At 49.8% G+C, this 72,089-nt stretch overlaps 1 protein-coding gene across 3 annotated transcripts; it reads left to right on the top strand.

Moving 5' to 3' along the window:
• Positions 1–23,687: 23,687 nt before the first annotated feature.
• On the top strand, positions 23,688–55,904 carry CHRNB2 (cholinergic receptor nicotinic beta 2 subunit). Of its 3 annotated transcripts, none has more exons than XM_073566844.1 (6): positions 23,688–23,827; positions 26,775–26,920; positions 48,249–48,293; positions 48,388–48,497; positions 52,618–53,599; positions 53,678–55,904. In XM_073566844.1, the coding sequence occupies exons 1-6, from the start codon at positions 23,779–23,781 to the stop codon at positions 53,846–53,848; spliced, it is 1,503 nt and encodes a 500-aa protein (XP_073422945.1). In that variant the 5' UTR covers positions 23,688–23,778; the 3' UTR covers positions 53,849–55,904. The 3 variants fall into 3 exon arrangements, with proteins under 3 accessions (XP_073422945.1, XP_073422946.1, XP_073422944.1); XM_073566843.1 differs by having other exon boundaries at positions 23,691–23,827; positions 26,656–26,920; XM_073566845.1 differs by lacking the exon at positions 26,775–26,920.
• The last annotated feature ends 16,185 nt before the right edge of the window (positions 55,905–72,089 follow it).

The following is a 72,089-nucleotide window of genomic DNA, read 5'->3' on the forward strand; positions in this document are numbered from 1 at the left end:
AGCCTGCACACGCTCAGGGCCTAGAGCCTTCACATCAACTTCCATTTGATCAAGGATGACCCGCCCATTCCTCTCCGGGGATGGCATCTCTTCGGGCCCCACAGCGACTGCTAGGGTCCACCCCGCACCTTCCATTGGCAATAAAGACATCTCCTTCTGACTCACCACTTCGACCTTATGTAGGTACACCAGGGCCAGATCTGTCCCTCGTGGCAATGTGACCTCCCTGGGGCCCACATTCAAAGCTTTTATGGGGACGTGTCCTCGCTGGACCACAGCTATCGTACAAGCTATTATGACTTCTTGGTCCACCCCTCCGCCTACCACAGCCTGAACAATCACTTCCAGCCCTTTAAGGTTGCGATGAGTCCCCACTGGAAGGTGTAATATACTTTCTTGCTCGGGAGGCAGGATTACAGGCTCTTTCCCAGGGGCCCTGATGACCCCTACCGTCTGATAAGACGGCACACTCTTCTGCGTACCACAGACTCGGATCAGTCACTGAAGGGCTTCTTGAGTAGGCTTGTGTGTAGCAGCCTTCTTCCAATAACTGGGTCCCTGTTTGGTAAACATTATCTGATCGAGTTCTCGTAGGATATTCATTCCCAGTACTACAGGCACATCTTCTTTGATGGGCTCAGGGACTAGCAGGATCCCTTTTTTCCCACTTCTTGCCCACAGATTCAAATATTCATCCACATGACCCCTGTGACCGGGATCGGGCGTTGATTGGCAGCAAACAACCAGATCAGTGTCTCCTTCTCTGGCTTGGCCAGGGCCTGAAAATGCTGCTTGAAATACGTTTCTGTCATCGTCACTTGTGACCCGGTATCTATCAAGCAGTTCACTGGTGCACCCTCCTATTCAACACGCAGGATGAGACTCCCAGCAATCAAGTGTTCATTATGATAAGGAGCGGCCTCTCTCCTCCCCCGCAGAGTGCTGTTACTGCGGGGGTTGGCAGTTTAACGGTGGCTGTTGCTAGCTTTGGGCATAATTCCGACACTCCCTGGCAAGGTGCCCCCATCCTCCACATTCCCAGCATTGGATTCCTTCTCTTCGCCGGGGGGCACCTCGAGCCTGTTCTCATGCCTCTGATGCCTGATGGGAGGGCGCTTGCACCCACTGATCCCTTAAATGTTGGGCCGAAGAATGGTTGTATGAGTACGATAGGTTAGACTGTTGTTCTCCCATTCTCTGCTCCATCTGGGTTAATTTGTCTTGCATATTAACAAAAGACCGCTGCAATTCTTGCACTACCTGGACCAGCACCTCCTGATGATTTGGGTCCCCTCTGGTATTGGCACCCTGGACACGCATCACCCCAGACGCGTAACTATCTTCCTTACTTCGGGCCACTGCTTCTGCCAGGATTTAACGAAATGAAAGACCCGGATCTGCCCGGACCCGTTCTGACAGTGCTCTCCTCAAGGACATGCTGTGCATTCCCAGAATGAATTGTTCCCGGAGTATCCGGTCTTTGGAGCCCATGCCACCAAGCCCATCCGACTCCTTTCTCTGCACTTGTGCTAACACTTCTTGCAGTGCTGTCGCATATTGAGAGATTCCTTCTTCTTCCCGCTACAGTCTAGAGAAAAATTTGGCACGGAGGTGTCCCGCGCTAGCAGTCTCGCCGTAGATCTCTTCCAAGAATTTCACTAACTCCTTCAGGGTACTACGGGTGAGTTCCGACTGTAGACAGATGTATCTACGGGCCTCTCCCTCTAGGGCAGTCAAAGCAATGTCCACTTCAAGGTCAGTGCTGATGTTATAAATCTTCAAGGTGCTTTGCAGCTGGGACACCCAATCAGACGGGCATATTATTGCCGTCAAACTTTGGTAGCACACTAAATATGATGCCCACAGGGAGTGTCCTTGCAGGGGCTCCACCAATGCCCACAGCATCCCCACCACCACTAGCATTCCCGCTGTTGCGGTCTGCTGCCTCCATCTTGGTGACAGTCACCCTGCTCGCAGCGCCACTTGAAGCGATGGCCGGGGGAACCACCACAGTGCAGGGAGACTATGGTACACAAGATGAGGTGCAAACAATAAAGGGTAAATTTATTAAAAGGCAAGGAATATAGTGATAGGAAGCAGGGCTGTGGAGTCGTGGAGTCGGAGTCAGAGTCGGTGCTCATTTTGGTCGAGTCGGAGTCGGTATAAAATGGACCGACCCTTGACTCCTAAAATATATAATAAATTGGGTACAATAGTTCAATGCAGAATGTGCTGAATATTTTTTCATAGGAATTTGGGAAAGTTATGAAATGTCCTATAAATGGCTGTTCTGTTCCTGATCTAAGGCTACATTCACACACAGCGTTTTTGCTGCGTTTTTTGAGGATACGTTTTCCAGCTGCAAAAGCAGATAAGCTTTTTAAAAAAATGCATCACCTGAAAGGTTTTTGAGCTCATAGATAATGTTTTCAATAGCAAAAGCAGATTAGAAAACGCCACACAAACTGACATGCTCATTCAGCCCAAAAACGGATCCTCACAAAACAATGTGTCTGAATGTCATATCTTGAAACCCACTGACTTTGCTGGGATGCCCAAAGTTACTGCATTTTACTGCAAAAAACAGATCCGCAAAAACGCTGTGTGTGAATCATGGCCGTAGCCAGCGAGGGGCACGCACCTATCAAAACTCACTTGTATGCGCAGTGCTCCCATCCTGCACCAGCTCCAGACTGCAGGGGGCAATCTCCCCTCCTCTGTCCTGTCTTATGCCGTCTTCACGAGAGAGATGAGGGGGAGGGGTGCCTGCCCTGCACAGGATCCGATTCCTGGGCCCCGAGCTGGAGAGAGTGAGAAAGTTGTGCACACGCTGCAGCTGGCAATAAGAGATAGTCTGCAAGAGGGACACGTTAGAAATCTGATTGGAAAAGTGAGGAAATTAGTTATTTCCGCCAGAACCCCTAAAATTGATTCCATCTTGAAGAGACGTGCCGGGAAAGGGGCAATTGTCGATCAAGCCACTCGGTGGGGCAGCACTTATTTAATGATTGAACGATTGCTTGAACTAAAACCATTTCTTTAGATATGGCAAATCCTCAGGTAACCCTAAATGAAAGTCAATCGACACAGGTGGCTGAATTGAAGGAATTGCTTAATCACCCATTTACCTAAAAAATTACAAGCTGAGGATTTAACTCCTGGCATTTTCATAAGGGAGTGGAAGAACTTGCTATTTTGCCTGTCCCAAAGAAGAGGAGGTTTAATCGCAGATGGCATTTCTGGTTCAATGAAATGGAGAGAGACACAGATATTGGAAAATAAAATTTTCAGCTGTTTATGTGGACCCTAGTCATCGTATACTGCTTGATGATCAACAGCTTACTAAAGGAAAAGAAGCTCTGACTGAGGTAGCAGTTAGGATGAGTGGCCTACAGGAGAACTGCCAGGTGCAAGAGCACTTGGGTCCTGACAGTGCTACTGCTGTCAAATCTTCATCCTCATCAGATGAGGAGTTTGACTTTGACAAGTATTTGGATGACATGGAGTAGGCAAAGCGTTGCTGCAAGGAAAAAGATTTCACTCTGTCTCCTATAGCAAGCAGATTGACCATATTTCAGTAAAATGTTTCACTTGCTCTCAAAGAAATAGAAAAATTCAACCATTCATCAAAACTATCTGTGCATGAGGCAATTCCTTTATACCCGGAAATTGTTAGAGATGTTGCCCATGTGGTTACGGCTTTGCCTCCACCCCAAGTTAGTGTAAAGAGGTTGTTCTCTAGCCTTAAAATTATTAGGTCAGATTTGAGGTCATCTATGAAGGAGGATCTGATGGAGGCAATTCTATTTTTTAGAACAAATTCATAGACTGCACAAATGATATTTGGTATGTTTTTGTTGAAATCTGTTTTTTGCCACTTACATAATTTATTACATAGTGTTTATATATATACACATACTATATATATATGTAATCGATATTACATAGTGTATTACATATTTACAATTTATTACAGTTTCGTCAGGAACACCGCACTGAACTTGCTCACTGAGTCACAGCGCGTGTTCTGAGTAAAGCGAACTGTGCTCAAAGATACCTGTGGAGTGGGCAGCAGCCGAGTAGGTGCGTACTTCAGAACAGCAGGACCTGAAGCACGTGACTGCTGGGGGCGTGGCCAAAACTCCAGAGAGCTAGGAGCTGCAAGAGAACTCCTAGCAGGGTAACTGCGAGACAAAGTTACCAAGGGGCATAGACAGGGAGGATAGTCAGGACGTAGCCAATGAGTCATACACAGAGATAGCTACAAGGTACAAGAGGGGCGAGCAGAGAGTAGTCAGATCACAGGCAACGAGTCACACACAGAGAGGGTAGCGCAGTACAGAATCAACAGGCAAACTCACAACGGGGAACAGAACCGGGTCAGAACCATATAAACATGCTATAACAACAAACAGGCACAGGCACACAGAGGTCACCACACCAAAAGTATAACTGACAGGGATTGGAGCTTCCCAGGGGTTTAAGAAGCTCTCCCAGAACCAAAGAGGCCACAATCATTAACCCCATTAAACCTGCACTGAGCTCCAGACATTAACCTCTGACGTGCAGCTCAAAAACCTGCACTGGGATCATGATAAGTTTTTTGTGTTCTAAAGTTGTATTCCAATAAATATATTATGTTCTATCTACAGTAAATGTCTTGATTATTATATCATAACATTGATTAAATGTCTGATGTTCACATTGTACTATAATAAATTTTTCACTTAAATATAAGCAATATATGTGGGAGTCGGAGTCGTGGAGTCGGTGTAAGGGAAATTGAGGAGCCGGAGTGGCAGGTTTGGCTTACCGACTCCACAGCCCTGATAGGAAGGAGTAAACAGGAGTATGCAATGACAAAAGATAATTTACAAGAGTGATATTCTTTAGCTGGGCTGTCAAATAGCACGATGCTCCAACTATCACAGAACAATATATTTTCCAACAGGCAAAGCAACACAGTAAACGCAGTATGATACTACTCTAACTGTAGCCTACCTGGCCTCCGCTACGCAGGCCACACGGCTACCGTGTTCTGTCTATTGCAGCCTATCTTAGGCCCTAACATGTGCACATACGGGGTTAAACTCACAGTAAGGTTGGAGACTCAGTCCAGTCTCGGGGGCCCCCTGCAGTCCTATGCAATTGTGGCGCCCCTGAGGGTTCAGTCGCCACAGAGGTACTGCACCTCCTCCTGAGGTGTGGCACCCCACCATCCAGGTAAGGTGGAGACACCTGACCACACTCCAACACCTGCACCCCACACCACAAAGTAGTGTAGCAAAGCACCTTCGGCGGCTCCCTGCTTGGAGTGTAGCTTAGCCCCCATTGGTGGCTCCCTGCTTGGAACATGAAACGTGCTGGGAGGTGGGTGGAGTTTAGTTCACATAAAAGAGCGGGAAGAATTGAGTCAGTCAGTCTTTCATTCAGTCAGTGGGTGAGGATGTAGAAGGACAGAGAGTGAGAAAGAGAAGATCCCCATGTCGGGATCCCTCAGATATCTCTTTCATCTGAAGGACCGATGTTCTTAGGTGTGAGGCACCATATGTCTCTAATCGATTGCTCCGTCGAGAAGAATAACACAGACATAAGCTGTATGATACGACTCGGGATGCCTGCCAAGACGCCTCTGGCTTATCAGTTAGGCTTCCGTCTTTTATAGTAAAGAATTTAAACATTTACAGACATGCGCAGTACAAATGATTTCACAACTTGTTTTCTACAAAGAAAGTCACTTAGGCGAAAAAGCAGAGGTATTTGACCTTGGTTCACAAGGGAGATGTCTGAGACATCTCCTCGAAGAACAGATAAGGTTTTAAACAAGAGAATGCAACATAGACAGAACTCAATTTAACTCCTTCAGTTCCTATCATTCCCCCCTTTGACATCTTCATTTTCCACAATCTGGAACACTGGATCCTGCAACAACAGCGGATAGTGGCTCGTTCACCAGGTACTATTCCAGGCCGACGGGTTGACCAAGGGAGACAGGTCTTCTACCTTCTCCATCCCCCAGATACTGAAGCCACGTCCATCATTGCAAGAGTACGCTCCTTCATGCCAGAAATGAGATGTCAATCTAGGACTCAAAGGAATAATAGTTAAATTCGTGTTGTTTACAGTCAAACTTCCTTATCTATTTCTACATCTTTTCTTGCATACAGAGATACACCAAAAAACAAGTTTCAATAGCACATATATTACGAAGATACAAACAACAATACGTAATAGACTTAGTATAATCCCAGTTATCCAGCCTCCAATACCCTTAAACCAATTAGCTGGATTAAGAAAGGAGAATGTATCTGACCACCAACTATCCTTAGTACGATCATTGTCTTTATCGTACTGATCTCTAAGTTTTTGAACATCCTCTATTTTCAATTTTAACTTTATAATGCTGTTGGGATCTATATAATGACAGCAAGCTGGTCCGATGACTTGACACATACCTCCTTGCGCTGCAGTTAAATAATCTAATACTATGGTATGCTGATTAGTGGCTATGATGAGCTGATTTTGGACAGCAACGGTGGTGTTCAATATATCCAATATATATCCCATATTTGGTCATCTAAGTAATCTGTAGCCCTGACTAATTTATCCCACATTTGAGTAATCATAGGATAAATAAAAATAGAGCTGACAATTTTATTAGCCACACTCATCTGCACTATATGTGGTCTCCCAGAGAGGCGAGGTGTATTGTCAGCAGCTCTTTTGTACAACGTGTGTTTAGGTATGCTCTGAGTATTCAACTGGTCATTCGGAATAACAAAGGTAGCTGGAGTCAAACGACCCAGAGTACAAGCACCTTTTACCCCTACTGGCAACCATTTATATGCATTGTCTCCACATACCCAGAACATGTCACTAGGTAGGTCCCATAGGGCTGAATGTTGTAATACCAGTCTATGAACTAAATCTATGAACGCAGATACATTCTGAAGCATACACCAATTTGGAAGTTGTCCTAAAGGGCTACAATACCCTACATCGGGATTTCCACAGGTGGGAGTTCCTTTCTCATATCCAGATGACTCGTTGCAAGGTATATTACCTGAAATATTAAAACAAGTTTCATTATTGCCCCGGGGAAATAAATTGGAATACTCCCAGGACGTGTTATGCAACCTTCTTTCTAGCAGTATTGGTTTGAAGGCATCAGTAGAGTGGGAAGTTACATTAAAACTAACTTGTAGGCCATACATTGGAATTTGCCCCAGGTAGGTTAATCGAGTTCTATTCCTGGGTACCCAAGCCCCCCCTTTATATGCCAGATATTGAAGGTATGTATTACTTCCTGAAAGATTACCCTGCCACCAAGGGTATCCTACCCATCCCACAATAGGTATTCCAACAGTTGTGTTCCATAACTTCACATTATTTGTGGCATTATTAGCAAGTGTATCAGAACAACTGGTCCAGGCAAATAATTCCTCGGGTGGCATAGGAATAACAAGGAACGGAATACTAGTGGCTGATACTGGTGAATGTGTGCAGATCCAGCAAATGATTTGACCAATCATTCAGTAATTTTTCATGATGTTGTATAAACTTATTATTCAAGGACATTGGAGAATTTAGATTGTCCCACGCAGCTACCATTATTACAGATAATGCAACAAAACCAAACCAAAACATTATGCACTCTTATGCTTTGTTAACTCCTGTGGCTAGTTTGCAATGCGATGCGTGGATCCAGGTTGGTCGTCCTTCCAACTTAACAGAAGTAGGCGTTGTTAGGAGTACTTGGTAAGGTCCTTGATATCGGGGTTCAAGGGTCTTTCTGGAGTGTTTCTTGACATATACGTAATCACCAGGTTGTAGACAGTGAGTTCCTTCCACACTATCTGGATCTGGAATGGAAGAGAAAACTAGAGAATGCATTTGAGTTAAATGCTTTTGCAACTGGATTACATAACTTGTCAAATTATCCACATTGAGTGTTAAGACCTGTGGGTAGTACAACCCTGTGTTCGGTGGTCTTCCAAACAGTATCTCGAAGGGTGACAGTTTAGTTTTCCCCGTGGGTGTGTACCTTACTGAGAATAATGCTAATGGGAGACACTCTGGCCATGGTTTATGGGTTTGTTCCATGGTTTTCTGTATTTTCAATTTTAGTGTCCCGTTCATTCTCTCTACCTTCCCTGAACTCTGTGGGTGGTAGGGTGTATGAAATGCTTGTTCTACACCTATCATTTGCATTACATTTTGCATTACCTCAGCAGTAAAGTGTGTACCTCTGTCTGATTCAATTGTTTCAGGGACACCGAATCGTGGTACTAGTTCCATCACCAGTTTCTTTGCAGTGGCTCGAGCTGTAGCCGTTTTCACCGGGTAGGCCTCTGGCCATCCAGAGAAGAGATCTACACATACTAGGATATTTGCATACACTCCTACCTTGGTAGCTGTATGTCGTCAATCTGCCGTCTCTGAAACGGGTAGAGAGGCCTAGGTGTCGCTTTCTTAGGGACTTTTACTGTTTTACCTGGGTTGTGCTGTGCACAGATGAGGCATGATTGTACAAGTTTCGCGGCTGCGTAACTGAAACCAGGAGCGATCCAGAAGGCATCTACCATGGCACACATGTGACTTTTTGAGGTGTGATTGGGGCCATGTGCTGCTTGCGCCATGATTGGGAACAGGGACTTTGGTGGGCACATTTTATCCTTATTCTCCCATACTCCATTTGAGTTCAGCTCATCTCCCAGTCTCCCCCGGTGTACCTTCTCTGTTTGGGCAGCCTTTTGCTGGAGGGATTTCAGGACATCTAGACCCAATGTGGCTGGAATACGCTGACTCCCCGCCACCGTCCACTGCTCTCTCTAGGCCGCCTTGTGCTATTTTAGCAGCCTCGTTCGCCCTTCTGTTGCCCTCTACCTCCACGGAGTCACCTTTGTGTGTGCTTTTACCTTGACAATGCCAACCTGGACTGGTAACATCAATGCCTCCATCAATTGTTTCACCAGCTCTGCATTTTTAATGGGCTTCGAATCTGTGAAAATATTAGCGACTTTACCTGCAGCGGCTCTACACGCCTCAGTGAGTGCCTTCAACTCTGCCTCCTGCGCCGACATGTGAGGAGAGAGTGGTTCCGCTCGGATTACCTCATGTGAGGATACTACTGCATATCCAGTGTAGAATCGTCCATCCTGGTGGTATCTGGGGCCATCTACAAAAAAGAAACTCAAAGTCTGCATTAGGAACAGGTTTTTCATGAATGTGTGCAAACCCAACTGTCTCCTGACTCATCAGTCCTATGCAGACATGTTCATGCGTCATGTCAAAGTATCCTTCCTCACTTGCCAATACGGTCACCAATTCCCCCTTTTCTGAATCCACAGGCAGGAGGGTGGCTGGATTCAGAACGTTACATCTTTTGAGGAGTGACATACTCAGGAATTAGTAGAGCACACTCAAGTCGGAGCTGTCTGGCCATAGACAGATGTTTTGGTTGAACTTGTAGGAGTATGGCATGGATGTCATGTGGGGAATAGATTGTCAAAAGAAACGTCAGTGTCATCTCACATGCCTTCCCTATTACGTCTCCACTTTTTTCCTTGTGCTCCAGCATACATGACAGGTCGTTTTATTGTACTTGTTTGCTCAATTTCTTTAGCTACCTTAAGGAGGTCTTTCGGATCTACATGTCTCCATTCAGGTCTGGCTGTCTGTACTGCGTCTCGTAAGTCTTTGTTCATACCGTCAATGAATGCATCCACCAGTATTCTAACATCAAGTGGGTTTATGCAAATGTACCCCATGTCTGCCCATTTCAGCTGTAACCGTCCAAGGTATATCTCTACTCTCTCTCCTCTTTGCTGTGTCACATTAGTCAGGAGTACGGACTGCTCTGATTGTTCCACTGCAGCCCATTGTCTTAGTGACTCACAGTACGTCTCCCCAAATCGTGCAGATTTATCATCCATGCCCCAAGCCTGATTCTTTGTCACATCTGTGTGTCTTAATTATATGATCTAGTGCGTCACCTGCCTTTAAACTCACCAACCTCTCTAGGTCTGCCCAGGTACACTTATATGTCTGCTGTACTTCCTTTATGTGTCTGTAAAACGGGAATGGTTGGTCTTCAGGGGCAGGCAGCTGCTTCAGCAAAGCTAGCTGGTCAGAGGGGCTCCAGGGATAATACACCTGTATCTTTCTTATTCTAGTCACACTTCTAGGTCCTGATGGGGTTGGCCGTCTGATGTCTACTGTCAGCTTACTCCTCAAGGGCCAATGTCCCCACTACCCACTATCCACACTATTATGTCAGCTTCTTATGATCTTGTCTGGATAGGATTTAGTGCAATTCGCTTAGGTCAGTAGCACAGGTCACACAAGTAGCTATTCAGTCTGGATTTGTCTGAGTCTGACCACAGTGTTTACAAGTCCATCTGTTTTGTCTGGGTCTCTGGTTACACTTTGTCAATCAAACATTCATAATACACCTTCCACACTGCTGCACATTCTCAAGCATCATTTATTCACGTGCTATTTTCTTCCCTTGTCTGTGCCTTTTTGTACATCCAAACATTCACACTCTGGTATTTTTGCCTTTTTCAATATTTGTCCCACTTGTTTTACTGCTTCCTTCCTTCTCTGTCTCTTGTAATTTGACACAATTTGCTATACAAATCAATCACACAACTAGAAGCAGGTTCAAACACATTAATGACCAAGCAATCACTTACAATTCCCTTCTAAATTAGGCACCATATCTTACTTTTAACTTCCAATCTTCAATTAAGTACTGTTGTTTTAAAATGCACAAATCTTTCAGCGCGTACCTTACGGATAGAATTATAGAGAATTTTGAGCACAGCTCACACTCAGCAGAGATAAGAGCGAAGGGAGAAGAAACTGCGCAGCTCCATCCTTCCCCCCTCCCATCAGAATGCAGCGTCGTCCTTCACAGAATTCTGTAGTTCTTTAGACTTATCAAAATCAATTTCTACAAAGAAACTCAAAATCACGGGATTTCACTGTAAGGGCAGATAACTGTATAATGAGATTAACCATGCCTTGCCCTTTTTCTGGCCAAATGCATTCAGGAAACTTTACAATGTAATGCCACATATAACACGAACTATATCATTACTCAGTTCATTCAGTCTCACATGTAGATTTGAAATATCTATAACGCATCTGTCCGGGATTCCACCACAACTAGAAAGGTCACAAATCTCTTGACACAAAAACGATGTGTGATGATTCATTCATACGTGCTCATTCACTGATTTTTTTTTTTTTTTTTTTTTTTTTTTTTTATACTCAATTACTCATCTCTCATCTTATTCAGAGGTTCTCATAGACATATATACAAGGATTCACACAGCCTGACTATCTTGCACTTTGGATTTGATTAATACTTTTTCCAGGTTCTTTGCTGCACTACTTCCATATCTATCCTCAATTATATCACATAACCGATTTCCTTCTTCAGGTGTCTTTCCCTGACTGTTCCCCATTTTATCTTTTATTCTTATCCTGTTTCTCTTGTTGTCTTCCTGTTAGTCCCCTGCCTTAGGTGGTGTATTGGGTAAGCTCAAGACTAGGCTCTACTATACCTCGTTACCTTCTTCCTAAGGTGCCAACAGGCTAAATGGAGTGTCTGTTCCTCGGTGTACTACGTGTTTCGTGTACTTATATGCTATGTAGCATCCGAACAGAAATACTCCCACAACACACAGGATTGTAAACAAAGTGTCCATCTATCGGGGTTCTTCAGTCATATCCTGTCACAGGCTCATTTCACAGTCCTGTGCTCATTCGGTCACACTCTTATCTGTCACAAGGTTTATTCGTAAAGGGTGTTGATTTAAGCTTAGGCGGTGACCTCCCCGAAAGGACGCTGTCACATGACCCAGTTAGGCAATATCACCACTCTTTGAACGAATACCTACTGTGCAGCTTATTTTTCTACTTTCCACAACCTTTCAAATCAAAGTAGCCATTCAACAACCTCCTCTATTTCTAGTGCGGAATCGTCTATTGTGAAAAACTTGTCCGTCCGGGCTGCGCAGTATGAACTGTTCACCCAGCCTTATATTCCGTAATGTCAGACCTCTCCCATTTTGATTTGCATCAGCTCTTTTTCTAAAAATAGCTGTGCACACACAGAACCTACAGTAACCTCTCATTCGAGCAGAAATTACATATGCGTGTCACACCCGATTTCCTCAGAGTTCTTATATGGACCTGATTTTACGGCCCCCTCCTCTACTAGATTCCCCTTTATACGGACCTTAGTTATAATGATAGATTATGAAGAGCAGAGAAGAGAAAAATTGATCTCTTACCTGGCCAGGTGTTTAGGTCTGCTGTTCACAATTTCATCAGTAACTGGAGTGGTCTGTAGATCGGGTAGTCTTGGAGAGGTGCCTATATCAGGTCCCTGTTTCGGGCGCCAGGAAACTGTCGGGATCCCTCAGATATCTCTTTCATCTGAAGGACCGATGTTCTTAGGTGTGAGGCACCATATGTCTCTAATCGATTGCTCCGTCGAGAAGAATAACACAGACATAAGCTGTATGATACGACTCGGGATGCCTGCCAAGACGCCTCTGGCTTATCAGTTAGGCTTCCGTCTTTTATAGTAAAGAATTTAAACATTTACAGACATGCGCAGTACAAATGATTTCACAACTTGTTTTCTACAAAGAAAGTCACTTAGGCGAAAAAGCAGAGGTATTTGACCTTGGTTCACAAGGGAGATGTCTGAGACATCTCCTCGAAGAACAGATAAGGTTTTAAACAAGAGAATGCAACATAGACAGAACTCAATTTAACTCCTTCAGTTCCTATCACCCGGGAGAGGGATGGAAGAAGGAAGTGCTGCAGCAAGCCACAGACATCTGGGTCTGCTGGCACAGGAAAGAGACAGAGAAAGGAAGCTTGATTCTCCATTGGAAAGAAGGATAAGTATGGAATGTAAGGAGAATAGGAGGACTAAGGATCAGGGTTGGAAGAGAGAACCCTTCTCAAGTTCTAAGCGCAAGGCCAGGGTCCGGTCCCCGAGGTTGTAAGGATACTAATGGTCCTGCAGCAGACACCGGAGGAATAGAAGTAGTGACCACTTTATTCCCACACAAGACTTGGGGGCACAACAGCAACGATAGTGAGCCGGGACTAGGTAGTAAGGAGTCCCCGAAGCAGGCTACAGCTGTCTGCCGTACAAGTAGAGTTCATAGGAACATCTGACAGGAGGAACTCCAGTGTAACTCAGTACTGTGAGTACTTCACTCAAAGGCGCTATAAGAGGAGACGTTCAGAAAAGGCACATATGTTGGCGGAGTGTTGGAAGGGAGTACTTCATCTTGCCTGGAAGTTGGTTGAGCTCCTGATCTGGAGGACACAGCACGGATGAGGTCACCTGTACCACAACAGACTGTGAGTAAAGCTTTGGAACTACATGCCCTGGCGTCTTCCACTTATGCCTGCCCCACACGCCCAGCACGGCTACATCCCTTGCGCCCGACACTACACCATCTAAGTGTCACTTCACCCACTCTGCCCTGGGACTACAGCCCTGCCTGTGGAGGGCTATAACATCACTGCTGCACCACACCATCTGTCCCAGTGGATCTGTCAGCAGAGTCGGCTTACATCTACATTGCGGAACACCACAGGTGGCGTCACAAATCACTTATAAACTTTCCCCTTTTTACAATGGGCGCCCAGGGCCATGGGCCGGGTCCCAGCTGATGTGACATCTCCCATTGAAGCTCATCGGGCCCGGTACCGAGTACCCCACAGCCCTGGGAGGGCGACCCAATTTGGGCGTCACGAACAGGATGACGAAGCTCGGTGCCACCGGATTCTGTGTGCCTATGATTTATTGGACTTAAAAAGTTTGTGGAGATGTGCAGAATAACCAAAATTATAGACTATAAAATGGACTCTCAAAATGGCCGCCGGCGCGGTGAAGAAGGGCGTGACAACATGGGTGGTCCTAAGAAAAGACCGCGAACTGTCCTGGGCCTCCCCTGTCTGAACTTCTATGCGACAGCAATATGGCCCACCCCCCGAGGGGTTCGTATACTGGCTTGGTATGGAGGATTAGGAAGAAGACGCCACCCCCAGAAGGAGGAGCGAGAGCCGGTGGCGGGAAAAGAGGCCAGACAGGAAGAGAAAGGAGAGAATGCCATGATGGAAGGAGAAAGGATGCCTGAAGAGTGAAGGGAGGTTAAGCTGACCCTCCCTGGCGCAATAGCTGAAGGCTCCGATCTGGCTTCCTATCTGGACCGTCAGCAGCTGGAAGATGAGATAGCCCAGCTGACCACCCATCTTCATGGCTCCTCACGGTAACACAGGACAGCCACCTTTATTATCCCCAGAAGAGTCCACACAATCTCACAAGTTCAGTCAGCTTCAAGCTATGCGTCTTCTCACAGCTGCAGGCACACCAGCCGCGGCAGCGTCTCCAGCTCAGAATCTCCACACAGGAGCCAAACCCCTCCCCTCTCCAGCCTTTGCAGAACAACACACACAGTCTTTTGCAGCAGGGGAGACAGACTTTAAAATGGCAGCCTGTCTCTTACTGTCCATAGCAACACCACTCCCTTACATGGGGAAGGTACTGTGGGGACATCATATTGTGTGCTCGGGAATGTACTGTTGGGATGTCATACTGTGTGGGGGAATGTACTGTGGGGACACAATATTGTGTGTGTGGGGGAAATATGCTGTGGGGACACCATATTGTGTGTGGGTAGATGTACTGTGGTGATATAGTGTGTGTTGGGAATGTACTGTGGGGACATCATACTGTGTGTTGTAGACAGGCAGTGGACAAGTCTGGAATGGAGTGTATATAACATCGAGGTGCCATGCCTCGGTGTTATAAAACCTGGAAAGAAGGCTCCTACACTCATAGAGTGCTGAGAGAGTTGTCAAATGGAGCAGCATGGGTCTAGGTTTCAGTAATAGCTGGTAAGAGATGGGTTGGACCAATCATTCCCATCCTCCAATCCATCAGATGCAGCTGGGTTTAATGAAATAACCAAAGCAGAGAATGGTCTATATATTCCATGCGCTCACCCGTATAGATGGCAGTCCTTCTCTCTGCCTCTAGTAAAGATTGAGCCACACACGGAAGGTCTTTCAACCTCCACACACCGACTCAAACACGAGTTACCACCTCTAAACTTACACTTGTGAGCAGGTCAACAGCTCTTTAATTTTGTGCTCAGAAGAGGCTGTTTTGTTTGGACTATACCAGAAAGTTTATGGAAATAATGAACTGTATTGAACCTACCGTATTGCCTGCCTGAGTAAATGGTATCAACTACCAAAGCGTGCAAATCCCCACAATTGGTGGGGAATGCGGGCCCAATTCCCAAGGAGTTCAGTTGACTGCTGCAGGCAACTTGTATGTCCTGGGTGTAGGCAGCTGTAGGAGTGAAAGCACGTTCAGACAAAATGGAGGAGGCTAATTAAGCAGTTGGTCTAGTACAATATCCAGCAGCAGACCAAACAGGAAAACAATAAACTCCTGATGCAGTAGTGCCAGTAACAATTACAGCAGCATAAGCCGCACAAGCCACAGATGGAACTCTTGGCAGAGACTGTCCATGTCATTCAAAATAGCGGCAAAAGCCACAAAATGTATGAATATTCTTGAGACTCATTATAAGCTGGTCCATAGATACTATCTCACTCCAAATAGACTCAGACACTTTGGAGGAGGGGGGTCTGGTCTATGTTGGCGTGGATGTGGATCACAAGCTGACTTGCTTCATGTGTTCTGGGGATGCCCTATTCTAAAGGTACAGTCATGGCCAAAATTATTGACACCCCTGCAATTCTGTCAGATAATATTCAGTTTCTTCCTGAAAATGATTGCAAACACAAATTCTTTGGTATTATTATCTTCATTTAATTTGTCTTAAATGAAAAAACACAAAAGAGAATGAAGCAAAAAGCAAAACATTGATCATTTCACACAAAACTCCAAAAATGGGCCGGACAGAAGTATTGGCACCCTCAGCCTAATACTTGATTGCACAACCTTTAGCCAAAATAACTGCGACCAACCGCTTCCGGTAACCATCAATGAGTTTCTTACAATGCTCTGCTGGAATTTTAGACCATTCTTCTTTGGCAAACTACTCCAGGTCCCTGATATTTGAAGGGTGCCTTCTCCAAACTACCATTTTTAGATCTCTCCACAGGTGTTCTATGGGATTCAGGTCTGGACTCATTGCTGGCCACCTTAGAAGTCTCCAGTGCTTCCACTCAAACCATTTTCTAGTGCTTTTTGAAGTGTGTTTTGGGTTATTGTCCTGCTGGAAGACCCATGACCTCTGAGGTAGACCCAGCTTTCTCGCACTGGGCTCTAAATTATGCTGCAAAATTTGTTGGTAGTCTTCTGACTTCATAATGCCATGCACACGGTCAAGCAGTCCAGTGCCAGAGGCAGCAAAGCAACCCCAAAACATCAGGGAACCTCCGCCATGTTTGACTGTAGGGACCGTGTACTTTTCTTTGAATGCCTCTTTTTTCTCCTGTAAACTCTATGTTGATGCTTTTGCCCTAAAAGCTCTACTTTTGTCTCATCTGACCAGAGAACATTCTTCCAAAATGTTTTAGGCTTTTTCAGGTAAGTTTTGGCAAACTCCAGCTTGGCTTTTTTATGTCTCGGGGTAAGAAGTGGAGTCTTCCTGGGTCTCCTACCATACAGTCCCTTTTCATTCAGATGCTGACGGATAGTACGGGTTGACACCGTTGTACCCTCGGACTGCAGGGCAGCTTGAACTTGTTTGGATGTTAGTGGAGGTTCTTTATCCAACATCCGCACAATCTTGCGTTGAAATCTCTTGTCAATTTTTCTTTTCCGGCCACATCTAGGGAGGTTAGCCACAGTGCCATGGGCTTTAAACTTCTTCATGACACTGCGCACGGTAGACACAGGAACATTCAGGTCTTTGGAGATGGACTTGTAGCCTTGAGATTGCTCATGCTTCCTCACAATTTGGTATCTCAAGTCCTCAGACAGTTCTTTGGTCTTCTTTCTTTTCTCCATGCTCAATGTGGTACACACAAGGACACAGGACAGAGGTTGAGTCAACTTTAATCCATGTTAACTGGCTGCAAGTGTGATTTAGTTATTGCCAACACCTGTTAGGTGCCACAGGTAAGTTACAGGTGCTGTTAATTACACAAATTAGAGAAGCATCACATAATTTTTCGAACAGTGACAATACTTTTGTCCACCCTCTTTTTTAAGTTTGGTGTGGAATTATATCCAATTTGGCTTTAGGACAATTCTTTTTGTGTTTTTTCATTTAAGACAAATTAAATGAAGATAATAATACCAAAGAATTTGTGTTTGCAATCATTTTCAGGAAGAAACTGAGTATTATCTGACAGAATTGCAGGGGTGTCAATACTTTTGGCCATGACTGTATATTGGCTCAAGGTTTTTCAATTAATCTCGATTATATGTAATTGGCGTGTTCACCCACACCCAGCTCTAGCCTTGTTACTCATTGGAATCTACAGGTTTAAAAAAGAAAAATTTTTGGTCGCTCATATCCTCATTTCTGCTGTGTATCTAATAGCGAAAGGTTGGAACAACAAGCAACCACCTGATGTTGTTACATTGATTATGTTGGTCGATAAACATTATACATATGAAAAAATTCATTATATTAATAATCTATCAATAAAATTATTCGGAGATAGTCTCAGCTAAGAAAGATGGTAAGATTGGCGCTGCAGAAGATGACTGGGTGATGATGTCAAGGCCTTCCTATGTTCTAGAGTGTGGTGGACCGGAGAAGTTGCCTCTGGAGCAGTGGGCAGAGGTTCTTGTGCCATCATTGTCTGGGGAGCTGCAGAAGGCATATTAAGATCTGACCCTTCAGAGCGCAAGGATTATGGAAACCTTAAGGTCGAGATCTTGGTGTGTCTGGGTGCAACTGCGGCAGTCATGGCACGACTGGTGCTCCACTGGAACTTTTCCAGGCCCATGATGTTGGACCTGCTCTTGGTGCAAAAATGGTTCCAGCCGGAGCCCTGTTTCCCAGCACAGATGCACTTGCTGCTGAAGGTGGTTCAATTCTAGATTGCCCAGGGAGATCCCCAGAAAGCAGATAACCTGGTGGAGAGGTACCTGGCAGTTACAAATTCTGTGGGGAATCAAGGGGGTTTTAGGTCACATCACTGAGGTTCCAAAAGGGGTGATGACGCCCAAGCGAAGGTGACTAAATCCTCATCCATGTGGCCTCCAAAGTACCTGGGAAATGAGTGGACGTCAGGTTCATCTATGGAGACGCCAAAACTTTGCTGTGGCCCAGGTTAACTTAACATAGGCACAAACTGCGGATCTGTGTCCTACAGAGTGGAGGTGGCCAAAGTCTTGTTGCATCTCATAATCACTGGACAGAATTTTCCTTTATTTTGAGGTATTTGGTGGAAAGCAGTAACAGTTGGTAGCTTGGCTAACAACACGGTTACAGCTAAAAAAAAAAGTCTTGTTACATGCCGCAGTTAACAAGTTTGGACGGTTGGCCCAACTGAGACAATTGGAGCTTGAGGATCGTGTGCTTGTGATGGTTCCCACAGTGGGGAGAAAGGTCCTTGCCAAGTGGTAAGAACCCTACAAAGTAATGGCATAAGGTGCCCAGCCCCCAGCATTGTGCAAAGGAGAAGGGTAAAGTAGACAGGCAGCTGGACAAGTCGGGGATGGAGCGTATGTATCACCAAGGTGCCCCCGATAACTGACTTTAGAGCACCTGGATCAATTGGGAACTAGGTGAATTGGCCAAACAGAAAGACAAAATCAGGCCTCACCCATTAAATTTGATACAACCTAGGCCTTCCTATTTTTGGGTATTGATAATTGTAAAGGCGTGGGGCATTTATAGGAAGCCCCTCCCCCATATACTTGTTAATGGCAGTGTCCTCTATCCTGGGCATCATTATTAATCTGGGCTGGATATGAAAGCCTCGGCCGTGAGTGCTGGTAACATCTCATTCCGCAGTGATGTCCACGCCAATTACCACAAGGCTTTGAAATTATATTCCGGAGACTGAGGAGTGACGAGTCCGATTCATCTTCTCATTAACCGCGGTCAGGCCGCTCAGATCTAGTAATTCCACAGATAAGAGGACAGCGAAAAGCAATTTGGATTTGTGCAGACATGATGGACGCGGCTGCCTCTGTAGTGCGGGGAGCTCTGAGCGCAGACTGAGTGATTACCAATACTGGGGGATGAATGGACAGCACCAGGTCTGCGGATTATTGGTCAGAGAACTCAGCTACACGGCGCAGCACCACTCCTCCGTGTGTACAGGTCACAACGGGGCCCCCTCCTCCTCCGTGTGTATGTCACAACGGGGCCCCCTCCTCTTCCGTGTGTACAGGTCACAACGGGGCCCCCTTCTCCGTGTGTACAGGTCACAACGGGGCCCCCTCATCCGTGTGTACAAGTCACAACGGGGCCTCCTCCTCCTCCGTGTGTACAGGTCACAACGGGGCCCCCTTCTCCATGTGTACAGGTCACAACGGGGCCCCCTCCTCCTCCGTGTGTACAGGTCACAACGGGGCCCCCTCCTCCTCCGTGTGTACAGGTCACAACGGGGCCCCCTCCTCCTCCGTGTGTACATGTCACAACGGGGCCCCCTCCTCCTCCGTGTGTACAGGTCACAACGGGACCCCCTCCTCCTCCGTGTGTACAGGTCACAATGGGGCCCCCTCCTCCTCCGTGTGTACAGGTCACAACGGGGCCCCCTCCTCCGTGTGTACATGTCACAACGGGGCCCCCTCCTCCTCCGTGTGTACAGGTCACAACGGGGCCCCCTCCTCCTCCGTGTGTACAGGTCACAACGGGGCCCCCTCCTCCTCCGTGTGTACAGGTCACAACGGGGCCCCCTCCTCCTCCGTGTGTACAGGTCACAACGGGGCCCCCTCCTCCTCCGTGTGTACAGGTCACAACGGGGCCCCCTCCTCCTCCGTGTGTACAGGTCACAACGGGGCCCCCTCCTCCTCCGTGTGTACATGTCACAACGGGGCCCCCTCCTCCTCCGTGTGTACAGGTCACAACGGGGCCCCCTCCTCCTCCGTGTGTACAGGTCACAACGGGGCCCCCTCCTCCTCCGTGTGTACAGGTCACAACGGGGCCCCCTCCTCCTCCGTGTGTACAGGTCACAACGGGGCCCCCTCCTCCTCCGTGTGTACAGGTCACAACGGGGCCCCTTCCTCTTCCGTGTGTACAGGTCACAACGGGGCCCCCTCATCCGTGTGTACAGGTCACAACGGGGCCCCCTCATCCGTGTGTACAAGTCACAACGGGGCCTCCTCCTCCTCCATGTGTACAAGTCACAACGGGGCCCCCTCATCCGTGTGTACAAGTCACAACGGGGCCTCCTCCTCCTCCGTGTGTACAGGTCACAACGGGGCCCCCTCATCCGTGTGTACAAGTCACAACGGGGCCCCCTCCTCCTCCGTGTGTACAGGTCACAACGGGGCCCCCTCCTCCTCCATGTGTACAGGTCACAACGGGGCCCCCTCCTCCTCCGTGTGTACAGGTCACAACGGGGCCCCCTCCTCCTCCGTGTGTACAGGTCACAACGGGGCCCCCTCCTCCTCCGTGTGTACATGTCACAACGGGGCCCCCTCCTCCTCCATGTGTACATGTCACAACGGGGCCACCTCCTCCGTGTGTACAGGTCACAACGGGGCCCCCTCCTCCTCCGTGTGTACAGGTCACAACGGGACCCCCTCCTCCTCCGTGTGTACAGGTCACAACGGGACCCCCTCCTCCGTGTGTACAGGTCACAACGGGGCCCCCTCCTCCTCCGTGTGTACAGGTCACAACGGGGCCCCCTCCTCCTCCGTGTGTACAGGTCACAACGGGGCCCCCTCCTCCTCCGTGTGTACAGGTCACAACGGGGCCCCCTCCTCCTCCGTGTGTACAGGTCACAACGGGGCCCCCTCCTCTTCCGAGTGTACAGGTCACAACGGGGCCCCCTCCTCCGTGTGTACAGGTCACAACGGTGCCCCCTCCTCCTCCATGTGTACATGTCACAACGGGGCCCCCTCCTCCTCCGTGTGTACAGGTCACAACGGTGCCCCCTCCTCTTCCGAGTGTACAGGTCACAACGGGACCCCCTCCTCCTCCGTGTGTACAGGTCACAACGGGGCCCCCTCCTCCTCCGTGTGTACAGGTCACAACGGGGCCCCCTCCTCCTCCGTGTGTACAGGTCACAACGGGACCCCCTCCTCCTCCGTGTGTACAGGTCACAACGGGGCCCCCTCCTCCTCCGTGTGTACAGGTCACAACGGGGCCCCCTCCTCCGTGTGTACATGTCACAACGGGGCCCCCTCCTCCTCCGTGTGTACAGGTCACAACGGGGCCCCCTCCTCCTCCGTGTGTACAGGTCACAACGGGGCCCCCTCCTCCTCCGTGTGTACAGGTCACAACGGGACCCCCTCCTCCTCCGTGTGTACAGGTCACAACGGGGCCCCCTCCTCCGTGTGTACATGTCACAACGGGGCCCCCTCCTCCTCCGTGTGTACAGGTCACAACGGGGCCCCCTCCTCCTCCGTGTGTACAGGTCACAACGGGGCCCCCTCCTCCTCCGTGTGTACAGGTCACAACGGGGCCCCCTCCTCCTCCGTGTGTACAGGTCACAACGGGGCCCCCTCCTCTTCCGTGTGTACAGGTCACAACGGGGCCCCCTCATCCGTGTGTACAGGTCACAACGGGGCCCCCTCATCCGTGTGTACAAGTCACAACGGGGCCTCCTCCTCCTCCATGTGTACAAGTCACAACGGGGCCCCCTCATCCGTGTGTACAAGTCACAACGGGGCCTCCTCCTCCTCCGTGTGTACAGGTAACAACGGGGCCCCCTCATCCGTGTGTACAAGTCACAACGGGGCCCCCTCCTCCTCCGTGTGTACAGGTCACAACGGGGCCCCCTCCTCCTCCATGTGTACAGGTCACAACGGGGCCCCCTCCTCCTCCGTGTGTACAAGTCACAACGGGGCCCCCTCCTCCTCCGTGTGTACAGGTCACAACGGGGCCCCCTCCTCCTCCATGTGTACATGTCACAACGGGGCCCCCTCCTCCTCCATGTGTACATGTCACAACGGGGCCACCTCCTCCGTGTGTACAGGTCACAACGGGGCCCCCTCCTCCTCCGTGTGTACAGGTCACAACGGGACCCCCTCCTCCTCCGTGTGTACAGGTCACAACGGGGCCCCCTCCTCCTCCGTGTGTACAGGTCACAACGGGGCCCCCTCCTCCTCCGTGTGTACAGGTCACAACGGGGCCCCCTCCTCCTCCGTGTGTACAGGTCACAACGGGGCCCCCTCCTCCTCCGTGTGTACAGGTCACAACGGGGCCCCCTCCTCCTCCGTGTGTACAGGTCACAACGGGGCCCCCTCCTCCTCCGTGTGTACAGGTCACAACGGGGCCCCCTCCTCTTCCGAGTGTACAGGTCACAACGGGGCCCCCTCCTCCGTGTGTACAGGTCACAACGGGGCCCCCTCCTCCTCCATGTGTACATGTCACAACGGGGCCCCCTCCTCCTCCATGTGTACAGGTCACAACGGGGCCCCCTCCTCCTCCATGTGTACAGGTCACAACGGTGCCCCCTCCTCTTCCGAGTGTACAGGTCACAACGGGGCCCCCTCCTCTTCCGAGTGTACAGGTCACAACGGGGCCCCCTCCTCCGTGTGTACAGGTCACAACGGGGCCCCCTCCTCCTCCATGTGTACAGGTCACAACGGGGCCACCTCCTCCGTGTGTACAGGTCACAACGGGGCCCCCTCCTCTTCCGAGTGTACAGGTCACAACGGGGCCCCCTCCTCCTCCAAGTGTACAGGTCACAACGGGGCCACCTCCTCCGTGTGTACAGGTCACAACGGGGCCCCCTCCTCTTCCGAGTGTACAGGTCACAACGGGGCCCCCTCCTCCTCCATGTGTACAGGTCACAACGGGGCCCCCTCCTCCTCCATGTGTACAGGTCACAACGGGGCCCCCTCCTCCGTGTGTACAGGTCACAACGGGGCCCCCTCCTCCTCTGTGTGTACAGGTCACAACGGGGCCCCCTCCTCCTCTGTGTGTACAGGTCACAACGGGGCCCCCTCCTCCTCCATGTGTACAGGTCACAACGGGGCCCCCTCCTCCTCTGTGTGTACAGGTCACAACGGGGCCCCCTCCTCCTCCATGTGTACAGGTCACAACGGGGCCCCCTCCTCCGAGTGTACAGGTCACAACGGGGACCCCTCCTCCGTGTGTACGGGTAACGGAGCGGCCCCCTGCTCCGTGTGTGTGCAGGTGACGGGGCGACCCCCTCCTCCGTGTACAGGTGACGGGGCGGCCCCCTCCTCCGTGTGTACAGGTGACGGGGCGGCCCCCTCCTCCGTGTGTACAGGTGACGGGGCGGCCCCCTCCTCCGTGTGTACAGGTGACGGGGCGGCCCCCTCCTCCGTGTGTACAGGTGACGGGGCGGCCCCCTCCTCCGTGTGTACAGGTGACGGGGCGGCCCCCTCCTCCGTGTGTACAGGTGACGGGGCGGCCCCCTCCTCCGTGTGTACAGGTGCCAGTGCTGCTCCCGTATCCAGGCTGCTCAGGCTTCTCCCGACTCCCGCACAGTGGCCTCCGCCTCTTCCTCCGCCCCCCGGAGTCTGCGCAGCTCTGGGTTCTCAGTACCGGGATCCAGGACGCTGCAGGATCATGATGAGCCCCGGACAGGCGGCGGAATAACCCGGTTTGAAAAGCACGACGCCCCGGACACATGCGGCTGTAGGGCGGCGGCAGGATGACGGCTCTTCTCGTCCTGCTCCTCAGCCTGTTCGGCCTGGTCACCAGTAAGTACCGGGGCCCGAGACTACAGAATGGCATCTCCTGTGTAACACTGATGTAGTGGGATGAGAGCTGGACTGTAATATGTCATGTGCTGCATGTATGTCCGCTGCGTGCGTGTGCCCCCCGGCTGTGTATGTCCGCTGCGTGCGTGTGCCCCCCGGCTGTGTATGTCCGCTGCGTGCGTGTGTCTCCCGGCTGTGTATGTCTGCTGCGTGCGTGTGCCCCCCGGCTGTGTATGTCCGCTGCGTGCGTGTGCCCCCCGGCTGTGTATGTCCGCTGCGTGCGTGTGCCCCCCGGCTGTGTATGTCCGCTGCGTGCGTGTGCCTCCCGGCTGTGTATGTCCGCTGCGTGCGTGTGTCTCCCGGCTGTGTATGTCCGCTGCGTGCGTGTGTCTCCCGGCTGTGTATGTCCGCTGCGTGCGTGTGTCTCCCGGCTGTGTATGTCCGCTGCGTGCGTGTGTCTCCCGGCTGTGTATGTCCGCTGCGTGCGTGTGTCTCCCGGCTGTGTATGTCCGCTGCGTGCGTGTGTCTCCCGGCTGTGTATGTCCGCTGCGTGCGTGTGTCTCCCGGCTGTGTATGTCCGCTGCGTGCGTGTGTCTCCCGGCTGTGTATGTCCGCTGCGTGCGTGTGCCCCCCGGCTGTGTATGTCCGCTGCGTGCGTGTGTCTCCCGGCTGTGTATGTCCGCTGCGTGCGTGTGTCTCCCGGCTGTGTATGTCCGCTGCGTGCGTGTGTCTCCCGGCTGTGTATGTCCGCTGCGTGCGTGTGTCTCCCGGCTGTGTATGTCCGCTGCGTGCGTGTGTCTCCCGGCTGTGTATGTCCGCTGCGTGCGTGTGTCTCCCGGCTGTGTATGTCCGCTGCGTGCGTGTGTCTCCCGGCTGTGTATGTCCGCTGCGTGCGTGTGTCTCCCGGCTGTGTATGTCCGCTGCGTGCGTGTGCCCCCTGGTTGTGTATGTCCGCTGCGTACGTGTGTCTCCCGGCTGTGTATGTCCGCTGCGTGCGTGTGTCTCCCGGCTGTGTATGTCCGCTGCGTGCGTGTGCCCCCCGGCTGTGTATGTCCGCTGCGTGCGTGTGCCCCCCGGCTGTGTATGTCCGCTGCGTGCGTGTGCCCCCCGGCTGTGTATGTCCGCTGCGTGCGTGTGCCCCCCGGCTGTGTATGTCCGCTGCGTGCGTGTGCCCCCCGGCTGTGTATGTCCGCTGCGTGCGTGTGCCCCCCGGCTGTGTATGTCCGCTGCGTGCGTGTGCCCCCCGGCTGTGTATGTCCGCTGCGTGCGTGTGCCCCCCGGCTGTGTATGTCCGCTGCGTGCGTGTGCCCCCCGGCTGTGTATGTCCGCTGCGTGCGTGTGCCCCCCGGCTGTGTATGTCCGCTGCGTGCGTGTGCCCCCCGGCTGTGTATGTCCGCTGCGTGCGTGTGCCCCCGGCTGTGTATGTCCGCTGCGTGCGTGTGCCCCCCGGCTGTGTATGTCCGCTGCGTGCGTGTGCCCCCCGGCTGTGTATGTCCGCTGCGTGCGTGTGCCCCCCGGCTGTGTATGTCCGCTGCGTGCGTGTGCCCCCCGGCTGTGTATGTCCGCTGCGTGCGTGTGCCCCCCGGCTGTGTATGTCCGCTGCGTGCGTGTGCCCCCCGGCTGTGTATGTCCGCTGCGTGCGTGTGCCTCCCGGCTGTGTATGTCCGCTGCGTGCGTGTGTCTCCCGGCTGTGTATGTCCGCTGCGTGCGTGTGTCTCCCGGCTGTGTATGTCCGCTGCGTGCGTGTGTCTCCCGGCTGTGTATGTCCGCTGCGTGCGTGTGTCTCCCGGCTGTGTATGTCCGCTGCGTGCGTGTGTCTCCCGGCTGTGTATGTCCGCTGCGTGCGTGTGTCTCCCGGCTGTGTATGTCCGCTGCGTGCGTGTGTCTCCCGGCTGTGTATGTCCGCTGCGTGCGTGTGCCCCCTGGCTGTGTATGTCCGCTGCGTGCGTGTGTCTCCCGGCTGTGTATGTCCGCTGCGTGCGTGTGTCTCCCGGCTGTGTATGTCCGCTGCGTGCGTGTGTCTCCCGGCTGTGTATGTCCGCTGCGTGCGTGTGTCTCCCGGCTGTGTATGTCCGCTGCGTGCGTGTGTCTCCCGGCTGTGTATGTCCGCTGCGTGCGTGTGTCTCCCGGCTGTGTATGTCCGCTGCGTACGTGTGCCCCCCGGCTGTGTATGTCCGCTGCGTGCGTGTGCCCCCCGGCTGTGTATGTCCGCTGCGTGCGTGTGCCCCCCGGCTGTGTATGTCCGCTGCGTGCGTGTGCCCCCCGGCTGTGTATGTCCGCTGCGTGCGTGTGCCTCCCGGCTGTGTATGTCCGCTGCGTGCGTGTGCCTCCCGGCTGTGTATGTCCGCTGCGTGCGTGTGTCTCCCGGCTGTGTATGTCCGCTGCGTGCGTGTGTCTCCCGGCTGTGTATGCCCGCTGCGTGCGTGTGTCTCCCGGCTGTGTATGTCCGCTGCGTGCGTGTGTCTCCCGGCTGTGTATGTCCGCTGCGTGCGTGTCTCCCGGCTGTGTATGTCCGCTGCGTGCGTGTGCCCCCCGGCTGTGTATGTCCTCTGCGTGCGTGTGTATGTCCGCTGCATGCGTGTGTCCCCTGGCTTTGTATGTCCTCCGTGTGTGCGGGCAGGCATGCACGTGTGTTTGCTGGCTGTACTGGTGTGTCTGCTGCGTATGCTCTCTGGCTGCGTGCATTCGTAGGCTGTGAGTATCTTTTCCTATTACTGTATGTGTAATACTGTGGATATGATATCTAGGTGTGACGTAGAATTACTACCCCCATCATGTGACAGTCCCCGAGGGCTGTGACACTACTATTTGCGTTACTCTCCCGGAAGGTGTGAAGTTGTGGGGCTCATGATCCAGTGACCATGGTGCATGATCTACTTGAGCAGTGAAGTGGCTCTGTGTGCTGACCAGCCGGAGGCGACCCCTCTTGATGTCATGTGTATTACAGGAAGTACGGGCACGGACACTGAGGAACGGCTTGTGGAATTTCTGCTGGACCCATCTAGGTACAACAAGCTGATCCGACCTGTAACCAATGGATCTGAACAGGTCACCGTCCAGCTGATGGTATCCCTGGCCCAACTGATCAGCGTGGTGAGTGATGTCACCTCTGATCTCTAGTGATGGATAGGAGGCATTCTCAGTGATGTCACCTCTGATCTCTAGTGATGGATAGGCGGCATTCTCAGTGATGTCACTGCTGATCTCTAGTGATGGATAGGTGGCATTCTCAGTGATGTCACCTCTGATCTCTAGTGATGGATAGGAGGCATTCTCAGTGATGTCACCTCTGATCTCTAGTGATGGATAGGTGGCATTCTCAGTGATGTCACCTCTGATCTCTAGTGATGGATAGGTGGCATTCTCAGTGATGTCACCTCTGATCTCTAGTGATGGATAGGAGGCATTCTCAGTGATGTCACCGCTGATCTCTAGTGATGGATAGGTGGCATTCTCAGTGATGTCACCACTGATCTCTAGTGATGGATATGCGGCATTCTCAGTGATGTCACCACTGATCTCTAGTGATGGATATGCGGCATTCTCAGTGATGTCACCTCTGATCTCTAGTGATGGATAGGTGGCATTCTCAGTGATGTCACCTCTGATCTCTAATGATGGATTGGAGGCATTCTCAGTGATGTCACCTCTGATCTTTAGTGATGGATAGGAGGCATTCTCAGTGATGCCACCACTGATCACTAGTGATGGATAGGAGGCATTCTCAGTGATGTCACACCTGATCTCTAGTGATGGATAGGAGGCATTCTCAGTGATGTCACCGCTGATCTCTAGTGATGGATAGGAGGCATTCTCAGTGATGTCACCGCTGATCTCTATTGATGGATAGCAGGCATTCTCATTGCTGTCACCGCCGATCTCTAGTGACGGATAGGTGGCATTCTCAGTGATGTCACCTCTGATCTCTAATGATGGATAGGTGGTATTCTCAGTGATGTCACCTCTGATCTCTAGTGATGGATAGGAGGCATTCTCAGTGATGCCACCACTGATCTCTAGTGATGGATAGGAGGCATTCTCAGTGATGTCACACCTGATCTCTAGTGATGGATAGGAGGCATTCTCAGTGATGTCACCCCTGATCTCTAGTGATGGATAGGAGGCATTCTCAGTGATGTCACCTCTGATCTCTAGTGATGGATAGGTGGCATTCTCAGTGAGGTCACCTCTGATCTCTAGTGATGGATAGGTGGCATTCTCAGTGATGTCACCGCTGATCTCTAGTGACGGATAGGAGGCATTCTCAGTGATGTTACTGCTGATCTCTAGTGATGGAAAGGAGGCATTCTCAGTGATGTCACCTCTGATCTCTAATGATGGATAGGAGGCATTCTCAGTGATGTCACTGCTGATCTCTAGTGATGGATAGGAGGCATTCTTAGTGATGTCACCCTTGATCTCTAATGATGGATAGGAGGCATTCTCAGTGATGTCACTGCCGATCTCTAGTGATGGATAGGAGGCATTCTCAGTGATGTCACCGCTGATCTCTAGTGATGGATAGGAGGCATTCTCAGTGATGTCACCCCTGATCTCTAGTGATGGATAGGCGGCATTCTCAGTGATGTCACTGCTGATCTCTAGTGATGGATAGGAGGCATTCTCAGTGATGTCACTGCTGATCTCTAGTGATGGATAGGCGGCATTCTCAGTGATGTCACCGCTCATCTCTAGTGATGGATAGGAGGCATTCTCAGTGATGTCACCTCTGATCTCTAGTGATGGATAGGAGGCATTCTCAGTGATGTTACTGCTGATCTCTAGTGATGGATAGGAGGCATTCTCAGTGATGTCACCTCTGATCTCTAATGATGGATAGGAGGCATTCTCAGTGATGTCACTGCTGATCTCTAGTGATGGATAGGAGGCATTCTCAGTGATGTCACCGCTGATCTCTAGTGATGGATAGGAGGCATTCTCAGTGATGTCACTGCTGATCTCTAGTGATGGATAGGAGGCATTCTCAGTGATGTCACCCCTGATCTCTAATGATGGATAGGAGGCATTCTCAGTGATGTCACTGCCGATCTCTAGTGATGGATAGGAGGCATTCTCAGTGATGTCACCGCTGATCTCTAGTGATGGATAGGAGGCATTCTCAGTGATGTCACCCCTGATCTCTAGTGATGGATAGGCGGCATTCTCAGTGATGTCACTGCTGATCTCTAGTGATGGATAGGAGGCATTCTCAGTGATGTCACTGCTGATCTCTAGTGATGGATAGGCGGCATTCTCAGTGATGTCACCGCTCATCTCTAGTGATGGATAGGAGGCATTCTCAGTGATGTTACTGCTGATCTCTAGTGATGGAAAGGAGGCATTCTCAGTGATGTCACCTCTGATCTCTAGTGATGGATAGGAGGCATTCTCAGTGATGTCACTGCTGATCTCTAGTGATGGATAGGAGGCATTCTTAGTGATGTCACCCCTGATCTCTAATGATGGATAGGAGGCATTCTCAGTGATGTCACTGCTGATCTCTAGTGATGGATAGGAGGCATTCTTAGTGATGTCACCCCTGATCTCTAATGATGGATAGGAGGCATTCTCAGTGATGTCACTGCCGATCTCTAGTGATGGATAGGAGGCATTCTCAGAGATGTCACCGCTGATCTCTAGTGATGGATAGGAGGCATTCTCAGTGATGTCACCCCTGAACTCTAGTGATGGATAGGCGGCATTCTCAGTGATGTCACTGCTGATCTCTAGTGATGGATAGGAGGCATTCTCAGTGATGTCACTGCTGATCTCTAGTGATGGATAGGCGGCATTCTCAGTGATGTCACTGCTGATCTCTAGTGATGGATAGGAGGCATTCTCAGTGATGTCACTGCTGATCTCTAGTGATGGATAGGCGGCATTCTCAGTGATATCACCGCTCATCTCTAGTGATGGATAGGAGGCATTCTCAGTGATGTTACTGCTGATCTCTAGTGATGGAAAGGAGGCATTCTCAGTGATGTCACCTCTGATCTCTAATGATGGATAGGAGGCATTCTCAGTGATGTCACTGCTGATCTCTAGTGATGGATAGGAGGCATTCTTAGTGATGTCACCCCTGATCTCTAATGATGGATAGGAGGCATTCTCAGTGATGTCACTGCTGATCTCTAGTGATGGATAGGAGGCATTCTTAGTGATGTCACCCCTGATCTCTAATGATGGATAGGAGGCATTCTCAGTGATGTCACTGCCGATCTCTAGTGATGGATAGGAGGCATTCTCAGAGATGTCACCGCTGATCTCTAGTGATGGATAGGAGGCCTTCTCAGTGATGTCACCCCTGAACTCTAGTGATGGATAGGCGGCATTCTCAGTGATGTCACTGCTGATCTCTAGTGATGGATAGGAGGCATTCTCAGTGATGTCACTGCTGATCTCTAGTGATGGATAGGCGGCATTCTCAGTGATGTCACCGCTCATCTCTAGTGATGGATAGGAGGCATTCTCAGTGATGTTACTGCTGATCTCTAGTGATGGAAAGGAGGCATTCTCAGTGATGTCACCTCTGATCTCTAATGATGGATAGGAGGCATTCTCAGTGATGTCACTGCTGATCTCTAGTGATGGATAGGAGGCATTCTCAGTGATGTCACCGCTGATCTCTAGTGATGGATAGGAGGCATTCTTAGTGATGTCACCCCTGATCTCTAATGATGGATAGGAGGCATTCTCAGTGATGTCACTGCCGATCTCTAGTGATGGATAGGAGGCATTCTCAGTGATGTCACCGCTGATCTCTAGTGATGGATAGGAGGCATTCTCAGTGATGTCACCCCTGATCTCTAGTGATGGATAGGCGGCATTCTCAGTGATGTCACTGCTGATCTCTAGTGATGGATAGGTGGCATTCTCAGTGATGTCACCGCTGATCTCTAGTGATGGATAGGAGACATTCTCAGTGATGCCACTGCTGATCTCTAGTGACGGATAGGAGGCATTCTCAGTGATGTCACCTCTGATCTCTAGTGATGGATAGGAGGCATTCTCAGTGATGTCACCGCTGATCTCTAGTGATGGATAGGAGGCATTCTCAGTGATGTCACACCTGATCTCTAGTGACGGATAGGAGGCATTCTCAGTGATGTCACCGCTGATCTCTAGTGACGGATAGGAGGCATTCTCAGTGATGTCACCGCTGATCTCTAGTGATGGATAGGAGGCATTCTCAGTGATGTCACCGCTGATCTCTAGTGATGGAGAGCAGGCATTCTCATTGATGTCACCGCCGATCTCTAGTGACGGATAGGTGGCATTCTCAGTGAGGTTACCTCTGATCTCTAGTGATGGATAGGCGGCATTCTCAGTGATGTCACCACTGATCTCTAGTGATGGATAGGTGGCATTCTCAGTGAGGTTACGTCTGATCTCTAGTGATGGATAGGAGGCATTCTCAGTGATGTCACCACTGATCTCTAGTGATGGATAGGTGGCATTCTCAGTGATGTCACCCCTGATCTCTAGTGATGGATAGGTGGCATTCTCAGTGAGGTTACCTCTGATCTCTAGTGATGGATAGGAGGCATTCTCAGTGATGTCACCTCTGATCTCTAGTGATGGATAGGAGGCATTCTCAGTGATGTCACCCCTGATCTCTAGTGATGGATAGGCGGCATTCTCAGTGATGTCACTGCTGATCTCTAGTGATGGATAGGTGGCATTCTCAGTGATGTCACCGCTGATCTCTAGTGATGGATAGGAGACATTCTCAGTGATGCCACTGCTGATCTCTAGTGACGGATAGGAGGCATTCTCAGTGATGTCACCTCTGATCTCTAATGATGGATAGGAAGCATTCTCAGTGATGTCACCGCTGATCTCTAGTGATGGATAGGAGGCATTCGCAGTGATGTCACCGCTGATCTCTAGTGATGGATAGCAGGCATTCTCAGTGATGGCACCGCCGATCTCTAGTGACAGGAGGCATTCTCAGTGATGTCACCGCTGATCTCTAGTGATGGATAGGTGGCATTCTCAGTGATGTCACCGCTGATCTCTAGTGATGGATAGGTGGCATTCTCAGTGATGTCACCCCTGATCTCTAGTGATGGATAGGAGGCATTCTCAGTGATGTCATTGCTGATCTGTAGTGATGGATAGGAGGCATTCTCAGTGATGTCACCGCTGATCTCTAGTGATGGATAGGTGGCATTCTCAGTGATGTCACCGCTGATCTCTAGTGATAGATGGCATTCTCAGTGATGTCACCTCTGGTCTCTAGAGATGGATAGGAGGCATTCTCAGTGATGTTACCTCTGATCTCTAATGATGGATAGGAGGCATTCTCATTGATGTCACCCCTGATCTCTAGTGACGGATAGGAGGCATTCTCAGTGATGTCACCGCTGATCTCTAGTGACGGATAGGAGGCATTCTCAGTGATGTCACCTCTGATCTCTAGTGATGGATAGGAGGCATTCTCAGTGATGTCACCGCTGATCTCTAGTGACGGATAGGAGGCATTCTCAGTGATGTCACTGCTGATCTCTAGTGATGGATAGGAGGCATTCTCATTGATGTCACCGCCGATCTCTAGTGACGGATAGGTGGCATTCTCAGTCATGTCACCTCTGATCTCTAGTGATGGATAGGTGGCATTCTCAGTGATGTCACTGCTGATCTCTAGTGATGGATAGGAGGCATTCTCATTGATGTCACCGCCGATCTCTAGTGACGGATAGGTGGCATTCTCAGTGAGGTCACCTCTGATCTCTAGTGATGGATAGGCGGCGTTCTCAGTGATGTCACCTCTGATCTCTAGTGATGGATAGGAGGCATTCTCAGTGATGTCATCGCAGATCTCTAGTGATGGATAGATGGCATTCTCAGTGATGTCACTGCTGATCTCTAGTGATGGATAGGCGGCATTCTCAGTGATGTCACCTCTGATCTCTAGTGATGGATAGGCGGCATTCTCAGTGATGTCACCTCTGATCTCTAGTGATGGATAGGCGGCATTCTCAGTGATGTCACCGCTGATCTCTAGTGATGGATAGGCGGCATTCTCAGTGATGTCACCTCTGGTCTCTAGTCATGGATAGGCGACATTCTCAGTGATGTAACCGCTGATCTCTAGTGATGGGTAGGAGGCATTCTCAGTGATGTCACCTCTGATCTCTAGTGATGGATAGGCGGCATTCTCAGTGATGTCACCTCTGATCTCTAGTGATGGGTAGGAGGCATTCTCAGTGATGTCACCTCTGATCTCTAGTGATGGATAGGCGGCATTCTCAGTGATGTCACCTCTGGTCTCTAGTCATGGATAGGCGGCATTCTCAGTGATGTCACCGCTGATCTCTAGTGATGGATAGGCGGGATTCTCAGTGATGTCACCTCTGGTCTCTAGTCATGGATAGGCGACATTCTCAGTGATGTAACCGCTGATCTCTAGTGATGGGTAGGAGGCATTGTCAGTGATGCCACTGCTGATCTCTAGTGATGGATAAGAGGCATTCTCAGTGTTGTCACTGCCGATCTCTAGTGATGGATAGGTGGCATTCTCAGTGATGTCACCCCTGATCTCTAGTGATGGATAGGAGGCATTCTCAGTGATGTCATTGCTGATCTGTAGTGATGGATAGGAGGCATTCTCAGTGATGTCACTGCTGATCTCTAGTGATGGATAGGTGGCATTCTCAGTGATGTCACCGCTGATCTCTAGTGATAGATGGCATTCTCAGTGATGTCACCTCTGGTCTCTAGAGATGGATAGGAGGCATTCTCAGTGATGTTACCTCTGATCTCTAATGATGGATAGGAGGCATTCTCATTGATGTCACCCCTGATCTCTAGTGACGGATAGGAGGCATTCTCAGTGATGTCACCGCTGATCTCTAGTGACGGATAGGAGGCATTCTCAGTGATGTCACCTCTGATCTCTAGTGATGGATAGGAGGCATTCTCAGTGATGTCACCGCTGATCTCTAGTGACGGATAGGAGGCATTCTCAGTGATGTCACTGCTGATCTCTAGTGATGGATAGGAGGCATTCTCATTGATGTCACCGCCGATCTCTAGTGACGGATAGGTGGCATTCTCAGTCATGTCACCTCTGATCTCTAGTGATGGATAGGTGGCATTCTCAGTGATGTCACTGCTGATCTCTAGTGATGGATAGGAGGCATTCTCATTGATGTCACCGCCGATCTCTAGTGACGGATAGGTGGCATTCTCAGTGAGGTCACCTCTGATCTCTAGTGATGGATAGGCGGCGTTCTCAGTGATGTCACCTCTGATCTCTAGTGATGGATAGGAGGCATTCTCAGTGATGTCATCGCAGATCTCTAGTGATGGATAGATGGCATTCTCAGTGATGTCACTGCTGATCTCTAGTGATGGATAGGCGGCATTCTCAGTGATGTCACCTCTGATCTCTAGTGATGGATAGGCGGCATTCTCAGTGATGTCACCTCTGATCTCTAGTGATGGATAGGCGGCATTCTCAGTGATGTCACCGCTGATCTCTAGTGATGGATAGGCGGCATTCTCAGTGATGTCACCTCTGGTCTCTAGTCATGGATAGGCGACATTCTCAGTGATGTAACCGCTGATCTCTAGTGATGGGTAGGAGGCATTCTCAGTGATGTCACCTCTGATCTCTAGTGATGGATAGGCGGCATTCTCAGTGATGTCACCTCTGATCTCTAGTGATGGGTAGGAGGCATTCTCAGTGATGTCACCTCTGATCTCTAGTGATGGATAGGCGGCATTCTCAGTGATGTCACCTCTGGTCTCTAGTCATGGATAGGCGGCATTCTCAGTGATGTCACCGCTGATCTCTAGTGATGGATAGGCGGGATTCTCAGTGATGTCACCTCTGGTCTCTAGTCATGGATAGGCGACATTCTCAGTGATGTAACCGCTGATCTCTAGTGATGGGTAGGAGGCATTGTCAGTGATGCCACTGCTGATCTCTAGTGATGGATAAGAGGCATTCTCAGTGTTGTCACTGCCGATCTCTAGTGATGGATAGGCGGCATTCTCAGTCGCTGATCTCTAGTGATGGATATGCGGCATTCTCAGTGATGTCACCTCTGATCTCTAGTGATGGATAGGCGGCATTCTCAGTGATGTCACCTCTGATCTCTAGTGATAGGCGGCATTCTCAGTGATGTCACCGCTGATCTCTAGTGATGGATAGGAGGCATTCTCAGTGATGTCACCTCTGATCTCTAGTGATGGATAGGAGGCATTCTCAGTGATGTCACCTCTGATCTCTAGTGATGGATAGGAGGCATTCTCAGTGATGTCACTGCTGATCTCTAGTGATGGATAGGTGGCATTCTCAGTGATGTCACTGCTGTTCTCTAGTGATGGATAGGCGGCATTCTCAGTGATGTCACCTCTGATCTCTAGTGATGGATAGGTGGCATTCTCAGTGATGTCACCTCTGATCTCTAGTGGTGGATAGGAGGCATTCTCAGTGATGTCTGTTATGATTGAGTCACCGAGGAGGAAAAACAAAACAGAAGCTCAGCCCAGAAAATCAGAGCGGTTGGAAACTAGTGGATTGCAGACCCCTAATCCTATCACACAACTAGCAGTAGCCGTGGAGTGTTCCTACGGTGATCCTAGACACCTCGTCACAGCCGGAGATCTACATAAGCCTAAAGAGAGAAAAGGGAAAAACTGACTGCCCCAGAGCAGACCCCAAAGCAATAGGCAGCCCCCAACATATAATGACGGTGAAGCAAGATGAAAACACTAACACAGATAGAAAGATAGGTTGAGCAAACGATGGGGCCCAAGCCAACTAAAAAGGACAGGATAGAAAAGCTGCTGTCTGCAATCCGAGAAAACCCTGCTCAAAAATATTACCATCACAACTGATAAGCAAAAAGGACCCTGAAGTCACTAGACTTCAAACCCTATATCAGCACTCAGAATATTCTGGAAGCAGAGCAAAAGAGAACACTGATCAAGGAAAAAGAATCCAGCACACCCCCGGCCGGGGATGGCTGAACTCGGAAAAACAAGGTAAACAAAACCAAAACTAATAAGTTCAATAGCAGAGCAAAAACTTATCTTTGGGAAGCAGGAATCAGACTGGTCTCCAAGAATCCAGCATAGAAATCACCAGCGACTCAGAAGGGCGTCAGCTGCCTTATATCCAGTCTGAAGTTCCCGTTACCCAGTCACCATCCACCTGACCAGGTGTTTGGTAATCAGCCTCACTACCTTCCTTCACCAGAAGAGGGAGATCCTCGGACACAAAAGATGAATGAACAGATGAGCTCACAACAGTACCTCCCCCATGAGGAGGGGTCACCGAACCCTCATCCAAGCCACCAGGCCGATCAGGATGAGCTCGATGAAAAACACGTACCAATCTTTCGGCATGAATATCCGAGGCAGAGACCTAGAAATTATCCTCCTGACCATAACCCTTCCACTTAACCAAATACTGGAGTCTCCGTCTAGCCAGACAGGAATCCCGTATCTTCTCTACCTCATATTCCATGTTACCTTCAACCAACATAGGGTCAGGAGGTGCCGCCATAGGAACCACTGGTTCAACAAACCTCTTCAACAAGGACTTATGAAACACATTATGAATCTTAAATCTGACAGGAAGAGCCAACCGAAAAGAGACCGGATTAATAATCTCCAAAATCTTGTAAGGTCCAATAAATCTAGGTTTAAACTTTGGAGAAGCCACTTTCATAGAGATATTCTTTGATGACAACCAGACCATATCACCCACCTTAAACCGGGGACCAATGGTCCTATGCCGGTTAGAAAACCGCTGGGCCTTTTCCTGGGAAAGAGACAACTTATCCACCACTTGGTCCCAAATCTGCTGCATTCTTTCCACCACAGTGTCAACCCCTGGACAGGCAGAAGACTCCACCTGCCCTGAAGAAAATCGAGGATGAAACCGAAAGTTACAGAAAAAGGGTGACATCAAAGTGGCAGAACTAGCTCTATTATTTAAAGCAAATTTGGGCCAAGGGTAAAAATGAGACCCAATCATCCTGATCAGCAGATTTAAAACATCTCAAATAAGCCTCCAAAGTCTGGTTTGTTCTCTCCGTCTGCCCATTGGTCTGAGGGTGAAATGCAGAGGAGAAGGACAGCTGAATTCCCAACTTGGAACAAAAGGTCCTCCAGAATCTAGAGACAAACTGAACTCCTCTGTCCGATACAATGTTCTCAGGAATCCTGTGCAAGCGAACCACCTGTTGCAAAAACAAGGGCACCAACTCTGATGAAGATGGCAACTTAGGGAGTGGTACAAGATGGACCATCTTAGAGAATCTTTCTCCTTCGTCTCATTGGGGGACACAGATACTGTGGGTGTATGCTTCTGCTGCTAGGAGGCTGACGCTAAGTGAAAAAAAGAGGTTAGCTCTTCCTCCGCAGTATACACCCTCGCCCCTATTGCGGGCGGAAATCAGTTTTTGCTTAGTGTCCTATGGAGGCACACACAGTCTGGATCTCTCCAGACTATTTTTTTCTAGTTTACTATGAAGATGAGACAGGGGCGACGGATCCTATTGAAAGGGTCCGATCTCCCCAAACCATCAACGGGCGAGCACGCGTTGAGTATCGTCTCCGCATATACTTTCCCGCACTGAGGGACATATCTGGGACTTTTCCCCAGACTTCTATTTTTGTTTGTTATTTTATGAAGATGAGAGAGGGGCAACGCATCCTATTGAAAGGATCCGATTTCCCCAAACCATCAACGGGCGAGCACGTGCGAGTATCCCTCCACGTATCCTTTCCCGCACCGAGGGACATATCTGGGACTTTTTCCCCAGACTTCTATTTTTGTTTGTTATTTTATGAAGATGAGACAGGGGCAACGCATCCTATTGAAAGGATCCGATTTCCCCAAACCAGCAACGGGCGACCACGTGCGAGTGTCCCTCTACGTTTCCTTTCCCGCGACGTGGGACATTATGCCAGACTTAGCCCTGTCCTCCCCTAGGTATTGAAACCATGGGCTTGCACAGAGGCACAAGACTAGTCTGTGCGGCCCCCACTGCTCCACCAACGCTAGACGGCGGTGCTGCAAGGTGGCGGACGGTTCCTCTCCCCACCCCCTGAAGGGGTTAGATGGAGCTAGGGTGCCTGCACCGTCCTGTTTTTTATCAAAGACCCCCTCACATACCTGCGCTAAGGCTGAAGAGGGAGAGGGTCGGGGCGCCCCCCCCCAGGTCGGGTAGGGGAAAAATTGAGGCCGCGGCTTCGGCCGGAGCTAGGCCTCGGCCGGAAGTTTCGCCCTCGAGGCCGCGTGTCACTTCCGGCAGCCCGCCCCGCACTCGGCGGCGAAAAAATAAATAAATTGAGGCCCCGACTTCGGCGCACGATTTAAAGTAAGCATCCAGGTCGGGGGGCGCAGGACTGGGGTAAGTGCTGCCCGAGAGGCCAGGCTAGGGAAAAACGAGGAGCTACCTCTTCCCCATATCCCCAGCAGCGGACAGATACACCATGTCCGAAAAAAGGCAAAGACGCACACGTTCTTTTATGCGGCATGCATCTCTTGTTGGACTGTGTCTCCGCGGGCGCAGAGCAGTGTTTATGCGAAGCCTGCAAATCCAAATGCGCCCAGGAGCCCTCCCCTGCGACCGCGACCAATGTGTCAAATCACCCGGAGTGGGCCCGATTACTTTCACAGTACATGGTGTCGCTTACGAGAGCAATAGAATCCCTTCAAGCCCCAGATAGGGGCAGGGACAGTGTCGCCGCCTTTAGAGGGAACATTCACCTCACAGGAGCCTCCGGCCTGCAGGGGCCGCCCTCACTCTAGGCAGACCCGGGGGAAACAAATCCACACGTTGTCGCCCAGTCCATCCGGTGCCTTTGGTATCCGTAAGATCTGCTTCTCGCTCCTCGTCACCAGTGGTTGATAGCGAGCAGACCTCAGATTGCGACTCAGACGAGCCCATTGACCTGGACACTCCAGAGTCATGTGAAACGGTGGACAGCCGCATAGAAGCCATCAATCAGACCCTGGGGATTGAGGATGATACCGCAGCGGCTACGGAGCATAAAGGGCATGTAAACGAGTGAAGCGGCCGCACAGAATTTTTTCCTCTCACCCTGAGTTTGAGGACATAGTACAGCGGCGCAGAGAACGTCCAAAAAGGCATTTTTCTCGGGTTAAAGGGCACTCGAAACGCGTTATCCGTTTGCTCCGGACCTCTATAAACAATGGATGGAATCCTCGATAGTGGGTCCTCCGGTTTCGCGCCTGGCCACTAAGACCCTGTTATCTGTCCCTAGGGTTGCCTCGATTAAAGATCCCACGGACTGCCTTATTGAGAGCCTAGCTCGTTAAGTATATGAGGCATCAGGGTCTGCACTCGCTCCCTCGGCCGCAGCCAAGGCTATGATATCATAGTCAGAAACATTAAACAAGGTCGCTCAGGAGCAGGATCTACCTGCAGAGATCTCGGAGGGATGACGATAGCCGGAGATTATGTAATGAATGCGTTTTTGGATGCGGCCTATTGTTCAGCACTTGCTGCCGCTAAAGCAATCTCTATCTGAAGAGCCCTATGGTTGAGGACATGGCGGGCCGATTCTACTTCCAAGAAGTCCTTTGCTTCCCTGCCTGATCAGTGTGGCCGCCTATTTTTGGATCAACTTATCTCCGACTCCACAGGAGGAAGGAGCGGGTTTCTCCCCCAACAGAAGGTTAGATCGTTTTTTCGTCACCCGGTTCAGGCACGTTTTCGGACCTTTCGCATTGCTACCCGCCATTCTAGGCCGGGCGTGCCGGCAGTGGTCAGGTGGTGGCCGGTAAGTAGCCTGAGCCTGGTCCGGGACCCGAATAGGAGACGGTCTGGGGTCATGTGTTGAAAGTCTCTGGGTGGACTACGGGGCCCAATTCCGCCACCTCAGACCGCCCCAACCAGGATAGGGAGCGGCAGGTCATATAGAGCCAACCCATTGGGGAGAATGCGTGCTCAAGAGGCCAGATCGAGAGGACCCAGATCCTAAGGATCATCGGCCAAATGACGCGAGGTCGTTACCAGACGACACCAGCAAGTGGGCGGCTGCCTACTCTGTTTTCACCACGTCTGGGCCAACATCGCTCACGACGCATGGGTAAAAGAGTTGGTGTCTTCAGGTTACAAAATAGAATTTGTCAGATACCCTCCAAGAAGGTTTTTTCCTTCCCGGCTTCCCTGGGTGGATACCCAGGTAAGGGCTCTATTGGGAGCCATCAAGTCGCTCCTGCACAACGGAGTCATTGTTCCAGGGCCGGAACATGGAAGAGCTCAGGGGTTCTATTCAAACCTTTTTGCGGTCCCCAAAAAGGACGGGTCTGTCAGGCCTGTTTTGGACCTAAAGCTTCTGAACAAATTCATGAGGATCAGACCTTTCCGGATGGAGTCTCTCCGTTCAGTCATAGCGGTCATGGAACAGTGAGGATATTTGGCCTCAATTGACAGCCATGACGCTTTTCTGCATATTCCATTTTTTCCTCATCAGAGGCGGCTACGCTTCGCCATCAGCGTTCAGCATTTTAAGTTCGTAGCGCTACCCTTCGGGCTAGCCACGGCTCCCAGAGTATTCACAAAGGTTTTGGCAATTGTCAGGGTCACACTGCATTCTCGAGGCATAGTCGTCTTGTCAACATCACGCTAGATACTCTTGCCGCTTAGATGGTTGGTCAATGCAAAGAAATCATCCCTTGTGCCAGCTCAGAGGATCTCCTTCCTAGGGATGATCTTCGACACTTGCTGAGGGTTGATAATTCTCCCTCAGGAAAGGGTGCTAGTCTCCGGCAGGGAGTCCGGACACTACGCCAACCAGTCCCTCATACCATCCGATCCGCGATAAGGATCCTAGGGAAAATGGTGGCAGCAATCGAAGCGATACCTTTCATCCAGTTCCATCCTTCATCCTCTGCAGCACGCCTCGTGTCAGCCTGGGACAAGAATCCTTTCACGCTCGATCGGCGGTGCAAACTGGCCTCTCAAGTCAGGCAGTCACTCGGATGGTGGATAACCAGTTCCTCTCTGGCCTATGTCATGGGCTGATAATGACAATTGACGTCAGTCTCCTCGGTTGGGGAGCGGTGTTTCGCCACCACACAACCCAGAAACGGTGGTCGCCACAGGAGGCGCGCCTCCCGATCAACTTATTGGGGGATACGAGCAATTCGGCTGGCTCTTCAGAGGTTTCATCACTTGCTAGCAGGCCGTCCTGTCTGGATTCTATTGGACATCGCCACGGCGGTGGTGTACATAATTCGTCAGGAGGGCGCCCGCAGCAGAACAATCATGCGTGGGGTGGAGCACGTTCTTCAGTGGGCCGAAGCAAACCACTCAGTGATTTCGGCTGTCCACATCCCGGGAGTGGAAAATTGGGCGGCAGACTTCCTCAGCCGGCAAGGTCTTGCATCCGGAGAGTGGTCTCTACATCCCGAAGTTTTTCAACAGATTTGTCAACTGTGGGGAGCTCCGGATGTGGACCTGACGGTTTCCAGAGTGAATGCCAAGGTGCCCACATATGTCTCTCGGGCCAGGGACCTGCAGGCATTCGCGGGGGACGTGTTGGTACTGCCATGGAACCAGTTTTCGCCTCCCATATCTATTTCCCCCACTGCCACTACTCCCGAGAGTCAGCAAAGGGATCAAGACGGAAGGGGGGCCGGCGATTCTGCTGGCCCCAGACTGGCCCCGTCGAGCGTGGTATGCAGATCTAAGGCAGCTGCTCGCAGACGTTCCTGGGCGCCTGCTAGAGCGTCCAGATCTACCGTCTCAAGGGCCAATTTGCCACCCGAACTCAGGGACCCTGTGTTTGACGGCAGGGCCGTTGAATCTCGGATTCTAACCCAGGCAGGGTTCGGGAGCAAGGTGGTCGCTACAACGATTAGCGCCCGGAGGCCTGCTTCAGCATGAATTTACCACCACACCTGCAAGGTGTTCTTTGCTTGAGGTCGAGGCGCGGTGTTTCTCCGCTAAGATTCTCGATCTTCAACATCTTGTTTTTTCTCCAGTCGGGCTCAGAGAGCCCGGATAGCTCAGTCGTTAGAGCATTAGACTCGGGCCTTGCCCCAGGCTTCCGAAGGAGACAAATGTCGGCCTTATCCGTCCTGTTCCAGTGCAGGGTTACTGCCAATTTGCAAGTGAAAACTTTTCATCGGGGAGTGTTCCACTTGATACCTCCCTATATGGCGCCGATGGACGCCTGGGTTCTTAACATGGTTTTAAGCGTTCTGCAGGAAGCTCCATTGGAACTGTTTCAGGATACCTTTCCTAAAAAAGTTGTTCCCCTAGTGGCCATCACTTCCATCAGGCGGGTTTTCAGAGCTGGCGGCTCTATCCTGCCGAGCTCCGTTCCTCACTTTCCATAGGTACAAGGTGGTCCTCAGACAGCCCCTCTTTTTCTACGAAGGTCGTGTCCTCTTTTTCACATCAATGAAGATGTTGTTTCGCCTTCATTTTTTCCAGCACCGGTGCACCGTGTGGAAGAAGGCTCTTCACACGTTAAACCTGGTAAGAGCCCTCCGGAGGTACGTGTCACGGACGGCACCCTTTCCTCAGACGGACACGCTGTTCGTGCTCCCTGTAGAACGCAGGAAGGGACTCGCTGCCTCAAAGTCGATCATAGCCAGATGGATTCGTTTGACTATTCAGGAGTTCTACTGCATTAGAGGCACGCCGATTCCAGCAGGGATCAGAGCGCACTCTACTCGGGCAGTGGACGCCTCTTGGGCGCTTCGGCATCAGGCTTCGACGGAACAGGTTTGCAAGGCAGCAACCTGGTCCAGCCTGCACACATTTGCCAAACATAATATCCATGCTCAGGCCTCGGCGGATGCAAACCTGGGTAGAAGGATTTTCCAAGCAACGGTGGCACACCTTTAAACAGGAGGTGAATGTAGCTTTGATCGGTGAGTCAATCTCCCACCCAGGGACTGCTTTAGGACGTCCCACAATATCTGTGTCCCCCAATGAGACGAATGAGAAACATGGATTTTTGTGAGTACTCACCGTAAAATCCTTTTCTCCGAGACGCTCATTGGGGGACACAGCACCCACCCTATTAGCCAGTTGGCTCTTGTTTAAATGAATGTGTTTACTTATTTGATATAAAGGTGGTGTTTTCCTTTGGACATGTTATACCTGTATTAAGGCTGATTTGTTGTCCTCCTACTGCTTTGGCACCAAACTGATTTCCGCCCGCAATAGGGGCGAGGGTATATACTGCGGAGGAGGAGCTAACCTCTTTTTTTTCACTTAGTGTCAGCCTCCTAGCGGCAGAAGCATACACCCACAGTATCTGTGTCCCCCAATGAGCGTCTCGGAGAAAAGGATTTTACTGTGAGTACTCACAAAAATCCATGTATCACAAGTCACCCAGATAACAGTCATCCTCTGAGAGACAGGCAGATCAGAAATAAAATCCATTGAAATATGGGTCCATGGCCTCCTGGGTACCGGCAAAGGCATCAACAACCCACTAGAACGAGAACAAGGCTTAGATCGGGAGCAAGTCCCACAGGACTGCACAAAATTTCTGACATCACGAGACAAGGCCGGCCACCAAAAAGACCGACTCACCAAATCTCTAGTACCAAAAATACCTGGATGACCAGCCAACACGGAGCAATGAACCTCATACATCACTTTCCTCCTCCACTGGTCAGGAACATACAACCTACCACTGGGACAACGCTCAGGCTTATCCTCCTGAAACTTCTCCAGAGCACGTCTCAAATCAGGTGAGATGGCAGAAAGAACCACCCCCTCACATAAGATGGTAGCAGGCTTGGTCACAATAGGAGAATCGGCCAAAAAACTCCTAGAGAGGGCTTCAGCCTTAACGTTCTTAGTGCCCGGGAGAAAGGAGACCACAAAATCAAAACGTGTGAAAAACAAGGCCCACCTGGCCTGTCTCGGATTTAAGCGTTTAGCTGACTCAAGGTAGATCAAATTCTTGTGGTCAGTGAGGACCACAACTTGATGTCTAGCTCCCTCCAACCAATGTCTCCACTCCTCAATTGCCCACTTCATGGCCAACAGTTCTCAATTCCCCACATCATAGTTGCGTTCCGAAGGAGAGAACTTTCGGGAAAAGAAGGCACAGGGGTTCATTTTAGATGTTACAGGATCTTTTTGGGACAAAACAGCTCCTGCACCAGTCTCTGAAGCATCCACCTCCACCTGAAATGTAAATGAGACATCGGGTTGTCGCAAAACCGGAGAAGTGAACCTTCGTTTCAGCTCCTGAAAAGAAGAAACAGCCTCTGGAGACCAATTCAGCAAATCAGCGCCCTTCTTGGTCAAATCAGTCAATGGTTTGGCAATAACAGAAAAATTAGCTATAAACTTACGATAAAAATTAGCAAAACCCAAAAACTTCTGGAGAGCCTTCAAAGAAGTGGGCTGCACCCAATCATAAATGGCCTGTACCTTGGCCGGGTCCATTTCAATAGTTGACGGAGACAAAATAAATCCCAAAAATGAAATCCTCTGTACACCAAAAAGACATTTCGATCCCTTAACATACAGGGAGTTTTCCCTCAAAATCCGGAACACAGTCCGAACATGTTCCACATGAGAGTCCCAATCCCTGGAAAAGATCAAAATATCATCCAAATAGATGATCAGAAACTTATCCACAAAGTCCCGGAAAATATCATTCATGAAGCACTGGAAGACAGAAGGGGCGTTAGTGAGCCCAAAAGGCATCACCAGGTACTCAAAATGTCCCTCCGGAGTATTAAACGCCGTCTTCCATTCATCCCCATTCTTAATGCGAATGAGATTATACGCCCCCCTGAGGTCAAGCTTGGTAAACCAGCAAGCACCTTCAACTCTAGAAAATAGGTCAGAAATCAGGGGTAACGGATACTGATATTTAACAGTAATTTTGTTAAGGGAGCGATAGCCAATACAGGGCCTTAATGAACCATCCTTCTTGGCCACAAAAAACAACCCAGCACCCAAGGGTGAAGAGGATGGTCTAATATGACCCTTCTCCAACGACTCCTTAATATAACGCATAGCCTCATGTTCGGGTACAGATAAATTATATAGTCGACCCTTGGGAAATTTACACCCCGGACTCAGCTCAATTGCTCCTATGAGGAGGCAAAGATGCAGACTTACTCTCACTAAACACATCATAAAAATCAGCCAAATAGTCAGGAACCTCATGCGACTGGGGAGAGGTGGAGAAAACAGGAGCGTCACCAAGAGCACACCAACAACCCCAACTCACCACAGACACAGATTTCCAATCCAAAACTGGATTATGGATTTGCAACCAGGGGAACCCCAGCACGATGGTATCATGCAAATTATGCAACACCAAAAATCTGCAATTTTCTTGATGGTCTGGGGCGACCCGCATTACCACCTGGGTCCAAAACTGAGGTTTATTCTTCTCCAAAGGAGTAGCTTCAATACCCCTTAAAGGAATAGGCATCCGCAGGGGTGTCATAGGGAAACCACAACATTTAGCAAAATCTAAATCCATTAGGTTCAAGGCTGCTCCTGAATCCACAAAGGCTTTAGCAGAAAATGTGGACAGGGAGCAGATCAGAGTAATTGCCAGAAGAAACTTAGGTTGTACACCACCTACAGCAAATGTGTGTGCAAAACGTTTCTCTCGTTTAGGGCAGACAGAAATAATATGAGAGGCTTCTCCACAGAAAAAACACAGCTTATTACGCCTTCTGAACTCCTGACGTTGCGCCCCAGACAAAATTCTATCACATTGCATAGGTTCAGACATTTGTTCAACAGGTGGCAGCATTTCCCGTATAATTTTACGTTCACGTAAACGCCGATAAACCTGAATGGCTAATGACATAGAATCGTCAAGACCAGAGGGAACAGGAAATCCCACCATAGTATCTTTTACGGTTTCTGACACACCCTTCCGAAAGAGAGCTGCCAAGGCACCATCATTCCAAGTGGTGAGGACCGCCCACTTTCGGAATTTTTGACAGTACAGTTCTGCAGAATCCTGACCCTGGCTCAATGCCAACAGGGTCTTTTCAGCTTGATCAATCGCATTGGGTTCATCATACAACAACCCCAAGGCCTGAAAAAATGCGTCCACATTAGTTAGAATAGGATCATCTGGTACTAAAGAAAACGCCCAATCCTGGGGATCGCCGCGCAGCAAGGAGATGACAATTTTAACCTGCTGCGCAGAGCTCCCCGATGAGTTAGGCTTCAAGGCAAGAAATAATTTACAATTATTCTTAAAATTCAAAAATGTAGACCGATCCCCAAAAAACACATCAGGAGTGGGGATTTTTGGTTCAGCAGCGTGTGAACGAGCAAGATAGGCGGAAATTCGCCGCACCTCAGCAGCAAGCTGCTCCACACGATCAGACAATTGCTTAAACTCCATCAGAAAAAAAAATATTCCTCCTACGGCCTCAGAGAAAAAGAGGAAAAAATATACACACACACAAAAAAAATTCTGACACTTTTTTTTTTTTTTTTAAACAATTCCTTCCTGCTTTTGAGTACCCTAGAATCTGCGGTATGGCTGGTGATTCTGTTATGATTGAGTCACCGAGAAGGAAAAACAAAACACAAGCTCAGCCCAGAAAATCAGAGAGGTTGGAAACTAGCGGATTGCAGACCCCTAATCCTATCACGCAATTAGCAGTAGCCGTGGAGTGTTCCTACGGTGATCCTAGACACCTCGTCACAGCCGGAGATCTAAATAAGCCTAAAGAGAGAAAAGGGAAAAACTGCCCCAGAGCAGACCCCAAAGCAATAGGCAGCCCCCAACATATAATGACGGTGAAGTAAGATGAAAACACTAACACAGATAAAAAAGATAGGTTGAGCAAACGATGGGGCCCAAGCCAACTAAAAAGGACAGGATAGAAAAGCTGCTGTATGCAATCCGAGAAAACCCTGCTCAAACATATTACCAATACAACTGATAAGCAAAAAGGACCCTGAAGTCACTAGACTTCAAACCCTATATCAGCACTCAGAATATTTTGAGAGTAGAGCAAAAGAGAACACTGATGAAGGAATAAGAATCCAGCACACCCCCGGCCGGGGATGGCTGAACTCGGAAAAACAAGGTAAACAAAACCAAAACTAATAAGTTCAATAGCAGAGCAAAAACTTTTATCTTTGGGAAGCAGGAATCAGACTGGTCTCTAAGAATCCAGCAGAGAAATCACCAGCGACTCAGAAGGGCATCGGCTGCCTTATATGCAGTCTGAAGTTCCCGTTACCCAGTCACCATCCACCTGACCAGGTGTTTGGTAATCAGCCTCACTACCTTCCTTCACCAGAAGAGGGAGATCCTCGGACACTAAAGATGAATGAACAGATGAGCTCACAACAGATGTCACCTCTGATCTCTAGTGATGGATAGGCGGCATTCTCAGTGATGCCACCGCTGATCTCTAGTGATGGATAGGCGGCATTCTCAGTCGCTGATCTCTAGTGATGGATAGGCGGCATTTTCAGTGATGTCACCGCCGATCTCTAGTGATGGATTGGAGGCATTCTCAGTGATGTCACCTCTGATCTCTAGTGATGGATAGGTGTCATTCTCAGTGAAGTCACCGCTGATCTCTAGTGACGGATAGGCGGCATTCTCAGTGAAGTCACCGCTGATCTCTAGTGATGGATAGGTGGTATTCTCAGTGATGTCACCTCTGATCTCTAGTGATGGATAGGAGGCATTCTCAGTGATGTCACTGCTGATCTCTAGTGATGGATAGGAGGCATTCTCAGTGATGTCACTGCTGATCTCTAGTGATGGATAGGAGGCATTCTCAGTGATGTCACTGCTGATCTCTAGTGATGGATAGGAGGCATTCTCAGTGATGTCACTGCCGATCTCTAGTGATGGATAGGAGGCATTCTCAGTGATGTCACTGCTGATCTCTAGTGATGGATAGGAGGCATTCTCAGTGATGTCACTGCCGATCTCTAGTGATGGATAGGAGGCATTCTCAGTGATGTCACTGCCGATCTCTAGTGATGGATAGGAGGCATTCTCAGTGATGTCACCGCTGATCTCTAGTGATGGATAGGAGGCATTCTCAGTGATGTCACCGCTGATCTCTAGTGATGGATAGGAGGCATTCTCAGTGATGTCACTGCTGATCTCTAGTGATGGATAGGTGGCATTCTCAGTGATGTCACTGCTGATCTCTAGTGATGGATAGGAGGCATTCTCAGTGATGTCACCGCTGATCTCCAGTGATGGATAGGTGGCATTCTCAGTGATGTCACCACTGATCTCTAGTGATGGATAGGAGGCATTCTCAGTGATGTCACCTCTGATCTCTAGTGATGGATAGGGGGCATTCTCAGTGATGTCACCGCTGATCTCTAGTGATGGATAGGAGGCATTCTCAGTGATGTCACTGCCGATCTCTAGTGATGGATAGGTGGCATTCTCAGTGATGTCACCTCTGATCTCCTTCTTGTCTTTGCAGCATGAGCGGGAGCAGATAATGACAACGAATGTCTGGCTGACTCAGGTAGGTGGCGATTATATTTCAATATTTCCAGTGTCTTTATTTAGAGAGTCATTCCTTGGAGTTTATAATGTGTTCTTAATACTTTCTCTGCCAGGAGTGGGAGGATTACAGACTGACCTGGGAGCCTTCTGAGTTCGAGAACATGAAGAAAGTGCGTCTCCCGTCCAAGCACATCTGGCTGCCGGACGTTGTCCTGTACAACAAGTGAGTGTTGCGCGTACAGGATGCAGTACCCACACACTGCAGGTGCCCCTGCAGGGGGTACAGTGTGGCAATGTCAGTGTGAGGTTCGGTTGTAGATGCACCAAGATCAGGTTACATCCCATAGACCCTGAAATAAGTTCAGACCCTAAATTAATTCAGACACTGCCCCTAAACTAGGCCCCTAAAGGAATTGAATCCTTCTCAGATCAAGCCTCTAAATAAATCCACCCGACCAAGCCTCAAAATCAGAGGTGCCCAATTTTTTTTTTTGTCCAAGGGCCACAGTGCCATACTGAACCAGTCCCAAGGCTTGCAAAAAATTTTAAGCGGTATTTGCATGAATACATCTCCAGAACCACATTGATTTTTCACCAGAACCAAGTTTTAGTTTTTGAGGAGGATTTGCAGTGGTTCTGTTCCAAAAAATAGATGTGAACATACACTAACTTACACTGAGTTTTTGAAGCAGAATCTAGCCAAATTCTCTTTATAATCTAAAAACTCTTTAAGTTTTGAGGATTCTTAACATAGCCATGAAGCACGTCTTGGATTGTTGCATGCGTACAACTGCTGTCAGCACATGAATGCAGCACAAGAACCGCGGTTGGCACATGAGTGCAGCACCAAGCTAAGTACAGCGATCAATTTCAGAACCAGGTCAGCCCCGTTTATAATTGTATTGCTTGAACTTACAATTCCAAGTATGTCCACAACAATAGTATGAAAATGCTGGGAGTTGACAGGCCCTCTCTATAATATTCCCCACACAAAACACTTCTTCAAAAGGTTCCCTCACACACTGCCCTTCTCCATAATGCCCCCTCACACACTCCCCTTCTCCATAATGCCCCTCCATGCACTGCCCTTCCCATAATGCCCCCCTGACATACTACCCTTCTCTATAATGCCCTCACACACTACCCTTCTCCATAATGTCCCCCTCACACACTACCCTTCTCCATAATGTCCCCCTCACACACTACCCTTCTCCATAATGCCCCCCTCAAACACTACCCTTCTCCATAATGCCCCCCTCACACACTACCCTTCTCCATAATGGCCCCCACACACACTACCCTTCTCCATAATGCCCTCACACACTACCCTTCTCCATAATGTCCCCCTCACACACTACCCTTTTCCATAATGTCCCCCTCACACACTACCCTTTTCCATAATGTCCCCCTCACACACTACCCTTTTCCATAATGTCCCCCTCACACACTACCCTTTTCCATAATGTCCCCCTCACACACTACCCTTTTCCATAATGTCCCCCTCACACACTACCCTTTTCCATAATGTCCCCCTCACACACTACCCTTTTCCATAATGTCCCCCTCACACACTACCCTTTTCCATAATGTCCCCCTCACACACTACCCTTTTCCATAATGTCCCCCTCACACACTACCCTTTTCCATAATGCCCCCCTCACACACTACCCTTTTCCTTAATGCCCCCTCACACACTGCCCTTCTCCATAATGCGCCCCTCACACACTGCCTATTCTGCCTTTTCCTCCTGATGACTGTAAATCTCAAGCGTTCTAACGATCAGCTTCTTAGATAATTGTATAACTCGTATTCACACCATCAGGCGTCCGCAGATAGTTTAACTCCATCGCCGCTGCAACTGTAGAAAAACCAGGAGAAACGATGCTGTTTTCTTCCAAAATCTTGTATTAGTTTACAATGAGCAGTAGGTAAAAAGGAGTAATCTGTACAGGGGAGTACACATGCATCTTGAGTAATGGCTGCTGTAGGCTAAACTGAAGAATGGAGAAGCAACCTAATACAGAGCTCAACTACGGGAGAGACATAGGGACAATCTTCACACAGTCTAATTCTACCTAGCAACAACAGGGAATTTTGCTGATTGGAGGAAAAAACACAGAGAATATACATTATTATTATTATTTATTTATATAGCACCATTGATTCCATGGTGCTGTACATGAGAAGGGGTTACATACAAATTACAGATATCACTTACAGTAAACAAACTAACAATGACAGACTGATACAGAGGGGAGAGAGGACCCTGCGCTTTCGGGCTCACATTCTATAGGATGGTGGGGAAGGAGACAGTAGGTTGCAGCAGTTCCGGTGTTGGTTTAGGTAATATCACCGGTAGTGGTGAGAGAGAAGGAGGTAGCAGGTTATTCCCATTCGTGGGACACTACACTGCCCTTCTCCATAATGCCTCCCTCACACACTGCCCTTCTCCATAATGCCCCCCTCACACACTGCCCTTCTCCATAATGCTCCCCTCACACACTGCCTTTCTCCATAATGCCCCCTCACACACTGCCCTTCTCCATAATGCCCCCCTCACACACTGCCCTTCTCCATAATGCCCCCCTCACACACTGCCCTTCTCCATAATGCCCCCCTCACACACTGCCCTTCTCCATAATGCCCCCCTCACACACTGCCCTTCTCCATAATGCCCCCCTCACACACTGCCCTTCTCCATAATGCCCCCCTCACACACTGCCCTTCTCCATAATGCTCCCCTCACACTGCCTTTCTCCATAATGCCCCCTCACACACTGCCCTTCTCCATAAAGCCCCCCTCACACACTGCCCTTCTCCATAATGCCCCCCTCACACACTGCCCTTCTCCATAATGCCCCCCTCACACACTGCCCTTCCCCATAATGCCCCCCTCACACACTGCCCTTCTCCCTAATGCCCCCCTCACACACTGCCCTTCTCCCTAATGCCCCCCTCACACACTGCCCTTCTCCCTAATGCCCCCCTCACACACTGCCCTTCTCCCTAATGCCACCCTCACACACTGCCCTTCTCCCTAATGCCACCCTCACACACTGCCCTTCTCCCTAATGCCACCCTCACACACTGCCTTTCCCCATAATGCCCCCTCACACACTGCCCTTCTCCATAATGCCCCCCCTCACACACTGCCCTTCTCCATAATGCCCCCCTCACACACTGCCCTTCTCCCTAATGCCACCCTCACACACTGCCCTTCTCCATAGTGTCTCCCTCACACACTGCCCTTCTCCATAGTGCCACCCTCACACACTGCCCTTCTCCATAATGCCACCCTCACACACTGCCCTTCTCCATAATGCCACCCTCACACACTGCCCTTCTCCATAATGCCACCCTCACACACTGCCCTTCTCCATAATGCCACCCTCACACACTGCCCTTCTCCATAATGCCACCCTCACACACTGCCCTTCTCCATAATGCCACCCTCACACACTGCCCTTCTCCATAATGCCCCCTCACACACTGCCCTTCTCCATAATGCCCCCCCTCACACACTGCCCTTCTCCATAATGCCCCCTCACACACTGCCCTTCTCCCTAATGCCACCCTCACACACTGCCCTTCTCCATAGTGTCTCCCTCACACACTGCCCTTCTCCATAGTGCCACCCTCACACACTGCCCTTCTCCATAATGCCACCCTCACACACTGCCCTTCTCCATAATGCCACCCTCACACACTGCCCTTCTCCATAATGCCACCCTCACACACTGCCCTTCTCCATAATGCCACCCTCACACACTGCCCTTCTCCATAATGCCACCCTCACACACTGCCCTTCTCCATAATGCCACCCTCACACACTGCCCTTCTCCATAATGTCCCCCTCACACACTGGCCCCTGATAAGTAGCCCCAAACTAAAAATAAACACAATACACCTTCGGCTCCTCCTTGATTGCCTGCCGTTATCGCGCCACCTCTGCCACTTGGCACCAGCAGCAGTGTGCTAACCTCATCACGCTCACACATGTTCAGGCCGGGGCTGACACGAGCGCTGCGTTGCTCCTGTCACAACGCCGCAGTGAGCAAATGTAATTGCATCCGAAAGACGCAAATACATCTGAAGTTAGGAATAAGGGAGCAGGCCTGCCCTAAATAAATTGAGATCCCCCCCCTCCCCCCCAAAAAAAAACAAAACTGGGCCCCTAAATTAATTGAGACCCGACCAGACCATGCCCCTTAATGAATTGAGACCCCCCCATACCAGGCTCCTAAATTAATTCAGACTAGACAACCCTGCCTCAGGCTTTCATGTGTCACTGGTGGTGTGTCTGTGGACCCCCGGTTTGGACTGACTATGTCGTTCTCTTCCAGCGCTGATGGAATGTATGAGGTCTCCTTCTACTCTAACGCGGTGGTCTCGCATGATGGCAGCATCTTCTGGCTGCCACCCGCCATCTATAAGAGCGCGTGTAAGATCGAGGTGAAACACTTCCCGTTCGACCAGCAGAATTGCACCATGAAGTTCCGCTCATGGACTTATGACCGCACCGAGCTGGACCTGGTACTGAAGAGTGATGTGGCCAGCCTGGACGACTTCACTCCCAGCGGAGAGTGGGACATCATTGCGCTGCCGGGTCGAAGGAACGAGAACCCCGAGGACTCTACCTACGTGGACATCACCTACGACTTCATCATCCGCCGCAAGCCTCTGTTCTACACCATCAATCTCATCATCCCCTGCATCCTCATCACCTCACTGGCTATCCTGGTCTTCTACCTGCCCTCGGACTGTGGCGAGAAGATGACACTATGCATCTCTGTGCTGCTGGCGCTCACTGTCTTCTTACTGCTCATCTCCAAGATTGTGCCCCCCACATCCCTTGACGTCCCGCTTGTGGGCAAGTACCTAATGTTCACCATGGTTCTCGTCACGTTCTCAATCGTCACCAGTGTCTGCGTCCTCAATGTGCACCACCGCTCGCCCACAACTCACACCATGCCACCCTGGGTGAAGGTGGTCTTCCTAGACAAGCTGCCTACCCTGCTTTTCATGAAGCAGCCGAGGCAAAACTGTGCCCGGCAGCGCTTGCGCCAGCAGAGGCAGAACCAGGAGAGGTCTACCGGAAGCTTATTCCTTCGAGACAGCACCAAATCCTGCACTTGTTATGTTAACCAAGCCTCCGTGAAGAAATATGGTGGTGGCAGTGGGCAGCTCCCAGAGTTACCCGAGGGGGTGAACGGCTTCCGGGACAGACAAGGGAAAGTGCGGCAGTGTCTTTGCGGTCTGGAGGAGGCGGTGGATGGAGTGCGCTTCATCGCCGATCACATGAAGAGTGAAGACGACGACCAGAGTGTAAGTGTAACACATGAATTACTGTTGATGTGTGAAAGGCAGTCAGCCCCGCTCCTGACATATTTATTCCCGTTGCAGGTGAGCGAGGACTGGAAGTACGTGGCCATGGTGATTGATCGCCTCTTCCTGTGGATCTTCGTCTTTGTCTGTGTCTTTGGGACGATTGGGATGTTCTTGCAGCCGCTCTTCCAGAACTACACATCAAACACGTTAATACAGCTGAACCACGGGGCTCCCGCCTCCAACTAAAAGGGGCTCCCTGTGCACAGGGACATGGAGAGAACTTTATTTATTAAGTGACATATAAGACTGATGCTCTTCCAGCCAAAACCATGGGGGAATGACTCTTTCAGGACGGAGGGGCACGCCTCCTCCATCACTACTAGTCAATTTTTTTTCTGCCAAGGATGGACCCTGCACAGACTGAAGACTCCAGCACAACCCAAAAACGTGGGGGGAGGGGAAGATCGTGTCATGGGGAAATCACTTCTTATTCCAAGCAATAAACCACAAAAGGGAAAAGCTGGCGACGTCAGTGTACCAGATTGCGGGCGTTGTGACCGCCTGCTCTTCACCCAAACCATGGGTCGTTGCTGTCAGCTACTCGCCCAGAGCGCGGGCTAAGTGACTGCTTACTTTTCACCCAAAAATTGGTCGTTGCTGTCATCTCCTCACCCAAAGCGCGGACGTGTGACCGCCTGCTCTTCACCCAAGCCACCGGTCGTGGCCGTCTGTTCCCCACCCAGACTGCAGCCGTGTGACCTCCTTCTCTTCACCCAAACCTCGGGTAGTGGCTGTCTGGTCCCTGCCCAGAGTGCAAACGTGACCACCTGCTTTACACCCAAACCACGGGTCGTGCCCGTCTGCTCCTCACCCAGAGTACAGGCGTTTGATCGCCTGCTTTTCACTCAAACCACTGGTCGTAGCCATCTGCTGCTCTCCCAGAGCACCGGCAGATGACCGTCTGCTCTTCACCCAAACTATGGGTCGTGGCTGTCTGCTCCTTGACCAGAGCGTGGGCGTGTGACCGAAACCTAGGGTTGTGGTAGTCTGCTCCTCTCCCAGAACGCGAGCGACTGCCTGGTTCTCAGAAGTGAAGTCATCCACGTCCGGATTTGCTCAAAGGCAGCTGCAGACATCCTCATTTACCTCTCCTAGACCTATTCTTTTGTGGCCATAGTCAAGATTTGGGCTTACTGTCAGTGAATGGAAGCAGTGTTGAAAGGCTTGGCAGCCATTTAGTATAGGTTTCTCTTCTGCTTGTCAGTAGAGAAGCAGAGCTTCTGTGACTAGGGCAGTGTGGCAGAGAAGACTCTGTATAACAATTGATGGTGCAAATATCAGTCTGCAGAGGAATTTACTTGGGATTATATTATTTACAGCTGCCAGAGAGGAAAGTAGGAGAAGGAGACTGATGAAGGAAGTAACTGGGGACTTGATTTGTAACTTCCAGAAGGGGAAGGAGACTGAAAAACTTAATTAGCACTGTATTAATTTCTGCCAGAGAGCAAGGATACTAACTTGATTAATCAGAGCTATAGTTACAAACATCAGAGGGGGAAGTACTTCTTTTTTGATGTTTTTGGGTTGTCCATTTCCATGTGCCAGAGCTGGTCGGAGAGAGGTGCTAGATCTTGTGTAGTTTGCAGGTGTGTTCTGCACCCTTAAGAGAAGAATGTTTGCATTCACTGAAAGCAACCACAAATCTTGAATACAGGGGTGAGGAAAGGATACACAGGCTGTTGTGCCACTGCTCCTTGGCCGCCTGTGGTGACGATTCTCCTATAACAGTGATCACTTTGCACCGAAGTATTTAGGCTTGTACCTCCTACCCTTACCCCACACCTGTTCTGCACTCATCCGTTGTATCGTATGTGCACTTGCAGGGTAGCTCAACTATCACTTGCTTTACTTGACCCCAGGACTGAGACGCTGCGCCCGGGACTCACTTATTCTTTACTTGGGGGGGGGGGGGGGGTTCTTAAGTGGAGCACAGTCAGCCTCAATGCCACCTTCCTCCTCCCATGTACGACCTCAGGGGCCGGACCGACACCATTCACTGCTGGTTCTCATATAAAAGGAAAACTGTTTGTATCAAATGTCTCACAGCAAAGTTTCATTGGGGGAGTTAAGGGAAAATTATTTCAGCATTAACAGCTCTCCAAGTCAGCGGTTGGAATTGCCCAGAATTCAGTGTTTGCAGAGTGGAAGCTGTGGAAATATGGATAGTTGCATGTGATATTGTGAAAATAACTATGCACAATTCCCATAAATTCTAGGAGATCATGGGTCTTTCTCGCTTAAGGATTGCAGACTATTTCTAAATATTGACTGCAGCTATGGGGCATAATACAGGATGTAACCTAGGATCATGATGCCTACGGGTGTGTCAAGAGGATGGTGTATCACTCAGGACTAGCTCAGTGACGTATCTGCTGTCCTCAAAGAGTATTATGTAATGCAACTTCAGCCTGCCTCCTTCTTGTAAAGTTGTGACAGGGAGAGACCCACCACAAGCAGGAGTCAGGCTGAAGCTGCATCACATAGGACACACTGGAGACTCTACACACTGCACTCGCAGATAGTAAAGACAATGATTCATACAGAGGCCGGAGCTTGGTGAGGGGTATCTGATAGGTAATTATTATATCAGAGGGTGACCTGGGAGAATATGTGCTGGACCGAGTGTCTAATGAAGGAAGGAGTCAAATTGTAAAGATAATCTCCAGAATAGCACTGGTAAGTTATATGTGCAGCTGAAATGCCTGCAGCCACCATTAGAGGGCAGTGAGGAGATTTGATTTATCACTAAGCGTATAGTAAACAGTCATCGCCCCCTAGTGGTAGCAGTCACAGTGTAAGATCTATGCTGACTCTTAAGGTCTATTAGGCTGCTGTTCGTACTTGAGCCCTAACAGGGCTACTGAATGGGTGCCTAAACACAATGTGAAAGCACCCTTACTGATACAGTGTAACAAACTGCAGGACTTTGGGGTAATTAGCTGAGATGTTGGAGATGTTACGAAACTGTCACAGTAAAATGGAAAGCTGAACAACTGGTTGTGAGAGTGTGGGTCTGATCTGCAGTATCATCATTTCTAATACAATAGTATCCCTTTAAAGGGAATCTATTAGCAGGTTTTTGCTATGATGTAGGTGCAGAGAGCCTCATTCCAGCTAAGTCACTTTCTTTTTAAATATTTTTATTAAAATTTTTATAAAACTGGTATGTGGGGAGCAAGGAGGGGGAAGGAAAAGGATAAATGTAAAGGTCATAAAAAATAGAGAACCTTTGTAACAAAGCATACATCAATAAGTGTACAATATAGTAATACCAATAAGCGGTACAAAATGCTGAACCTTTGAGAAGGAGAGGCAAGAGGGTGGTCTAATCCAACCATGTAAGGAGGTATCTGTGAAAAATTTAAACTCTTCTAAATTTACTGTTCCAAACCTTCCATTTTTTAGTGTGGGCGGGAATAGTATTATTAATAACTGCAAACCTCCATTCAATAGCATTATGTTGGTAGATTTTATCTAAAATGTCTGAGAATTTAGGCAAATTGCCTCTTCAGAAAGAAAGAGGACTTTTACTCTACAGCGCCACCTATTGGTAGTAGCGATCCTACAAGTCACAATCAACCCTTTAACGAGTCTTGTAGTATGACTTAGGATACAAGCCAAATCAGAATCTCAATTTGCAGACACGGTGTTTCGAGCTGTTGGCTCTCATCAGTGCAAAGTATGAGATCTGATTTGGCTAGGTGAGAGGCTCTGGACTAGGGTCTAAGAAGTAAGGTTTCTCCTTGCGGAGAGTGACATGCCAGCTGTGGCTTGTCAAGGTAAGGAGACTTATTCGCCGTGCAATGCTCCTCTGGGAAAATAATATGCAAATTGCCTCTTCAGAAAGAAAGAGGACTTTTACTCTACAGCGCCACCTATTGGTAGTAGCGATCCTGAGAATTTAGGAGGATCAGGTTTCTTCCAAAAGTAAGCCAAATTATTTTTAACTACCAGGAGGATATGAATAACTACCCGTCTCACCGACGGGTGCAATTGATCCATATCCAAGGAAAGCAATGCTTTTTGGGGAGTCAAAGTAAAGTTTCCAGTGAAGAATTCAATATGACGAGAAACCTGGAGCCAGAGACGTTTAAGCTTCGGGCAACACCAAAAGATGTGGTAGAGATTCCCCTGATGTCCGCATCCTCTCCAACAATGGGAGGAGTGGGCCTGGTTAATGTGGGAGAGTCTGATAGGAATGTAATACCACCTGGTAAGTAGTTTGAAATAAGACTCATGAAGTCACTGATATGGTAGATTTATGCGTATTTTTTATGGCGATGTCCCATTGCTCAATCGGAACAACAGTCCCAAGGTCGGTCTCCCATCTCCTTAAATATATGTTCTTGCAAGAGAGTTCCTCTCTGTTGAAAGAGTACAGTATATATTCCTTAAGCTCCAGGTATTTTTATTGTTTAGGCTGCACAGCAGTGAAGACACAATTTCATAATTAAATGCTTTGCCTAATAGGATTTTTTTGTACCTTATCTTTCAGCATTAAGAAAGGGATAAATTCACAGGAAGGGACATTATATTTGGCTTTTAAGTCGCTGAATGTGAGAAAAGTAGACCCACCGTGTATGGTTTTTTATTTTTTAATACCTAAATTACTCCAGATTTCTGAGAGAGGGAAGTCAAATATTAAAGCCACTATACAAAGCGGAAACCTCAAGGCCTGTTCAACTTTGTTATATTTTGTATATGGTTTGATCAGTGATCTCCATGCAGAAATGATGGGACTGGAAATAGGATGGGAAGATACCTTTCGAGGCTCTTGAAACAAGAAGTAGAAAAGCAACTCTTTTAGAGAGCCAAATTTACTTCTGTCTCTCTCCAGGTAAAACCAAGCTGGAAATCTTTGTGTATTGTGCGCTAGCAGGATTTTTCCGTGCGCTGCGCACTTTTGAAGGTGTGCCGTGCGCGCCGAAATGCAACATGCCGTGTTCGGCGCACATGGGCGCACCTTCAGAAGTGCGCAGCGCACGACAAAATCCTGCTAGCACACGATCTGCGCACCCTATGCTAAAGATAGGGTGCGCAGATCACAAGCGTCCATGTGCGCTAGTAGGCGGCGATGACCGGATGGGGCGGGCAGGGAGCCGGGAGGGGGCGGGGCTTGGCGGCGGCCGTGCCAGGCCGACGCGCTATAAAGCGCAAATGTGAAACCGGCCATAGAGAGTTCAATTTGTCTGAAAAAGGAAATATCCTGAGAGACAGTTGCAAGGATCCCACTTAGATTTGCCTTGACAGTTGCTTGGATAGAACTAGCTATAGTGATCCCAAGATAAACTATCCCTTTTCGATTTCTACCAAAGTCATGTTGAGGGTTAAGAATTTCGACTTGTGAAAATTAATTTTGAAATAAGAGGCCCTTGAAAACATTTCCAAATCTGCAGCAAGTTCTCTGATGGAATTCAAGGGGTTCAGTAGGGTGAAAAAGAAGTAATCAGCAAATGCTAAGTCACTTTCTGAGCTGCTTGCTGCAGTTTTGGTACTTTCCCTGTTTTCTCTGCTGTAGATGTAGCAGTGCCCAAAAGGCTGAGCTGTGTATAACCCTGCCCACACCTCTAATTGGAAGCTTGCTGACGGTGTAGAGGAAGCTGCCAATCAGTGTTGTGGGCAGGGTTACTTACACAGAATAGCGTGACTGTCTGTGGAGTTTCAGACCTAGTGTTGCTGTGATAATATCCTGCTTATAAAACACTGCTTAGATTGAAACAACACACAGCCTAATAAGTGACGCATCACACAGCCTAATAAGTGACGCATCCCTGGAATCAGGGTCTCTGCTCCAACATCATGCTTTCAGATTACAAAGCAAAAATCCAGTGACAATTCCCTATGAGACCACATTCAGCAGTGAGTCAGTATTTTACTTTAGTATTTGAAAGCCAAAACCAGGAGTGGGCGAAAAATGCAGATTTGGTGATGTGTTTCTATTATATGTTTCCTCTGATTGTTACACTACTGGTTGTGGTTCACAAATACTGATGTAAAATACTGACCAATAACTGAATGTGACTTGACGCTTTCTAATGCCTGGGGGTGTATAACATATGGTTTCCTTATTTGCTCCTATGACACTACCAGGCCAGTTTGCAATTCCTGTCCTGCAGTGTGATCAATGAATGGGGTAAAGGCAAAAACAGACCCATGCCTCCTGCACCTCCTCTGAGCAGAAGACGTTCCTGTGTTCATCGCAGCCTACGGGAAAGAAGATGTGCCCAGGACATGTCCTGTTGGACAAGAGACTACAATCTATTACTCCCTGTTATCCGTCATTGCTGGAGGGAGACAACTGTAGGACAGGAGACTACAATCTATTACATATTACTCCCTGCTAGGTGTAACCACTGCCACAGGAGCTCTAGGACTTCCAGTAGGAGGGTCATAGTCTGCCTTCTCCCCAGGGAGAGACAGGCTGGCATGGCTTCCCAGGCTTCTTCCTGTGGAGTTCCACTCCCTGCACTCTGCGGATAAGCTGATTATCACCGGACCTGAGAAGGGGGAGTGGGATGTATACACCATTGCGAAAGGGGGACGGTGTGGGGAGTCTCCATCCCTGAGCCAGCCGACGCTGGGCCTGCAGGGTGGAGGGGCTTATTGCTGTGAAAGGGCGGTGCTCTACCGCGTCCGGTAAGGCGGCTACTGGAGCCGATAAAGTGAGGCATGTTGCTGAGACGGGTGCAATGTGCCTCAACGGAGGAAAAAAGGTGATCGTCTAGGAGAGGGGAGCCGCATAGGAAAAGTATTGCTGCAGATAAGAGGCCTGAAAAACAGCCTGTGAGGAACACTGTGCGTGCTTCTGTGACATGTGGGCAGTGTGCCCTAGCATCCAAACTTGACACAAGGGCCCCAAAGTCTGGGTGCAGTACACACCTCAATGTCCGACAAGCACCGGGCCCAGGATAATAAGGAGCAAACTGCTACATAAGGGGGGGGCAGAATGCTCCAAAAGCATGGCAGAAAACCAGCACCAATACAAGGAAACAGGTGTGGTGCTGCCAGGAAGAGTTTCTCACAATGCAACTATTCCCTGGTTCAACAGTTGTGAGTGTGGAGATGCCAGATAAATGGTGATTGGGGTGAGAATAATGATGATGGGATGACGGGAGGTGGCGGCACGAGTGGTAAAAGACTAACAGAAGGTGGCAATATGAGTGGTAACAGGGTGAAGGGAGGTGGCTTTAATAGTGGTGAGTAACAGAAGGTGGCAACACGAGTGGTAACGGTGAAGGGAGGTGGCTTTACTAGTGGTAATGGGGTGAGGTGATAGTAGGCGTCAGTACAAGTGGTAGAGGAGTGACGGGAGAGAGCGGTACAAGTGGTAGTGAGGTGACGGGAGGCCGCAGTAATGGTGTGATAAATAAGGGGAATGAAAGCAGCGGTGTAACTAATAGTAGTAGTTGTGCAGCAAATGACAGGAGTAGTAGGGGAGTGAATGAGGAGGGTAGCACTGGTGTTGGGGAGAAAGCAGGTACTGATTTCGCAGCCCCCCCCAGCAGTGGTGGGGGCTTCAGCTGAGAGCTATTCAGGAGCTGTTAGTGCTGAGGGTAGTAGTGTGCCCTTGTCTAGTGGCCTTGGGGACGGTGACTTTCAGCAGCACTTTCTAGATGCTGTGAGGAAAGGGGAGAGTTCCATCAATGTAGAGGGGATGGAAGTTGATCTGTCTTTCTAGATAGAGGGGCAGAGACTTTCTGTTCTATGCCAACAACGGGGCAGAATAGTAACCGTAAGAAAGTGGCCCGTCCTCAGTGGGTGAGCAAGAATGCCTGTCCTGATAAGTTGAAGGTTACTGAGCTCCTGCTGGGGATGGGCTTTTCGGCATATGAGATTTTTGCCTTGATCCATCCCTATAGGACCTCCTACTTTGATGTCAGTTTTGTGAAACCAGAGGGTCTTGAGCTTTTCTGGTCCCACCATGAGCTGGCTCAGGGTCACCCCGAATGGCAGAGTTTCTTTGCTATGGCAATATCCTGCCACAATTCAGTCAGGCACTTGACTGTTAGTAAAAAGTCACTTTTCTGTATGGACATTACAGTATGACGGGTGTAGGTATGGAAATATCATCAGTGTTCCAAAAAAGACCGTCGCTGACCATGTTATCTGGTCAGGGCCAGGACCTTCATGGTAAAATTGAAGGTCTCCGGAAACATTATTGCCAATATTCCTTCCTCAACATTTTTGGTGAGGAATAGGATCTGGATTTACTACCTGAGGCAGGCTAAGATTTTTTCACAGGTGCGGTGGCCCCACATACTTTAGAGCGCAGCATACCACCCAGAAATGTGTCTGTGTGGGGCCCTTGGTCATCTTGTTGCTATGTGAGGCAGGATTAGGTGTAACTTGTGTGGTGACCTTGGTCACATATTCAGTCACTGTAAGCATTCCTTTGACAATGCAGTTCTGAAAGTGTCAAAACAGGCGAAACTCAGGACCAATCTTGCCAATGAAAGGATCGGTAGGGGTGATGGAGGCAGGAAACTCATGAGGAGCAAGAAGCTACCACCATCCAAAATCAGGCTGTAGGTGCAGCGCCATAGGGACAGGTGGCAGGGAGTAATGTCCCTTGTGGCGTTAGTGTCCCTGAACAGGGTAGGGACACTGACTCACCACCGTTGGCCCCTGTCCTGCACTTCCTTCTCTGGTTGCCGCCCAGAGTCTGTGCGTGCATGACGTGCAGATCCTTGAGCACTAAGCTTAGGGCGCGCTCACAGTCTCCCTCCTTCTTAAAGGGACAGCATGCGTCATCCTGAAGTGTCCCCAGCCAATGTACCTCCACCTTTATGGAGGTGTCTGAGCAACGTGTATAGCTAGTCTTTTGCAAGCTTGCTAGTTTTCAGGTCCCCAGTCAGTCTACCTGTCCAGTACCTGTCTGCCCCTACTTGCCGTGTGTCCCTGTATTTCAGCTGTACCCACCAGGACCTGCCTGCCAGTATATCAGCTGAGTTTGCCTGCCAGTATTTTAGCTGTGCCTGCCTTCCTGTATATGAGCCCTGCCCACATGCAACAGCCTGCCTGTATACCAGCCGTACCTGACCGCACCTGGGTCGCCCCCGTCCCAGGGCTGTGGGGTACTCGGTACCGGGCCGGTGTCAGTAGGATGTGTCACCGCAGCAGTGACCCGGTCCGTGGCCCTGGGCGCCCAAGTAATGGGGAAATGTAGTTAATTATGTAATGGAATAGTTCGTAACGCCACCTGTGGTGTTTGGCAAGCAAGATGTTAAGCCAACGCTGCGTGCAGATCCTCTGGGGCTGATGGTGTGTTGCAGCATAGATGGTGTAGCTCCCTACAGGTGAAGTTGTAACCCCAGGGCAGTGTATAGGCGCAGGTAGTGTAAAGGAGGATGCCCAGATTTAGCGGTGCTGACGGTGTTGGTGCACAATGACTGGAAGACACCAGGGCTTGTAGTTCCAAAGCTTTACTCACAGTTCGTGGTACACACCGGTGCCTGCCTCCATGCCGTATCCTCCGGGGTAGAGACCCAATCAACCTCCTGGGCAAGTCAGGCTTCTCCTCTCCAACACTCCGCCAACATGTACCTTTCCTGAACGACTCCTATTGCGCCTTTAGTGTGAAGAGCTCCAGTACCGTGGTACTCTGAAGTTCCTCCTGTCAGATGTTTCTAACAACTCTACTTATATGACAGACAGCTGTAGCCTCTCTTGGGGACTCCTTTCACCAGAGTCCTGGCTCTCTATTCAGTTGCTGTTGTGCTCCAAGTCTTGGATGGGAGTAGTGCATTTACAGCCAACTACTCCACTGGTGTCTGCTGCAGAACCATAAGTGTCCATACAACCTCGGGGACCGGGCCCCGGCCTTGCGTTGAGAACCTATAGGCAGGGTTCCTCTTCCAACACACAACTCCTCTCTGTTCTCCTACTCCTTCGTTCCGCGCTGTTCCTTCTCTCTCTTATGGAAGCTTAGGTTGCAGTTCTACGTCTTTCTCCTTCTGTTCCTTTCCTAGGGAGCTCGTTCCACTAAGACCAGTCCTCAGCCTCACCTGACTGACTGTCTTCCTCTGCCTTGAGCTCCCCTCAGGCTGACCTCCTGTTAGCCTGCTCTCAGCCTCTCCTCCAGACTGATCTGAACTCTAATTCTAAACTTTCCCACTCTTTTATATCTAACTCCACCCATCTCCCAGCCCATCTCGTGTTACGAAGCAAGGACCCACGAAAGGTGCTCTGCTATCCTGTAAGCATGGAGCCGCAATCTGGTCCATTGCTGAACTATCCTGTGTGTGGGTGCAGGTGTTGGAGTGCGGGAAGGAGTTCCCAACTTACCTAGTTGGTGGGGCACTACACCTTAGGAGAAGGTGCAGTACCTCTGTGGCGACTGAGCCTCAGGGGCGCCACATACCCCCCCGTTAAACACAGCACATCCGCGGGCTGCAAGGTAACAAAGTAGACAGCAAAGAAACATACAAAAATTTTGTAATGCATAACAAACTTTTCTTATACTAATCTTCCTAGTATAGGAGGTACTCATCTTGAACGTTACAAACAATTCTATCTAAAAATTTTAATTCTAAGTGCAATTCTCAATTCAAAGTGCTATTTTCTGTAACACATTTTTTTTTCTCATTTTCCTTCTGTAGTACACATTTATTTTTCTACTTTCACTGTCTCTTCTACACGCTGACCGCAAGTACCTGGTCCGTCACCGGTCTACTTTCAATTCTTTATTCACATCACTCATCTCTAGATCACACATTCCTAATTCTTCTATAAAAGCCATTTTTCAGTTACTAATACTCTTATAAAACACATTATCAAATGCTTCACAGTAAAACATTCAACAGTTATTCTTGCAAGTGCTGGACATCGCTCCCAGCCGGGATCTCTTGCAGTGTCCTTTGAGGTAGACATCATCTTCGAAAAGTGTCCATGCAAAAACATTTTCTTCGCAAAGTGTCTTTATATGTAAAACCAAGAGAAGGCACCTAAAGAGGTGCAACTATTTACAATAAAAGTTTTTGGATCACTCCAAGTTCATGATCGCTAGTTCAAAATTGAAGAATGCTGCCACTGCAAAAACTAGGCAACAAAAGTGCTACCAGAAAAACAATGAACAATAGAAAAATAGCAAAAGGCACAACTGGTGCAAATAAACCCTCCTGGCTAACGAGATTTGAAAGTTTTCTTAGTGCTGATCCCCTCCTGGGATTCTGGAAGCTGAACTGGAACTGCTACCAGATGTGGTATCTTCATCCTGTTGATTATTGATTATTTGCCTACCGCATATACTCTGCCTCCCACAGGGTGAGATAGGGACTGGTCGGGGTAATGGAAAGGGCCATTGTAACGTCTACTGCCTGCGGGGACGGCGTGTCCGCTACCTCCGATGGCGCTTCTGCGGCTGTTGGGGACTCAGCCACTGCTGCCACTGATTCCCCAGAATCCGATTCTTCAGTGTCCATAGGGACTTCAGCTAATGGTATTGCAGTCGGGGGTTGTCGGCGGAGGTCAATCGGGCCATTCCTATCTGTAGGTTCCGCTCCCAAAGCTAGGGTCAACCCCGGGGCAGTATTCATACCTGGCGGTTCCAGCCGCGGTTCCGGCTCCGGCACCGGGTGGTAATGGCAGCAGCCACAACTCCCGGGGTGACTGGTGGGGTGGGATGGGCCACAGTTGGATCCAGGCCGGGGCCAGGTTGGTCTCAATCGGGGTCGTCGGTGGAGGTCGGTGCAGCCGCACCCGGTCCAGGCGGGGGCGCGGTCCCGGGCCTCCGTTCTGCTCCAGAGCTCTCATATACTTCCTCCGGACGGGACTCACCCAATGGCAACATCGGTTATAAGGCGGTGGTGGCCGCTGCCGAAGATGTATCAGCGGTCGCAACCTCCGCAGGGGCGGCCTAGGAGCGAGTGGCCTCTCCTCCCCCTGTTCTTCTTACTTCTCATCCTCTTTCATCATGGCGTTCTTCCTGCCTCGGCCCCTTTTCCGCCACGGGCTTCTTCTGCCCCTCCTTCCGGGGGAGGCGTCTTCCAGTGCCTCAATACCAGGCCAGTATACGAACCCCTCGGGGGGGTGGGCCATGTCGCTGTCACATAGTAATTCAGGCAGGGAAGGCCCAATACTCATCGCGGTCTTTATCCTAGGACCTCCCATCTCTTCACGCCCTTTGCCGCGCCAGCGGCCATTTCTAATATCCATTTTACAGTCTATTAAATCAGGTCTTCTGCACATTTTCAAAAGTACAAAGTCTCATAAATTTCAGGCGCACAGAACCCAATGGCATCGGGTCTCGTTATCCTGTTAGTGACGCCAAAATTGGGTCGCCCCTGTCCCAGGGCTGTGGGGTACTCGAACCGGGCCGGTGTCAGTAGGATGTGTCACAGCAGCAGTGACCTGGTCCGTGGCCCTGGGCGCCCAAGTAATGGGGAAATGTAGTTAATGGTGTAATGGAATAGTTTGTGACGCCACCTGTGGTGTTTGGCAAGAAAGATTTTTAGTCAACGCTGTGTGCAGATCCTCTGGGGCTGATGGTGTGTTGCAGCATAGATGGTGTAGCTCCCCACAGGTGAAGCTGTAACCCCAGGGCAGTGTATAGGCGCAGACAGTGTAAAGGAGGATGCCCAGATGTAGCGGTGCTGACGGTGTTGGTGCACAGTTCGTGGTACACACTGGTGCCTGCCTCCGTGCCGTATCCTCCGGGGTAGAGACCCAATCAACCTCCTGGGCAAGTCAGGCTTCTCCTCTCCAACACTCCGCCAACATGTACCTTTCCTGACCGACTCCTCTATTTCGCCTTTAGTGTGAAGAGCTCCAGTACCGTGGTACTCTGAAGTTCCTCCTGTCAGATGTTCCTAACAACTCTGCTTGTATGACAGACAGCTGTAGCCTCTCTCGGGGACTCCTTTCTCCAGAGTCCTGGCTCTCTATTCAGTTGCTGTTGTGCCCCAAGTCTTGAATGGGAGTAGTGCATTTACAGCCAACTACTCCACCAGTGTCTGCTGCAGAGCCATAAGTGTCCATACAACCTCAGGGACCGGGCCCTGGCCTTGCGCTGAGAACCTATAGGCAGGGATCCTCTTCCAACCCACAACTCCTCTCTGTTCTCCTACTCCTTCGTTCCGCGCTGTTCCTTCTCTCTCTTATGGAAGCTTAGGTTGCAGTTCTACGTCTTTCTCCTTCTGTTCCTTTCCTAGGGAGCTCGTTCCACTAAGACCAGTCCTCAGCCTCGCCTGACTGACTGTCGTCCTCCACCTTGAGCTCCCCTCAGGCTGACCTCCTGTCAGCCTGCTCTCAGCCTCTCCTCCAGACTGATCTGAACTCTAATTCTAAACTCTCCCACTCTTTTATATCTAACTCCACCCACCTCCTAGCACATCTCATGATACGAAGCAAGGACCCACGAAAGGTGCTCTGCTATCCTCTAAGCATGGAGCCGCAATCTGGTCCATTGCTGAGCTATCCTGTGTGTGGGTGCAGGTGTTGGAGTGTGGAAAGGAGTTCCCAACTTACCTAGTGGTGGGGCACTACACCTTAGGAGAAGGTGCAGTACCTCTGTGGCGACTGAGCCTCAGGGGCGCCACACACCTGCTGTGCCAGTCTGTATATCAGCCATACTTGCCTGCATCTGCCATGCCAGTCTGTATACCAGCCCTACTTGCCTGCATTTGCTGTGCCAGTCTGTATACCAGCCCTACTTGCCTGCATCTGCCGTGCCAGTCTGTTTACCAGCCGTACTTGCCTACATCTGCTGTGCCAGTCTGTATACCAGCCCTACTTGCCTGCATCTGCCGTGCCAGACTGTATACCAGCCGTACCTACCTGCAATGCCAGTCTGTATACCAGCCGAACCTGCCTGCACCTGTTGTGCCAATCTGTACATCTGTATAAAAATTGAGCTTGGTTTAAGTTGGTATACATGCAGCACATAAACACATGTTCACTTTGGCCATAAAGCATACAAAACCTACAAGAAGCAAATTAAACATAAACCCTGCTGTAACTAAATAAGTAAAAAGCAAGAGTGCATTTAAATAACACAGGGTTCTTTGTAATACTGTTTTTGATCAAAAATAGCATAAAGCCATCCCACCGTCGACAAAGTGACCCTGATTGGGACGGGTCTATGCTGGCTAATATTAAAAACCTTACCATGTGTCAAAGTTGACCTCAGTGTGTGAATAAGGGCAGACAAAAGGACTGAGTCCTGACCTGTGGACACCAGCTTGGGGAAGCCTTTAAATGTAATTTCCAGCTCAAAAACATTTGAGCTTGGTTTAAGTTGGTATACATGCAGCACATAAATGCATGTTCATTTTTACCGTAAAGCATACAAAACCGAAATGTTATGTTAATTTGGCTTCTTGTAGGTTTTGTATGCTTTATGGCTCAATTTTTGTGTTTTCTTTGTAGTTTTGCATTCTGTGCAAGCCGGGGTGTGGCCTCCCTCCCTTGAGCTGGAAATTACATTTAAAGGCTTTGTAACAACCCTGCTGGCATCACTACATGGCCTCCCATCTCCCAAACACCAACTTACTCACTGCTCCAGGTCATACTGTGATTTCTCTCTACCGCCGGCTCCTTGCCTTGTCTCCTGTCTGCTGGGTTCATGTTTCCTGACTATGTGTATAGGGGGGCGGCGCCTGAACTCTCTGCTTCTTATGGAGTCAGGGTGCACCTGGATAATGTGTCCCTGACCAATTACTTAGAACCCTCTATTATTTAGGGCTGCCTCACCCACTGGAACATTGCCTGTGCAATGTCTAAACTCAGTTTCTTGCTGCTGAGTAAGCCAGGCCCTGTCCTGTGTCTCGCCTTCTCTGAAGGCTCTTATTGCTTATCTCTTTGTCTTGCCTAGTACTTCTGTCCGCCCTCCAGGAAGCAGAATATCCTTGTCCCTGTGTCCTTGGTCCTTCCTTATCTTGCACCTTACCTTGTCTGAACTCTGTTCTACCTCTGTCTGTCTGTCTCCTTGTTTGTGGTTCCTTTTCCTGCTGTGTCTTTCCCGGTGTCCTCCCTGTCTGCTTGTGCTCCGCTTCTGCTGCTGCAGAGGCTCTTGCTGCAGCTTCTCTCTGCAGACCTTGTGGTTTAGCTTTACTCCGCACTCCTGCGGCTCCTCCTGCTCTGCACCCTTGGGGATCTTCCTGCTCTGCACCCTTGTGGCTCTGCCTGCTCTGCACCCTTGCAGCTTCGCACTCCTGTGGCTTTGCCTACTCCGCACTCCTGCGGCTCCACCTACTCCACACTCCTGTGGCTCTGCCTACTCCGCACTCCTGCCTGTATCCATACCTGCTCCTCCCGTGTGAACAGGTCCAAACCTGTCCCGTCATATTCCACTCCCTCCTATCAGTACCCATACCTGCACCTCCTGTGTCAACAGGACCCTACCTGTTCCTCCATATTCCATTTCTTCCGGCCAGTACCCGCTCCTGCTGTGTGAACAGGTCCCTACCTGTTCCTTCGCACACCACACCTGCCTGCCCTGTGTCTCAACCCGTGCCTGCCTGCCCTGTGTCTCAAGCCGTGCCAGCCTGTCCTGTGTCTCAGCCATGCCTGCTTGCCCGGTGTCTCAGCTGTGCCTGCTTGCCCGGTGTCTTAGCCGTGCCTGCTTGCCCTGTGTCTCAGCCGTGCCTACCTGGGTATCAGCCGTGCCTACCTGCCTATCTGTAGCACCTGTCCAAGTGACTTGTCCCCGAGTGGGATCAGCAGCCACAGCCAGACACCACCCTGGAGTGGCTCCTGGCAGCTACCTGCCGCACAAGCCTGACCTCACCATCAGAGGCTCCAGCGAAGACCGAGGTAGCTGTCGTAGTCACACCCCTTCCAGGGTAGTCTGGTTTGTGGCACAGTGGGGCCACAACCCCCCAGCTCACGCCAATCAGCCAAGGCGCGAGCGTGACAGGCTTCCCCAGGCTGGTATCCACAGGGTGGGACACGGTCCTTTTGTCTGCCCTTTTATTATTATTTATTTATATAGCGCCATTAATTCCATGGTGCTGTACATGAGAAGGGGGGTTACATACAAAGTTATAGATATTGTTAACAGTAAACAAATTTACAATGACAGACTGGTACAGAGGGGAGGGGACCCTGTCCTTGCGGACTTACATTCTACGGGATAGTGGGGAAGAGACAGAAGGTCGGGGGTGCAGCAGCTCTGGTGTTGATGAGGCGGCAGCTCTGGTGGTGATGAGGCGGCAGCTCAGGTGGTGGTGGGGCGGCTGAATGGTCATTGCAGGCTGTAAGCTTTCCTGAAAAGATGGGTTTTCAGGTTCTGTTTGAAGGATCCAAGGGTGGTGGATAATCGGACGTGTTGAGGCATGGAATTCCAGAGGATAGGGGATATTCGGGGGAAATCTTAGACGTTGTTGTGTGAGGAACGAATAAGTGTGGAGGAGAGTAGGAGGTCTTGGGAGTATTGAAGATTACGTGAGGGAAGATATTGGGAGATTAGTTCAGAGATATAGGGAGGGGAAAGGTTGTGGATGGCTTTGTAGGTCAGTGTTAGTAGTTTGAACTGGATTCGTTGGGGAATTGGGAGCCAATGGAGGGATTTGCAGAGGGGCGAGACAGGGGAGTAGCGAGGAGAGAGGTAGATTAGTCAGGCAGCAGAATTGAGGACAGACTGGAGTGGTGCAAGAGAGTTAGCAGGGAGGCCACACAGGAGAGTGTTGCAGTAGTCAAGGCGGGAGATGAGGGCATGTACAAGAGTTTTAGTAGTTTGAGGACTGAGTAAGGGACGGATTCTGGAAATATTTTTGAGCTGGAGGCGACAGGAGGTGGCAAGAGATTGGACGTGTGGTTTGAAAGACAGGGCAGAGTCGAGAGTTACTCCAAGGCAGCGGATTTCAGGTGCGGGAGAGAGCATGATGCCGTTTACCATAATAGATCGGGAAGGGAAGATACGTGAAATGGAGAAAAAATAATGAGTTCAGTTTTGTCTACGTTGAGTTTTAGGAAGCGAGAGGTGAAAAATGAGGATATGGCTGATATACACTCCGGGATTCTGGACAGCAGAGAGGTGACATTTGGGCCAGAGAGGTAGATCTGAGTGTCATCTGCATACAGGTGGTACTGGGACTTTATGAGTTGTCCTAGGCCAAGAGTATAGATGGAAAAAAGTAGGGGCCCCAGGACAGAGCCTTTGGGGACTCCAACAGAGAGGGGGCGGGATGAGGAGGTAGTGTGGGAGTGGGAAACGCAGAATGAGCGGTCAGAAAGGTATGAGGAAATCCAGGACAGGGCAAGGTCTTTGATGCCAAGGGAAGAAAGAATCTGTAGCAGTAGACAGTGGTCAACTGTGTCAAAGGCAGAGAACAGGTCAAGTAGGAGGAGGATGGAGAACTGTCTGTGAGCTTTGGCTGTGAGTAAGTCATTAGTAATTTTGGTCAGGGCAGTTTCAGTGGAGTGGTGGGGGCGGAAGCCAGATTGCAGGATGTCAAGGAGGGAGTTAGATGAGAGGTGGGAGGAAAGTTGAGCATGGACATGCTGTTCAAGGAGTTTGGAAGCAAACAGGAGAAGTGATATGGGGCGACAGCCGGGCATAGCAGTTGGGTCAAGGTTTGATTTTTTGAGGATGGGTGTGATGGTGGCATGTTTGAAGGCAGAGGGGAAGGTACCAGAAGTTAGGGATAGGTTGAAGAGATGGGTTAGGGCTGGAATGATCATGTTAGTGAGGTTGGGGAGCAGGTGGGAAGGGATGGGGTCAAGTGCACAGGTGGTGATGAGGTGTTATTTGGAAAGGAGATGAGTAAGCTCTCCTTCAGTGATGTTGGAGAGGGAGGTTATTAGGAAAGGCAGAGGTCTGCCCTTATTCACACACTGAAGACACGGAGGTCAACTCTGACACATGGTAAGGTTTTTAATATTAGACGGCGTTGGACCGTCCCAATTAGGGTCACATTGTCAATGGTGGCATGGCTTTTATGCTATTTTTAATCAAAAACAGTATTACTAAGAACCCTATGTTATTTAAATGCACACTTGCTTTTTATTTATTTAGTTACAGAAGGGTTTATGTTTATTTTGCATCTTATTGGTTTGTATACCAGTTGTACCTGTCTATACCTGCCGTGTCTCCCAGTATTCCTGTCGTGCCTGTCTGTACTTATCAAGTCCACCTAGTCTTGGCCGTTCCATCTACTTGCCCTTTGGGGGTCAGCTGCTGTGGGTTTGAGGTCTGTCCTGGAGTAGCACCTGGCATCCATCGAGAGCCAAGTCTAACCCCAACATCAGGGGCTCTAGCGAAAAGTCAGGTGTTCACCTAGTCATGCCACTCCAGGTTTTCTTTGGATCCGCCACCCCTGTTACACCCCTAAACGCTGACCTAAAGTACTTCACTTGCAGGTAAAGATCCTTTAGCCACCACACCTGACCTGTACCAGGAAGTTTTCCTCCAGAAAGACAAGCAGAACAAAATCTATTTGTGAATAGTGACCACCCTCCTGGATACGTTGACATCTGCGGCCGCATCCGC

This window comes from Dendrobates tinctorius, unplaced genomic scaffold, assembly GCF_039654945.1.
Source record: "Dendrobates tinctorius isolate UK_male_01 unplaced genomic scaffold, ASM3965494v1 ptg000019l, whole genome shotgun sequence".
Taxonomy (NCBI): Eukaryota; Metazoa; Chordata; class Amphibia; order Anura; family Dendrobatidae; genus Dendrobates; species Dendrobates tinctorius.

Excerpts from the sequence above, each read along its gene's own strand:
- CHRNB2 (XM_073566843.1), top strand. The coding sequence starts at position 26,696 with ATGATCTACTTGAGCAGTGAAGTGGCTCTGTGTGCTGACCAGCCGGAG. Across the intron at positions 26,921-48,248 it reads TGGCCCAACTGATCAGCGTG|CATGAGCGGGAGCAGATAAT; the intron begins GTGAGTGATGTC and ends TTGTCTTTGCAG. Across the intron at positions 53,600-53,677 it reads GTGAAGACGACGACCAGAGT|GTGAGCGAGGACTGGAAGTA; the intron begins GTAAGTGTAACA and ends TTCCCGTTGCAG.